Source organism: Anser anser (genome assembly GCF_964211835.1).
Source record: "Anser anser genome assembly, chromosome: 1".
Taxonomy (NCBI): Eukaryota; Metazoa; Chordata; class Aves; order Anseriformes; family Anatidae; genus Anser; species Anser anser.
In genome coordinates this window covers 34,700,169-34,772,257 of record NC_139720.1, presented here as the reverse complement: position 1 = coordinate 34,772,257, position 72,089 = coordinate 34,700,169, and the positions used below count along the sequence as shown (strand labels likewise).

General features: G+C 36.7%; 2 long non-coding RNA genes across 4 annotated transcripts; one reads left to right on the top strand and one right to left on the bottom strand.

Moving 5' to 3' along the window:
- The first annotated feature begins 33,791 nt into the window (after positions 1–33,791).
- Positions 33,792–47,245, top strand: LOC310880417. 2 transcript variants are annotated; one of them, XR_014571675.1, is made up of 5 exons: positions 33,792–34,045; positions 44,458–44,604; positions 44,692–44,826; positions 45,443–45,552; positions 46,003–47,245. It is a non-coding gene; the product is annotated as an uncharacterized lncRNA (long non-coding RNA). The 2 variants fall into 2 exon arrangements; XR_014571676.1 differs by lacking the exon at positions 33,792–34,045 and adding an exon at positions 43,510–44,193.
- A 3,309-nt stretch (positions 47,246–50,554) lies between these two features.
- Positions 50,555–60,224, bottom strand: LOC310880481. 2 transcript variants are annotated; one of them, XR_014571720.1, is made up of 3 exons: positions 58,948–60,224; positions 56,912–57,011; positions 50,555–52,759 (listed from the first exon to the last, which is right to left on the bottom strand). It is a non-coding gene; the product is annotated as an uncharacterized lncRNA (long non-coding RNA). The 2 variants fall into 2 exon arrangements; XR_014571721.1 differs by lacking the exon at positions 50,555–52,759 and having other exon boundaries at positions 52,908–57,011.
- Between the last annotated feature and the right edge of the window lie 11,865 nt (positions 60,225–72,089).

Below are 72,089 nucleotides of genomic sequence, written 5' to 3'. Positions count from 1 at the left end.
ACATCTTGTTAAACCAACGTGTTCAAATTTCGTAAAGAATGATGCAGGATAATTTAAAATCATCTATCACAACACAGCTTGCAACGATTTTTTTATTTTATTTTCTACATTCTCAGGTGCTAGAGACATTTCCCCACCCAGTTGTTTGAGGGGTAACTGTATTCAATATTTTATCCACTTTGCATCTCACTACTGACATTAGAAAACCAAATTCTGAAGTGATAGTGAAGTCACCTGCAGATTTTTTTTTTTATAAGATCTTTCTGGAAACTGATTTCTGGCAGCTGCGAGCTCACAAGCTAGCATTTTAAAGGTGCCAAAATAATTAAGGAAAGCTTACGTATGTTTTCATTAAGAAACTGGATAGTCTTGGTAGCTCTGGGCTCTTGAGAAAAGGAGCCATTCCTGGAAAGGCTAGTGACTGACAGGGAGGTTTTGTACCCTGCTCTGTCATTGGTGTGGAAGATGTAGATTCTGATTCTGGTTACTTGGCTCTATTCCTTATTCATTGCCACTACAGTATTCTGCAATATACATATATTTGTATATTCTATCTGTATATGCATATGTTTTATACGTATATATATTGATGTAGGTGTAAGTATGCATATGTATAGACATACAGTATATATCGTAGTTTTATAAACAACAAATTACATAATAACAGTTGATGAGATTGTACTTCTTTACCAGAAAAAGCATTGTGATATTGCTGAAAGTACTTCAATTTTTCTTTTACACACTTTTTTAATAAAATATGATTTTAAGAATCCCTTTGAGACTTATAGACATTTTCCCATTGTGGCATTTTAGAAGTAAAAATATCCTGCTGTTTTGTGATGATGTGGCAACTTACTTTTTCATCTGCTGCAAATGTCTAGTATTGTATCATGTAATTATCAACAGTTTGAAACCAAAGCAAAAGGATTCACTTCCAGATCTTCACCACAATTGAACCAATAAACTCTAATTGTCAGTTCAGGCCTATAAGCTACAAAACCAGGGGGAAACCCCTAGTGGTATTTTTCAGACATAAGAATTCCGTGTTTTTTAAGAAAAGAGGCTGTATACTTCAATTTCTTACCAGCAGAAATAAAAGTGATCTGTCTTGATGGATTGCAAATTGATACTAGGATCAGTGAAAGCAATACTTTTCTGTCTTATGGCAAGAAAAATAAACTTGAACATCACAAAAAAGTATAACAACTCCATCAGAAAATTTTCAGTCTTTAGAGAGCAAATTAATCTCCCCTGCCCTTAAAATTTATCAGAAATATTACATTTGTTATCAAACTAAATTGTAAAGCTTATTTCAGCCTCTGTGGTCCTGCAGAGATTGCAGCACAGTGATGCCTGCTCTTTATTTCTGACATGCAAGTGGCAGGGAGATGGATGAATGCAGCACCTCTCTTTTTGTGACATAATCCATACATTATTAATTTTTGTTGTTGTTGCTCTAAAGCTGTGAAACAGATGCTGTTCTGAACTGAAAATCACCATTCCGATATGAACAGACACAGTCCCTGAGCTACCCAGTCAACTAATTAATGCTGCATAATTTAATAAAGGATGGTAATTACTCAGTTTTCCCCATCTTGTTCCACTCCCTGCTAATGATAACATTATCAAGCTTAGGCAGGGGGCAATAAGCAAGTATGTGTATGTAGGGAGATAATTTACAAGGAAAGAGGATGGGTAAGCAGATGAAGCAGGAAGTGGTTCAGTCCAGGAAAAGAATTCTAAAATCTTCTGATTTTGTATTTGGGGGGGAACCTGCAGTATGGCAATGTGGAAGTAGGATTATAACAATGACCGAGTCATTGAAAGAGGTAGAGAGAACACAGAGAAAAAAAAATTAATCTTCCTTGTATTTATCAGATGTTGCTTTACATTTTGTATTTATTCCAGTCTTGGTTAGGAGGCAAAGGCTGAATGTACTTGTGGAGAGCAAGGGAAAGGCTCCTTCACAGGCTCTTTCCTCTCTCTCCCTTGTTACCTCTCAATGGGCAATGGATGATGTCAATTATAGCAGGCTCAATCTCAGTAGTAAAGATAATTCCATTAGGCATTCTTCAGTCCCAACATATGCTGCAAGTTTTTCTTCATTCCAAGGAAGGTGCCAAAAGGTGCTGTAAGCAGCAGTACATTAATCCAAACTTGTAAAAACAGCCTGGCACATAAATTCTCTTCTACTCAAAAGATCTGAGAGTAGTCCTAGAATACCTATATACCCTTGGTCAAACTAACATATTATTTAATTCACTGCAATCTGGTCACAAAAAAATCTACATTGTTAATCTTTTCATTCAGCCAATACTCAAAAACTTTTCAGAATAAATTTTAGAAAAGAAAAAAAGTAAAAAGTTACTCAAAGTAAAAAGCAGCTGAACACCATATAATAAATGCACTGCTGGCAAAATCTGATAACAAGATGAAAATGAAGTGTTTTCTGAGTTAACAAGATTCACCTGTTTAAAATACATATTCATTGCATTATTATCCTAGAATCTGAATTATTGTATTTAATGACAGAATTTTTAACTTGATTTAGAGCTTAAATTTTTTATTAATAAAGAGCAGTTAAATAAGAACGGTAAATTAAATTATTCATTACTCATCTATAGAACTTTTTGAACAATACTTTCTATCAATAAACTTCAGAGTACTGTTTAAGTGGCATATTTAAATTTAAGAAATTATGCATTAAACTTTATTTTTTCTTAGATACATTTTTCCATAGATATAAAAATATATTTTCAAGCCACGAAATACATTGAAACTTGGATTAATCTGGTTTCAATTGGGAAATCATGTAAATCAGCTCATGTAGCCTAACCTCTCACATTCATCCTAATTCTAAATGCTCGTAGCCTTTTTCTGAAGAATGAGCAAGGACACTATAAAGGAAGGATACCTCACTGGACAAAGAAATAATATCTTATCTGCTGTGGGGTTTTGGAGGCTTTGTCTCCCAGGCTTCTTATTTATGTTCCTGCTGAGTCCTCTCAGCACTATATTGTGATAAAGGAATTATTTCCTTTCAGAAATTAAAATTCTTCTTTCTCTTATTTACCTAAGTACGTTTGGCAGGTTGATCTGAGGTAGAATCTGTAAAGCTTTTTTTTTTTCCCCCCGATTATGGAAATTAAGAGACTGAGGGCCATGCAGCAGCCTCTCCAAATTAGCTGTTTCATACCTGGCATGGATTTATGGGTAACATATGGAAAGAAAGAAGAGATGTTCAGCTGTTTCATTTCCCCTTTGTAGAACCAATGCAGAGTAAAGATGAGGGATATCTATCCACCTCCTAAAGCTGGGTCAAGTCAAAAAAAGACACTAGAATAAATGAGTTTCCCTTCCCAATCTTATTTTCCATCAGTTCATCCATACGTCCTTCTGATGAAACAGGCAAAAGGCAGCAATGTCTTGGTTTCGTTTGGTTTGGTTTGGTTTTGGTTTTGGTTGCTTGTTTGTTTGTTTTGTTTTGTTTTGTCTTTCCCTGAAATCTTTTCCTTAGCATCCATTACATGAGTTATACCATGAATAAAAACTCCAAGGGTAAATGGTTGGAGTACCATAGTAACATAAATCACAGTTCCTTATGTCCAGGAAAATAAAATTTAATTAAAAGAAAAATATCAAAAAAGTATATATTAGAAATTGCTTTGCAGCATCTTGTGAAGATCATCAACAGTATATATTCTGTAGTGTTTCAGATACAAAAGATATTTAATTCATGTGACCAGAAAGTGACATCTGTGATTTAAGTCAGAACAAATTCTTTGACAGCTATTCTGGTTAGCACAGTAAAACATACAGTATTAGACTAAACAAATAAATTAATGCATTTACATGAGGAATGAACATGAAGGAATACATATGAACATGAGGAATACAAGTGTAAATCTCCCCAATCTTTATGAAGAACTTGGGAAGAGATCAAGTTAAAGCCTCTGATAACAGAATCTGGACAGCCAAATACAAAGTTCCTAAAAGTACTCCAGTTTCACTAGAAGGTTTATTTTTCTTTGTCTCTGCAAGTACATTAGAAACCTGGTAGCTGAAATGTGCATATAACCTATGGCCTCAAACAAATGAGACACAAAGGAAAGTTTGAAAAGAGCCAAAACATCCTGGCTGCAGATGATGAACAGTTTTTATAAAATAAATACTGCCAATTTGCAATGATTTAAAGGGAACTAAGTATACTCGGGTAGATAGGAAAAGATGAGAAGTCCTTAATATTTTGCTGGAACTAAATTCATGAAGTGTTGAGTTGCCTTACTTGTCAGCAAGTTGGGAAGCTGTTGAGAGCCTATAACTGGGCTTGGACCAGGGTTTTCTTCATACTGTAAGAGACACTGGACTCAGTTTAGCAAAGAATGCACTGAATTACAACCACCTGTTTTGTAAAATTCTAGTATCTCAAAGTATGTCAAGTGTCTCAAGCAGAGGTGCTCAGCAGAGAAACCTCACAAACAAAACATAATTGCAAGTACAGTAGACCTACCTCAAAATCCCTTCAATTTAGGGGAAAAAAAATAAATAAAATTGATATATCCCTCCTATTTTACTGTAACCTTGTCAAGACTTCATGACACAATCTGATTCCACAAGCTTCAAGAAGAGCAGGATTGAGACCTTAGTATGCCACAGGGCCATTTTAGTATATTAAAATGTTATGTGCATCTGCCATGTTGTATATAGATAACACCAAGAACAAAAAATTGTATTTCAAAAAGTCTTTTGTGTTTCAAGTAATGATAATTTTATATGAAAAGTTAATCTTCATCTTTTATGAAACCAGATCTTTCATTGTGAGAAAAGTGAAAATATTTTTGAAAGTACCAGAACTATTTGTTCTCCTTCTCTGTTTCTTCTTCAGGAGAACTGTATCAGGGAAATAGACATATTTGTTGACAGACCATATTTTGCTATCAAGATGTTTCTGACAAGCTCTAGTATCAAGATGCATTTGCTTTATATTTTGTCTTCCTGCACCAAACATAAAATAAAGACATGCAATTGCATTACTAAACAATAGTGATTAACTTAGACCTCTTATCTTCACCTGTAAAGCCTATAAATGCTTCTCCATTGTAGGATCTATGCTTAGAGACAGAAACCTAGCTTAACACCTCCAGCTGATACCCAGGCAACAAAAAATTTGTTCTCTTTCTAAATTCCTAGTAGTATTATTTTGTGTTGTATGGTTAAAATGTTCCTTTCCCTCAGGCTTGCTGACCTCTATCTTCACTTAAAAAGGGTTCTTTCTCATTACTAGTATGTTTAAGTAATTATAGAACATTACTATATTTCTTCCTCAGGTTTTGGTTTTGTTGCTTATGATGTGTTTTTTGTTCGTTTGTTTGTTTGTTTGTTTTTATAGTCTCGCACTCTATCATTAAGTTATTTAGTTCTTTATCAAACTGCAAATTTTAAACAAGATTTGACTGTGTACAACTGCACCAAAAATAAAGATGATAATAACTTCAGTGCAGCTAGAACCTTTTAAGGTATAGAATCATTATAATAGTTCAAACACAATACAAGGGTTTGGTATCCCTCTAAAACAGCCTCTGTTGGGCAAGACCTTTATTAACAGAAATAAATAAAAATATCTTGTCCCAAGAAGCTTTAAAGCCAGATGAAATGCCTGTAGACTGAAGAAGAGCTTTCATAAACTCTGAATTCCTAAGTCAGAAATCTTTCTCCAGTTTTATTGCAAGTGAATATCAGATGTTACCTTATAAAATTGCAGACATAAAATACAATTTATAAGTGTCTTCACGGTTACAAATTAATATGTAATATGTTGATATTCATTTGATAGCTCTGAATGAGCAATAAAAAATGTTTCATTGAAACAGAGCATCACTATTTCATGTTTTGAGTTTGAACAGCAAAAAGCCTCTTTATAACATGTCAAAGAATATATTAAAGTAATAAATAGAGTGTTATGTCTCAAACATTCATGAACTAAGTCTTGAGGAGCTTAATTCTATTCAGTCTATGCATTACATGGCTAAATCTTTGTAGGACTTAGAAGATGGTATACCATTGGCAAGAGATATGTGTGTGTTTTGTTTGGTGCAGGTTGTAGCTCATTTTTAATATGAAAATATTACAGAAGGAAATCATTCACTCTAATACTAAGACTTGTTTTGATAACACATAATGGTTATGAATATTATTGCTTATGGATAACACTGCTGTAAAATACATAGAATCTGGTCATAATAGCTAGCAAAAGATGATGAACTGCCTAGTTCTGCACTCAGTTTGTCTTTTCAAATCAATTTCCATTATAATTCCTATCAATCTATCTCTCTATATTCTTATTTACACCCAACCACTAAATATGCCCTGTGCTGTACTCCTGAATTACCAGTTAGCCTTTTCTTGACATGAAACTACTGATTATGGTTATTGTGGCAATGTTATAATATGAGGGATTTTATTCAAAAAATGAATAAAAATATTACAGTACTGGCAGCCCAGGTGTAGTGTGATTGAATGAGCATATGGTTTCAGAAGTGGCATGATGTATTTTTCTACTGTGCTTTTATAACATTTTTACTGTAATCTTAGCTTCTATACTGCTTTATTGTGCATAAATATCTCTTGTGTCTTCTACCCTTAAAGGTACATGAGTGGCAGTTCTTCAGTTCTTGAAATGGAGGTTGACACTTGCTATTTCATCTCATTTACTCAAATAAAGCATACAAGGAAAAAAAAAAAAGAAAAAAAAAAGAGTTACTATGAACTTCAAACACTTGCCAGTGACAAATTGCTTCAGATTCCCTTTGGAACTATTAATAGACAGTGCTGCAATTTCAGCTCTTCCCAAGTGAAGGGAAACATTTTAAATGAACTAGTGCAGTAGGTGGTGAGCAACTCCTTGATGCATTTCATGCATTTTTCATCATCATTTTATGCAATAATTTGTAAAGAAAGAGTGCAACAGCAAAGACTCCCTTTCAGTTCCTTGAATGCCACCTTTTACACTTTAATTTCCTTACCGGTTCTTCTAAGCAATGTACATCTTACATTTTATTTTATTTTATTTCATTATTATTTTTATTATTATTATTATTATTTTCCTGCAGATTTAGAGCATCTGGTCTGGAGATTAAAATTTTAATAACAACTCACAACACAAAGTCACCCTGAGCTTTGTTGGGGCTGGGGAGAAATCTACGGCTTCCCTCCTGAGATGTCTCAGAACGGATGTAAAATGGAAGCTGAGTCTCAGGCTGCTGCATGAAAATTGTTTGACAGAGTTCAAGAAGTCTTGGTCAATCTTTCCCACTTTATCTAGATTTTTGCTCTTTTCAAAGTTCAGTTTACACTTGAGGCTACAGACAAAAACTGGCCAGAATGATTGCTGCCAAAACAGACATGGCATTAGGACTGCTATTCTCTGCCAGCCATCACATATTGTTCTATATGATAAGGATATTTCCCTGTAGGTTTCCTGATGCTAGTTTGTTTATTAAAAATAGTAATAATCTTCAGTGCAGTCCACACAGCATATTAGCAGTAAGAAGTAAAGCATATTGTCAGCAAAGTACTTATTGACAGGCATAACTTCTAAATACAGAACAGTCATGTCTTTGTTCAAAGTCTTGCCAATTAGTTATATGAGGAAGCTGCCATTATCGTGGTATTTCAGACCTTTTCCTGAGGTAAAAAAATGCTGCAAATGCAGTGGTAATTTTATTTAGTTATGGAAGACAGAACTGGAAATTGTTCAGGTGCAGCCAACGAAAATTTTAGCTAAATGCTGAGAAAGCATCAAGCTGGTTTCCTGGCATATTCAGAAAGGTCATGGCAAGTCACTTCCACAGGTGGTGTTTTTGTGAAGAGAGCAAACTGTTAGAAAAGGGTGGAAGTGATTAATTCTGTGTGTTGTTTTTTATGTGAATGTCTCATTTTTGCAGAATTTGTATGTGCATTTCAGGAGTGGATCCAGTGAGGCTGACATCACAAAAGAAACAAGCCTTCTTGAAACTTGATTATGCCTTTGAAGGCCTACTGGAATATCATGTCTATCAGTAAAGAAAACTTACCCAGGCCCAAAACTCTAATCCAAACCAACTGCTACTCATTGAAAGATAAACATATTTGCTAAGTGTGTGTAAGAAGAGGTTTATTATGCCTTCTTCTATACCTTGAAGTATTCAAGATATCTCCACAAGGATAACAGATATAATAAAGGATCTATTATCCATGTTAAGTCTTCTGGAAAGGCAACTATCAGACAGCTGAGATGCTTTAGGGGACCTGAGATGACAAGAAGAACCTATATTTAAGCCAAAGAATCACACCCAAAAATGTCTTGACATTTAATTGGGAAAGTGTCTTGCCCTCTGAGCAGTGATCCTGCCATATCTGGGACTCCCCGATGCTTAGAGGCTCATTTTCTGTTTCTACCTAACACCTAGACAGAATTCAAAAGACATGCTTCTCCCCCAAATCCCCACAATAGCGTGCTCTAAAATGATCATGTACATTTTATTGCAGTCTGCAAGTCAAAAAAAAAAAAAAAAAATCACCTGTAAGTGGCAAAACTAATTTTCACGTTTAGTCTGCAGGTATTTGAATCAACCCTTTTTTTTTTTTCATCTGTTAGGTAGAACTGAGGAAGATCACAGAATCACAGAATTATAGGGGTTGGAAGGGACCTCAAGAGATCATCAGTTCCAAACCCCCTACCAAAGAGCAATCCCCTTCCCTAGAGCAGATTGCCCAGGTAGGCGTCCAGACGGGCCTTGAATATCTCCAGAGAAGGAAACTCCACAACCTCCCTGGGCAGCCTGTTCCAGTGCTCTGTCACCCTCACCGTGAAGAAGTTCTTTCGCATGTTGGTGCAGAACTTCCTGTGATCCATTTTTGTGACCAAAAGATCAAGTCAAGATATGAGTTTAGCTTTGTAGGTCCTGGCTTAGAAAGTCTAAATCTTGCCCCTGAAATAAAGTCACCATACTTGAGATCCTCTAATCAATCTACGCTGGCTGCTGAGTGTCTAAACCCTAGTGAAGGGTCTGGAACACAAGTCTTACAAGGAGCAGTTGAGGGAACTGGGGTTGTTTAAGCTGGAGAAGAGAAGTATCAGGGGAGACCTTATTGCTTTCTACAACTGCCTGAAAGGAAGTTGTGGGGAGCTGGGTGTTGGTCTCTTCTTGCAAACTAGCAATAAGACAAGAGGGAAAGGCCTCAAGTTCCACCAGGGAAGTTTCAGGTTGGAAATTAGGAAAAATTTCTTCTCAGAAAGAGTGGTTAGGAATTGGAACAGGTTACCCAGGGAGGTGGTGGAGTCACCATCCCTGGGGTTGTTTAAGTAAAGGTTGGACATGGTATCTAGGGACATGATTTAGTAGGTAATATTGTGGGTAATATTGGTGGTAGGGGGATGGTTGGACTAGATGATCCTGGGGGTCTTTCCCAGCCTTAATGATTCTGATTCTATGATTCTTTTCTGCCGACATAGCAAGTACTGCTCAGTTTAAATATTAAATTTATTTTTGTACTGTTGTCATCTCTGAAATGTATTAAGGAATCTGAGATAATTAACGAACATAACAATCGGCTTCAAAAATCTTGGTGGAGTTGCACCATTTAAGAGGATAGAACGGGAATAGGAACAGAGGAGGAAGGGAAACAAAGGCATCAAAGAGCAGTGATAAGTTCTGCAGGAGTCCTGGAGCTACTCAAAGGGAGCCCATAAACTGTGTAAGATGCTACCTGCAGAAAATACAGCTGTCCTTTTTGAGAAGTGGATGAAGGGTAATTTGAGGTTTTGTGCAGAGGTAGGGTTTAAAACTTTCAGTGTTAGCAACTCGCCTTTGCCAACAGACCCAATTAAAACCTTGTTCCATAGTAATGACATAATTAGTTAAAATTTTCTGCACTAGAAAGTAGTCTGGTGTGTACTTAGTTTCCTTTTCTTTCTTACATCTGTCCTCTGCTTTCTTTTCAGTTGAACATTCTGCCGCACACATTTCGATTTCCTATTATAACCTGAACAAAAAGATTATTGAATGATTAGAGAGGTAGAAATCATCATCTAACATCTGAACGCTTTCATTTATTTCAGTGTGCATTTACTGTTACAGAGCTTAGTCTAAGTAAAATCCACAAGAGTATGAAGGGCATCTACAGTGCTTAGTCATGAGGCAGAATAATCAATTTTCATTGCACACATAATTAATTTGATACTCATTAACTCTTCAGGTAGTACTCCTTGAAGTTTGTGTTCCATGTATATCAAGCAGAATGGCATAGTGTGAAAGGTATAGGTCTTATCAGAAGTTTTTAGACCCAAGGCACAAAAAATGGTAGGGAATGGTAGGAGGAAATTGCCTTGGAAAACTGACAGTGAGAATCAAGATCTCCTGGAAAAATACAAAGGTGAGAATGAGGTTGCATGCTGCATTAGAAAATTCCTATGATTCTGGGGTCATATCCTAAATTTCAACAGATATGAAAGATTCAGGAAAATTAGAAGGTAAAATACAGATTTTATTACAGTAACAATATTCACTGAAATACACTTATGGAATATACCATTCTCCTTCAGACATTTTGGTGGAAGTGCACTTTTTGGGAGGATGGTACAGAAGATTTCAGGGATGGGAGCAAAGGAGGTAGAGAAACAAAGGCACTGAAAAAAAAACATCATTCTGAGATGGCAAAATGTTAAAATAAATAAATAAATAAAATAATTAAATAATTTAAAAGGGGAAAATACTATATCTTTTGTATATCAGTAGTCAGCTGTTTTTCTGAAATGGGTAATTTTTCCTTAGGCTAAGAACATGCATTGCTTTGTAGGTTAAATGCAGCCAGCCTCCTCATGCAATGCTGGAGAATATCTACTAGCAGCAGTAAAATAAGATGAAATATTTGGGATAAAAGGCTGGCCATGGAGGAAAAAAGATAAAAAATATAAATGTATTTCAAAAAAAAAAAATGGCTGAGTTACATTTGAAAAATGATTTTTTTTTCTCACAAGGCACAAAAATATATATCAAATCATGTTTCAATTTACAATTATTTTCATTTAGTCTTTGATTGCAAGGATTTACTGTTTAGCAGATGTTCACTTAACAGAGCAAAGAAGGGGGATTCCTGTAGCAATTGATATATTTTGGATTGAGGTACATGAAGTGGGAAAATTCTATGAAAAAAAATATTAAAAATTTGTTTCAGAACAGCAGAAATGCTGCATCAGTTATCTAACTTAATTTAGATTCTCTTTAGTGAGTTTTCAATTTCTAGGTGAAGACACAGTAAAGTAGTAGTAAAGGACCTGAAAGAAAGAAATACTTGAAAGTAATGTTACTCATGCACTCTTCATACACAGAAGCGTTGTGATCAGACAGATATGTTTGTCTTACAATGTTTTTACTATAAATAAGTGTATTTCACAGACGTCTTCATAAAAGAAAAGAACGAAATTGGGAAAAAAAAAAAAAAAAAGTCTTGACAAAAACTCTTGAAGCTGCCAAATGTTAGATAAGAACCAATTTCAGCTGGTTCCAAAGGGACCTGCCACTGGCCAGAGATGAGCCAGGGAGCAACGCTAGTTGGGCCTCTGGGAGAGCAGATTTTAGAAAGGGAAAAAAACTGCTGGTAATCAGAGGTATGTTGAGTTCTGACACAGACAGAAAAATGAGTTCCACCTGTACTGGGTTTACATGGCAAGGTTTTGCTAGCAGCGGGCTGCAGGGGTGGCCTCTGTGAGAAGAATCCAGAAGCTGCCCCTTGTTAGGTAAGGGCCAGTTTCAGCCAGCACCAAAGGGACCCACTGCTGGCCAGAGCTGAGCCAGGGAGCAACGCTGGTTGGGCCTCTGGGAGAGCAGATTTCGGAAAGGGAAAAAAAAACTGCTGGGCAACAGCAGCTTGGAGAGAGAGAAGAGTGAGAACCAGCCCTGCAGACCCCAAGGTCAGTGCAGAAGGAGGGCAGGAGGTGCTCCAGGCACGCAGCACAAGTTCCCCTGCGGCCTGTGGAGAGGCCCCTGGTGGAGCAGGCTGTCCCCCTGCAGCCCATGGGTCCCACACGGAGCAGATCTCCACGCTGCAGCCCGTGGAGGAGCCCCCGGTGGAGCAGGTGGATGTGGCCTGGAGGAGGCTGCGGCCCATGGAGAGCCCCCGCAGGAGCAGGCCCCGGGCCGGAGCTGCAGCCCGTGGAGAGGAGCCCACACAGGAGCAGGGGGTCTGGGGGCTGCTGGAGCAGTTTGATCCTGGGGGATGGACCCCGTGGTCCATTGCCTCTTGACCTGGCACTGGGCACCACCGAACAAAGCCTGGTTCCACCTTCTTTTCACCCTCCTTTCACGTATTTATACACAGTGATAAGAGCCACCCTGATAAGAGCCTCCTCTCCTCCAGGCTGAAGAGTCACAGCTCTCTCAGCCTTTCCTCACAGGAAAGGTGCTTCAGTCCCTTCATGGCCCTTCTGTGGACTCTCTCCAGTCTTATAAGCTTGTGTTTTGCTTAGAAGCACAAAAAGAAGTACACAGACTTAGAGCTGACTGACATCCAGGCATAAAGACATCATATGGTATATAGATCTTGGAGCTAATGCAAGTCTTGTTTTGCTCCTATAATGTTGCAGGTACAAATGTTAGCCTTCCCATCTTCAACATTTTCTGTTCCTGAGCTATTACAGAATTACACAGCCTGGACATATAATATGCTATGTCTTTCCATAGTGGGAATGTAGACAAAGATAAATACAGTTTTACTGCAGTCAAAAAGACCAAGAAAAAGTAACTGTTGTTTGTAGATCATTCTGGACTTCCAAAATCCACCTTGCTAGGATTTTACCCTGTAGCTTTCTAGTTTCTTCCTAAATTTTGTCTTCATAGAATCATAGAATGGCTTGGGTTGGAAGGGACCTTAAGGATCATCTAATTCCAACCCCCCTCCAAGAAGAACATCTTCAACTTGAGCAGGTTGCTCAAAGCCCCATCCAACCTGGCCTTGAACACCTTCAGGGATGGGGCATCATCAGCTTCTCTGGGCAACCTGTTCCAGTGCCTCATCACTCACTGAGTAAATAATTTCTTCCTAGTATCTAATCTAAATCTACCCTTTTTTAGTTTAAAGCCGTTAGTTCTTATCCTATCACTACACTCCCTGACAAAGTGTCCCTCCCCAGCTTTCTTGTGGGCTCCCTTTAGGTACTATAAAATCTCCCCAGAGCCTTCTCTTCTGCAGGCTGAACAACTCCAACTCCCTCAGCCTGTCTTCATAGGAGGTGCTCCAGCCCTCTGATCATCCCTCATGACCATCCTCTGGACTTGCTCTCACAGGTCTATGTCTTTCTTAGGTTTCATTCTGCTTTATCTAGTATATGAAATGTATCATGTGAAATTGTAATAACTTGATTTTAATCTGAGGAGAATGAGATAGAAATTAACTTTATATGGAGTTAGTTTGAAAATAACTGTGTAAACTTTTTCTTCCACAATAGTGTCTATAGCAGACTTCATTATAATTTAATGAAAATTAAATTGTATTTATTGACATGGTTGTGTTTTATTTTGTTGTTGTTTTGTTGTTATGGCAGTCTTTAACAACATTGTTTTCTTATGTCTGCCAAAAATTCTATGTAGCACTGCAAGCAAAAGCTAGCTTATAGGCCTCTTATTCTGAGACACAATCTCATTTAGTTTAATTACATGGAGTACTCTGTCTCACTTGCCAGAGAGTCCATAACTTGATTCAGATGGTTCTTCTGTAAGGCCCAGTAAGCACTCATAGCATGGTTATGCATGGGTATTTTTTCAGGATTTGGCTTCAGTTCAGAAAACACTAAAAAACAGTATTGTGAATGAGAGTTCTGAAAGCCATCCCAAAGCCAATATAACTGATAATTTCTCACAGTATGAGAAACTGTACTTCATCAGCTACTGCTTCGTTTCACACACTGAAATGCCAGGGCTTTCAATTCCGTTCCTTTCACTAAGAGTCAACAGCAAGTGGAGTGTCAAGCAAAGAAAACAGAGTGTCAGCAAGGGTACGCTGGCAACAAAAAAAGGTACTATTAGCAAATGTGCAAATGTGCAGTTGTTAATGTTTGAGATGTAATGAAGCCAGAAGAGTTTCTGGATTGCTATGTGGTGGAGCAGAGAAATGAAGAGGTAATGGGTTAGGCGTGAGGAGCCCTGTTCTGCAACAGAGGAGTCAGAGGAGTCTTTACATTTTCTGATGATACCTAAGGAAAAACTGAGGGCAAGAATGTGCCGTTGGGGGATTTTACATTTCACTTTTTAAACCCTTATTTAGTAAGGACACTAACTGAAGATAAACCTGAGAAGTTCTCTGTTGAACTGTAAGAACAGATCTATAGATTTCACGAACTTTTCTCAGATTCAGACCTAGACTGGAAATTCAGACCTAGACTTTCAAAGTTCCCTCCCTTAACATTTCAGTGTGAACAAAGATTACACCAAATTCTTCATGAGACTGAGACCTATTGTATGCTTGGTGAGACTATTTCATAATTTGAGGATATAGTTCAACCATCTGAACATCTCAGAAACTCTTTGGAAATAGTTCTGAGTAATTCTGCCTGATTTTTAATACCTTCCAGGATTTACTGGACTGTAAGAAAGAACAGAAACAAATCCTCTTGTGGAATACATCTTCTTCTCTTGTACAAGAGAGACAAAGTAAAGAAAACAGAAAGCATTAATCATCTGGAAGGGTAGGAAACAGAGCTTAGCCCTGCAATGGGAATTATAAGATCTAGGCCAAACAACCTTTGACAAATTGTGTTCTTGTTTACACAGCAGGGACTTAACTCCTGTTTTCAGGATGGTAAAATGAAAACAAGACCACATAACTGATCTATCACCTGCTTTCCAACTCATATTTTCACAAATGTTTATCAGTTTAAAGTATATAAATATCTTTTTTTTCTAAAACTGAAACCTCAGCCCTTTAGTGTGATGAATAAAATACTAAGGGATTGAGTTGTGGGAAGCACATTGTAAGTGAATACAGAAGACTGGACAGACAAGCAGTAGGGACTCATTTGCACCTCCAAGCACTCCTCCTCCTTAGAGCCCTCTACACACCCAGCAATCCCTGGAGGATTGTGTCGATTGCTGGAAAGGAAGTGAGCAGGAAAGAACAGGGCTGAAGATCTTACAGTGAATGTGGGGCATGGCCATAGCACAGAGGATTCATCTATGTAGAAATGAGCCTAAGGAAATGCAGTGGAGGTGGAATGAGGTTCAGATCCAGAGCAATGTGTGTGAGAAAACTCTTAGTATTAAACTAAGAGTGTGAGAAAGAAGCACTATGCTTCAAAACAAGCAAGTTTAGGGATCTTTTTTTCTACTCCATTGTAAATTGTGATGACAAGTCAAAATTGGTAATCCTAATAGATGTCCAAAGTAATAATTTGTTTATTCAGATAACTCACCAAAATAGTTCTCATAGCCCTTTCAGAATTGAAATAAAATATACTTCTATATTGACAATGGAGTAGGAAATGATCAACAAGGTTGACAACTTTTATATAGAATCATTAAACTAATTTTTATGTTGCAGTGCTGTTGCAGCCTTATTGGGGTTGCAAAGAAGATGAAGAAGGGCAAGAGAGGTTAACAAAGTGATAAAGGGTTTTAAATAATCCTTTTGTGCAATATGCAAACTCCTCTTTCCTGTAGTGCACTAGTAAGGCCTGGCTGAATTGCATGGAATGAATAACTTATGCCACTAATTTTGAATTTTTTTGTTCCCATTAGAAGGATTATTTCACAGTGTACATGACATTGAATAATACCTGTTAAATATGGGTTTATGTAGGTAAATAAGTAAGTATAGTAAGATCTATAATCTTTGTACTTACAAATTATATCAAATAGCATCAATTTAGTTGCAACCACACCTTCATGTGATTTGCACCCAATCAGCAGAAAAAAAAAAAAAACCTACAAAAATAAGTACAAATAATAAAACCTCAAAATATACAAATTTTAAAAAATCCATTTTTAAAGCATACTTTTTAGTTGTAGAAAATGCCTATGAATTATATCACTGATTTTTTTTCTTTTCTTTTTTTCTTTTTTTTTTCCAATATTATTCAATGTAAGAGACAAGGTAAACTTTTTTAATTTTAAACTCCTTGTCTTCAAGGCCAGTTTGGGATCCAAAAAATAAATTGCATTTTGATTGTATAGATTGTATGGTAAATAATGTACAGTGGAATTTAGAGTTATGTTTCAAATGGTTGACAGGAGAGACAATTCCTGTGGTTTTAAAACCATCATAACTACACAGAAATCATTGCTAGAGGAGCAAGGATTGTCCCTTCATAGGACAATTTGAATCCCATAATGCAATACAGAAACAGAGAACATACACCCATGGTTCCTTGTCTCTTCCCTTCAAATATGCAAGCCTCCTGCATTCCTGCCACAATCCATCTTCTTCAGGAACCATAGAGTTAATTCTCTGTTTAACAATAATTCCTTTAGGGTGTCCAGAAAGAGAGGAATGGGAAATCTTGAAGGGCAAAAATTTGGAGGCCTTTAAAATTACAGGTTTCCTTATTTGCAGGCAAAGCCCTCCTGCAACATACAGAAACTGAAATAAGTTTCTGTCTTAGCTATAATTGCTCGCTTTACAACTTTGGCTCTGTGGATGGACAAGAAATTCACAATCCTTGGTAGTGCTGTATGAAAAACTAAACATCTTTATCTGCTCTGATTTATGGAAAGATCATTATCTTAATAAATTAATTTATTAATAATGAAGGAATTGAAAAATTTTGCTCTTCAGCAATGATAGTGAAGCTCCATTGATATGAATTGTAAAAGCGGGTACTCCACAAGTAGGAAAAGAAGTCCCTGACTAAATTCAGAACAACATTCCAATCTGAACTGTAATGATACTACTTTAACAAATTACTCATTTTTATTATTACTCCCCCTCTACTGTGTCCTCGTGAGGCTCCACCTGGAGTCCGTGTCTGGGGCACTATCACAAGAAAGATGTGGACCTTTTAGAGCAAGTCTAAAGGAGGGATACAAAGATTATCAGAGGGCTAGAACGCCTCTCCTTTGAAGAAAGGCTGAGAGAGATGGGGATGTTCAGCCTGAAGAAGAAAAGGCTCAAGGGTGACCTTACTGTAGCTTTGCAGTACTTAAAGGGGGCTTATCAAAAAGATGGAGAGCTACTTTTTGGTTTGGCAGATAATGACAGGACAAGGGTGGATGGTTTAAAACTAAAAGAGGGGAGATTTAGATTAGCTGTTAGGAGGAAATTCATCACTCGTCACAGTGGTGAGGCACTGGCACAGGTTCTCCAGAGAAGTTGTGGATGCCCCATCCCTGGAAGTGTTCAAGGCCAGGCTGGATGGGGCCTTGGCCAACCTGATCTAGTGGGTGGAATCCCTGCGAATGGCAGAGGGGTTGGCGTTGGATGATCTTTAAGGTCCCTTCCAACCCAAACCATTCTATGATTCTATGATTATGATTTCTCTTTGGAAAAAGTGCAACTGTTGAATTGTTTTGATTATTTTATTGAAATAATGATCAGTGTTTTAAAGTTGACAGAATGATTCTAATCACTCGGAACTGTCAGAATTTGTTTTTATTATTTGTGTTATTCATTTATATTTGTTTATTTGTACTGATATGAACTGTAGCTAGAAGATTATTAATATATTTTAGATTAGGTTTTAAGAGGCAGATAACAAAAGCTATTTAAATGTAGAAAAGTGCTAAAACACCTTATCATTCAGTGAATCTTTCCTTTAAGAGATTTGACCTCTATCTACATATCTAAAACGATGTTCTACAACAGATGTAGTGTCTCAAAAAACTAAATATAAATCAAAATATATCTATTAGCTGTATTGTTTTGAAAAATGTACATTTGAATATGATTGTATTTCACAGCTAACTCAATTAACTTTAGAGAATAATGGTTTTGAAAGCCTTTTCTGAGGTTTTGTACGAAGGTCACTACCTAAAAGAATTGTATTCTCTTATTAGAAGGCTTTGTTATTATCATGAATTTTTACATGAAGGCTGCATTAATTTTGGTTTGCTCTTCATTTAGATAGTTCTCTAGATAAGAATGTTCTGCATACACACAGAAATTGAAATATATTCTTTAATCAATTTCAGTAAATTGTTCCGTGGCTTGATTGGTACTGTTTTGCTGGAAACAGAATGATATTGTAGGTCCAAGAAAATTGGTTTTCACCATGTTTTAAATGCCAATAGGTATATATTTCTGTTGTACTAAAAAAAATAATAATAATAATCCTTAGAGAGAGTATCAGCAGATCTAAGAGTACAACATTCAAGTTTAATCATTGTCTTTTGGGCTGGCAAATCTTTCTGTAGCTAGGGGATGGTGTGTGATGGAAATGTTAACATGAAGTTCTGATTTTGTAGATGAGTGACACTGTTGAGCAATGAGATGAACTGTCCACAGTGGTTCCAAAATCTCTTTCCTGAGCAGCAGTGATCAGTTTGGATTCAATCAAGGTGTATGTTCAGGTAAGATGATTTCCCTGTATAAGTTATTTGCATTTCTTCACATTTCTATCAGAGAAATGAACAGAAATCTGCAGGTTAATAAACTCTTCTGTAATCATCATTTCTGTATTCTTTGTGTACCTCACATTGTTATTTTCTTTGTATGCTCAAGCAGCAAAGGCACTGACTTCAGTTGTACCTGTGACTTAAGCTGCAAAAAAATGTCTCAGAATATTTGCTCCTAAATCCCCTGGATTGTTTTGTTTGTTCTCCATCAAAAACACAGCTTTATCCCTGTGTTTCTATGAGCATATATCCCCTGCAGCACCTTTCCCGTTTTGAGCTGAACTGTTTTATTGCTTGTAACATTGCATCTTGTTTGCTGCTTTATCAGTTTGCCTGGGGCATCTCAAACTTATTATAGCATGTTAATAAGTGCCATCTGCTGTTCTGTACTATATGATGAAAGATATGGGTCTTCTCGGTGTATCTGCCATCAGTTCTGACTTCCAAACACAGTACTTTTTCTAAAGAATGTAGAACTACACTTACACTAGTATTTTTGCAAATACTTGAGCCTAGATTCATCTCATTTAACTTTAGGGACCTATCTGAGGTACCTATAATAAGAACACAGTTGCCTTTGGTTCACTGAAGAATCAGTGCAGAGAAAGTATGTGTGACATGATTCATCCCATCTAAGATCTGGCACATCCTCTCATGTGTGTCTCTGATGTGTGTCATCCTCTCATGTCTGTCTTTCCCTAGCTGAGACTCCACATACAGAGCCTCAAAGAGATGTATGGGCAATTTAGATATACCAGTTACATGCTGGTGTTAGATGAATTAATTCTAAGTTCTGATATTCTAAAATGTGAATTCTTCAGAGCCACAAATTATTGAAAACCTTGGTCTTCAACAAAGGAAAATAGAAGTTTATTAAACTTCCTGCTTTAACTAGTAACCTCATTCTCAGGGATATTTGTCACTCTATGGCAATCACAGATAATAACTGAAAAAGAGATCCCCTTTAGATAGAGTATAGTCCATGTAGAGAATTAGTTGAAAATTTGAAGGTGAAAGGAAGCTTTGATAAGAACTCCCATGAGAAGGTTCACTGTTCTTAGAATGGTAAAGAGGTTAACTGGAAAAAATAAGTAAATAAAAACAAAAAGGACAAAAGTCCTAGAATTCAGCAAAGATATAATATATCCTGACCTTTGTAATGCTTTTGACATGATGAAACCAAGCTAGATGTCAAAATGGAAGTTGTATGGATTTGAAAGTCATCTGTCCTGCTTTTGATTCATATTAATATTTTCATTAATAGCTAGTGGATTAAGACTATGCTCATCAAAATGTGGATGACTGGAAGCATGCTGCAGGGGATGGAAAGAATTCAAATAATCTTCACAAATTGCAGGAATGATTTTCAAAAATAAAATACAATTCAATAGGAATATGTTTAAAGTATTACACTTGGGAGGGATAATCATCTTCAAAAGACAAGATGTGGGAAATATTTTAATTTTTATTTTTTTATTGTAGTGAGGCTATGATCTTATTTAAAACTGTGTTATTCCAGTGCATTTTTAGAGAAATTTTATTTACGAGATACAATTTTCAAATGTATTTTCACATGAATACAATTTTCAAATGTATTTTCCGGTTACATTTTCCAGCCTGATTATAGCATCTGTGTTTATTTGTTTGTTTGTTTTATCATGCTTTTTTATTACTCCATAAGATAGGCCATAAAAATGAGAATCTAATGTCCTTTAGATCCACAGTCCTGAACACTAAAGTTACTGGTAAGAGAATAGCATTATAAGCTTCTTTTTCAAGAGAAGATATGACTATCCTTAAAGATTTAACAATTTTCCCAATGTTATTTTTAAAATCTGGAAGAGCTACTTGATCTTTCTTGATCTCCTCAGATCGCTATCAGCAAACAAATACTGGTAGATTACATATAAGCAGATAACTTAATACAGTTTACATTTTTCATTTCTGTTAGTTTTGCCTACCTGGTAAATCTCAAGGATTTTTTTTTCTTTTAAGTTCAACTACAAGTGGCAGGAACTAGGTTTTTATTAGATATGACACCTTCATTAAATGTTTATCAAATCAGAAAGTGTGTAAATAGTCTCAGAATGATCTAGACAACAGTTACTGTTATTGTTAGCTCGATGTCTCTGCTATGAGCAGCTTCTACAATAGCTCTGTTATTGCAGGTACCTCCAGACAAGACAAATACATACAAATATAATTATGACTGCAGTGAATAAAAGACTACAAAAGGGGATCAATTGCCACATATTTTTAGAAGACTTCTAAAAAGAAAAGGTATCATTATTTTGCCATATTCTTTCCCTATGAAATGTCACCATTCTCACCAACTCTGCGCTTCAGGAGAAATATAAAGGGTAATTGGTAGGGAACAGCAAGATTTTCTGTGATGCTTCCTTCAATAAGCTGAGAAAATTGGGTTACACTGTTGGAAGGAATAGTAGGGTTTCTTCATTCCAAGTATATATGAATGCCCTATAAGGTGCTTTAATGTGCTTGTGTCTTACATATTATTCATTATAATTATTCAAAAGACTACCTTGACCTGTCGCAAACTGCTACATGATTACATAGGATTGAAAACGTTCCCAACCACATACTGAAAGTTCTGAGTCTGTGTTATTTAAAGCTTTTAAACCGTCTGAAAAGGGCTTACCACTGCTACAAGTCCCTGGTCCATGCTGTCTTCTAAAGTGTGCCAAGGATTTGCTTGGGAGAAGGAGGCCTAGTTAACTCAGACAAAACTGTGTAAGCAAGTATCCTATCCATTTATCTACGTAATTCTATTTGTTGTGACTGGGATATTGGGATTGTTCACTAGCAGCTTAATTTACTAATATATATGCAGTCTAAAAGTATGTAGCATTGTCTAAAAATGTGTTAAGTCAATAAACTCAGTGTTCACTGATTAAGAGGAACTCCTAGCAGAGGGAAGCCCATGGAAATATGACCCTTAAAGGACTTCTGTTGCAGCTTGGAAGAAAAAGGTTCCTAATTTTCTGTAGAAATTCTTTTCTCTGTTTTGAATTGTCTGTGCATACTTGAGAGTTAAGGAAATAATTAGTAATTGTTCTTGTATTAAAGCCAAAGGGGATTTCATTAAATAAGTACCTTTTTTTCACCTATTACATTAAATACTTCTGCTCATCTGCTACAAAATTCAGCAAATGCAATCTAAAAGGAGCCCAGCCCTTACTTAGAGAAGATAACCTGGTATCTTTGCAATCATATCATTCTCTGATAAGGGAACTACACCAAGTCTCTGGAACCATCTCACCTCACTTTTAACAGGAGACTCCTAACCTAGAAGAACAGGTGCAACAGACACCTTCTGAATGCAGTGAAGAGATACAGAGAAACAGTGATTCAAACCACCCAGGACCTCAGTTGCTTTCTAAAAGGACCACTATTGTTTACTGTTTTGGCTAATAGCTTAGGGTAGCTATAATTTGAACTCATAAAAGTACTTTAATTAACTGTATCAGAAATAAAATCTCTCTTTCTTTCTTTTAAAATACAATGTTTTCTCGGAATGTTCTGCTTCTGCCACATGTATATAACACAAGGCAGGTGTTTATTCTGCTTAGTTTCTGAGTTCACAAACCGTCTCCAATTCTGGTAAGTTTTCTGTGTTTATTTACCATGGTAGTTAATGTAACAAGGATATAAATGTGAAGATCAAAAATGTGAAGACCAAGAAGTGTTTTAATCCATTGAAAATACAAATGATCTTTTATTACTTTTAGATAAGAGAAATTAAATGCTACAGAAGCATACAGAACTCCAAGAAGTTACTGTCCAACCATCCCAGTATTAAAAGCATGGAAGAACAGGAACATTTCAGCAGACCTCCTCCGGAAAGACGCAGGCAAAACAAAACAAGGGCGAGAGGGAGAGATCACTGTTGAATATGGTTTAGTGTCTAAACAAAAGAGCTATTCTATTTCATATAATCCCTTCTGAATGTACAAAGGATGATCTAGCCAGATGCTAGCTTCACTGTACAACAGTCTTTTTGTACTGGCGGTACTAGAAATAATTGATATCTCTTTAGCATCAGGAAAATGAGCTCTGTTGAATAGTCAGATACAAAAATATGTGTGAATATGTTTTCTTGGGGAACTTTCAACCATTGTGTTTTATAATAGCAAAGAACCGGGTGGTGGAAAGTGATTCTTGCCCAGATCTATTATAAGTGATTTGGCACGGACTAGGCTAGACAGAAGGGAAGGAGGTAAATTTCTTTCTCGTTGCTTGGAGCATCTCTCAGATGCTAAATAGGGAGGCTGAATCCTCAGGCTCCAGAGGATTTATGACTATGCTGGAGTATATCCAACAGAGGATTCATAGGCCATTTCAGCAGTACATGGGCAAATAAACCCAAACCTTCATGACAACTCAAGTTGTGAAGAAACTGGACTCAGGTGAGACAATACAATTAGAAACATATGCTTGGTTTTAAACACCGCAGGCACCTTCTGTAGAAGAGAACAGCTGTCGCTATGACTGCTTCAAAGATCTAAGCACAAAAAAAGGACAAGAGACCTCTATAAAATACATGACAATAATAAAAGTATAGTCCTACTGTAATTTTCTTTTTTTTTTTTAATTAAGGTTGTGAGATTAAGAGCCAATGCCATTTTTACACTTATTTGTTTTCTCTTGCTCTTTGCTCATGAAGAAAATCCAGTGCATTAAGTTTACAAAGTCTAAACTTTACAGTTAGATCTTGATCATGTCAGTGAACAGAATTTATTTAAAAGCCTTAAGATTTATTCCTGTCTTCCCTATTTATTTATTTACTCAGTATTAGAATTATGCATGACTGTGAATGAGAAACACAGGCTTCAAAGTATTTATTTCCTGCATGGAAAACCATTTTAGACACCTTAGATTCTCCTAAACATCCTGTGGAAGTAGTTTCATGTGTACCAGGAACTCTGATAGGAATTATAAAGTGCTTCCACTCTTCTCTAAAACTAGGTGGAGGGCAGGCTAAAAACTGTTGGAAAATGACACTAGACACAGGCAACTGAACTTAACCTAGGCACGTACTTCTGGGTGATGTATACCTGTACAGGAGCACTGGACACTTGCAGCCACCTATTGACTAGATTTCCACTACCTAGGAAGCAGTGGAAGCCATAAGAAACTTAGACAAATGCACATGCAGATGTCACAGATCAACTGATTTAATTTGGAGATAAATCTCAACCTCTGAGCTTGATACAAATGTCAATATTTTATCATTTTTACCTTTTATCATTTGAGATGTCCTAAGCCCTCTTGCCTGGCCTTTGCTACTACTTCAGAAGTAGCTGGGTGTGTTTCAGGTCCTGTGTCATAACTGCCAGGTCTATGTGAACATTTCTTATAGCTTATGTCTCAGATGTATGTATCTAGAAGCTCACTGTAATGAATCAAGCACAGGAATCTTTCTGGTGCTTCCACATTCACTCAGAATTGAGCAACTAGCAGTTACTAAATGTAGACATGGCCAGTTGCCAGTAGCATGAGACATTTGGGGAAAGGTTTGTTATTTCTCTTATATTGCAATTCTAGTATGTTAAGAAAGGAGTAGGCCTTTGAAATAGTTGATAAAATTGTGAAGGACACTTCAAATTTTGACCAAAACCAGAAAATAAGCAAAATTTTATGCTCCTCTTGAATCACCGATACTCTCAAACATTAGCAACAACACTAGATGATATTTTGTTGTTGAATTTTCACAGGGGGAGGTGGTAGGGGAATTATGAGAAGAAATTTTGGTAGACAGAGTTTTATTTTAAAAAATGCCAGAATGTGTTCTTTTTCATTTATTTTTTCTTTTTATATATATATACATATATATATATAAAGAAATATAAAAAAGAATGTCTTGTTTTGATCCAGTTTCTTACACCCCTACAGGTCCTTCTGCTTTCTTAGACATCTGGACTCGCAGAGAAAGGAGCCATCTGAACAAGTTGTCTTGGCCTGTCATGACAATGACATACACGGAGGCTGTTAGAAAAGAAAGCAGATTCAAAGAAAAAAAGATTAAAATGACACAATGATTTTCCATTGGAAAATGCAGTTTCATCCCATTCAGAATAACCTGTAGGAATGTGGTAGCTTGGATAATATTTCTCCTGGGGGAAAAAGAAAAAAAATCTGATCATTTGATTTTCCTGTAATGATAATATTAAAACATATTTTGTTATACATTCCTTGCTTACATTTAGGCCATTCTGATTTTCAGAAAATGTATACATCATTTTTATCATATTACATTTAATAATATTTCAATTATGTCATATTTAGGATGTTTTTCTTTTATCAACATGCAGGTTTCTAAGAGGTCCAAATTTTGGAGGATTGAAGGAAGTGTTCTTTTCATTGATAATTATAGAAATCAAGCTTTTGTGCTAATTTGGAAAGAAAACAAACCCTAAATGCTGGACTTCCCCTCTGAATATGAAATTTTATTGAAAAGTGAAAATAAGGTTTCCAGCCAGCTGTATAACCTTTAATATTTTCCCTTGCTACTACAAGTAAAGCAAATAGAGAAGGGAGGGGAGCCATGTCAGTGCTGTGTTCTCTGCTAATCATCAGTCATCTCTTCCATCCCTGGATCCAAACCAAAACCAAATTATCTGCCACACTGGTGGAGAGAGAAGGTGAATACTGGTCAGCTCGAAATTTTGTAAAAAGAAAAAAAAAATCAGAAGTGATATCTTTCCATCCTCTTTCATGTAACTCTATTGTTCATTCTGTGGAGGTATGTTCATCCTATACCTCCTTATTGAAAACATATACACCAGAAATGAATCTCATCTTTCATGACGTTTCTCTAAAAGTGGTATTCAGAAGTAAAGACTATTTTAATTAGAAGCTTCTAATAGGGCTAAGGTCTATTATGTTGGGCTTGAAAGAAATCGATCCTTTCACAGTGAAAGCATTAGAAAGAATTTCAAAATCCTTTTTCAATCCGTGTGATCTGTGCTGAAGATGTATTCAGCGTGCTCATATCTTTCATCACAGCACAGGGACTTTCATACTAGCATATTAACATTAAGAATAAGTTTATTTTCTTCTGTAAAGCTTTTGGTCAGAATTTATATGCACTGTCACATACTGGGATGTCTCTGTGTATGTTCCATAGCATGTAGAATAATGATAGCATAAACCTGAGGTACAGCATAAATGTCAGCACATTCCCTCAGTTATCTCATATAACCATTTCAGCTTCTTAATGTGTCAGCATAAAGTAGCTGCCTTACATCTACTGTATTCACCTACTTAGAGTATCTGGTAACCCTCTATTCCCGCTGTGTTAGAAAATAATTTACACTGACAACAATTCTGTTTTCCCTTAATAAAATCCTTGAAACAAAACGGTCATATCTGTTGCTTTCTTGTCTAAAAGAAGTATGTGTCATTTATACTGCACCAGACCCTTTGAAAGTGCTTTTCAAAAGCTAATAACTATTTTTCTCAGCACTCAATGCATTAGGATTTATTCATTTGTCATCTGGGTAACCGAAGACATAAGGACAATAAGTGACTTATTCAAGGCTACCCATGAAGTTGGCTTTAGCAATAGGCATAGAATTTGAATCTTTTGTTTCCTTTTCTCTGCTGCTATCTCCACCATTCTGTGGCTAAAAGACTGTTTCATTCTGTTTTCCTCAGAACCCAGGAACTGATTCACCAGAAAGGCAGGATAGAGAATTTGTCCTCTTTTTTTTTTTTTTTTCCTCATGTACAGAAACTTTTTCAAATCTTAGGTTTCTCATCCCAATGGACAGCAATCAAAGCTGTTTTGCTATTTGCTTGTTGATGACCTCCCTCAGATTAAGTGACAGACTCCTGTATATTTCTGTCTGAAAAAGTTCCTTGGGTTTAGGATGGGAGATCACACTTTCCAAAGATGTCAAGTCTCCTTGCCAGTATGCAATTGCTTCAGGCAGGAAAAGTCATCTTCGTTTTATACAGTCCATAAAACATGGAGTGGGATTTGATTATATTAATTTTTATATCCTTGTGAAATAAAACTAATCATTTTATTTTCAATGGAGAGGCATAACTGCTTGTACAGCGGTTCATCTGGCCAAATGCAGTCAACCACTTTATGGATGATAATTCTCTTATAGTAGAACTGACTAGTTCAGATGTGGCAATCCACACTGAGACATCTCCTTTTACTAAGACAAATGCTGCCAACAATGAGTTTTGTTACTTCCAGATAATTAAGACCTTTTATTTTTCTTTCAAGCCTAGCCAAAACATGCGCATTAGGAAATATATTTTCTCCTGTACTTCCCACGGAAATTAATAATAATAAAAAAATTAAAAAAAAGAAGTGGAATATATGGAATTCCAGTGGCAAACATTTTTTGGGGAAAAAAATATATAATAACCTAGAAAAAGATGTACACTTTCTTCTTCAGGTAAAGCTAACACTGAACACTGTCTAAAAAACAGGCTAAGACCAGGAAAGTTGCGATAAGGCCACGAAGTGTCCTACAGCTGACAGGCAGCAAACTCTGGTTGGAGAACGTGCCATGAAGATGTCTGAAGAGCACGTGATGTACATGCACAGCACAGCAGCGCACCTCTGTTCAGATCGTTTCCTTAGCATTACTTGCAACTGTGTTATTGAAAGGAGAGATTATGAGTAAAAACAATCTATCAGGAACACTCCCTGGCATGCTTTCCCCCAGCTGACCTCAGTATTGTCTGGGAAAACATGAGTAAGCAAAGGTCAAAATAATGCCTGAGAGGCTTGCTTACAATTAATACTGTAGATGTTTGCTGATCACTGAACCAAACTGTGCCTTAACCTTGTTTTGCTTAGTATGATAGACTTAGCCTAAACATCTAAATTCAGCTTCATCAAGTGCAATGTCCAGTGAAGTCAAAATCCAAGGTTTTGGTCCTGAATAGTCCAAGATTGCATGTAGTTTGTTATCCTTCATGTTATCAGTTACCACAATATTTCTGGTTTTGACTTCCATAGGCAATCCACATTCTGGAAAGAAATTTCTGTGCAATAGTACTGACAAAGGTTGTACCTTGTCTTTACATGATAGGATTCTGTTAATTTCTGAAAGTTAGTTGTTAATTTCTGAAAATTAGCTGTATCTGATCTTATTTCTCTACTACCCTACATGAAATTTCTTCCTTTCATCTTGCTTCACAACTGTATTTACAATATTCCTTTTCTTTGTGGAATTTTTGTATCTAATTGATTTCTCATTCCATTCCAGCCACAAACACAATGGTGTACGTTTATGCGTCCATAAATCAGTATGCAAATGAGGATTGAACAGGCCTACTGTGCAGGTATGAATAGGTCATTGTGGTCATAATTAGCAGTACACCTGCTGAACTTGATGGTTGTTTCTTGTGTCATTGTTATACTGTGTCAGAAGAACCCAAAGCTCATTTCATTACCTAAAATTCCTGACAAATATTTGATAGACAGCAGTGAAAAGGGCAAACTCATATGAATTTTATCTCACTCGGCAATTACCATTTTTTTAAAGGGCAGGTTTAATGCACTGAGGAAAATTCTTAAGACAGATTCTATATTTGTGTTCATTACTTAAAAAGGATGTTTGATAGAAGAATTCATTTAAATTATTTCAAAAGGTAAAAAGTTTTCCTTCTTAAGTGATAGTCCTTGTATACCATTGCATTTATGTTAATAATAATACTAAAAAGTTAAGTTTCACAAAACAATTATGAGATGCGTACTGTAATTCTGCAAATTTTTCTAAATAGTTAGTCAACATGTCACTGGCAATTTAAATGTTACTGGCAGTTTAAGCTGTTAATTTTATATACTGATATTCTTGAATTGAGATTACAAAACACATTAAACTTAAAATCTTAAATCTTTGTTACTAATGCAGTCCATTATGCAAATGAAGGCTAACGGTATCCTGGACTGCTTAAGTAACAACCTGGCAGCGTGTCAGTGGAAGTGATTATTCCCCTCTGTTCAGCACTTGCGACACTGCATCTGTACTGTGTCCATCAAAAATGATATTGAAAATTGGGCTAAGTCCAGCATAGGGCCACGCTTGAGGACCATCTAGGAGACTAGAGCACTTGAAAACCAGAGGGATGCTGAGAGATATAGGTTTATTCAGCCTGAAGACAAGAAGGCTGAAAGGGATAGAAGACTACTGTTCAGCTGTCTAATGCAGGATTGTAGAGAAGGAGGAGTCAGGCTCTTCTTGGAGGTGCACAGCAAATATACCAGAACCAGGACAAGTTGCAAAGAGGGAAATTCTGACTGGATATAAGGAAAAAAAGTCACAGAGGTGGTGGTAAAACGGGTTCAGAGGGACCTCCATCCATAAAGATATCACAGACTTCATTGAGAAAGATCCCATGCAACCTCCTGTAACATAAAGGATGGTCTTGTTTTGAGTGAGGGTTCGAACAAAATGACCTCCGGACTCCCTACCTAATTTCTGCTATGATTCTATGATACACACCAGCGTAAACATCCCTGCATAATCTCCCCACCTCCTCCTCTCAAGGGGATTATCCTCTCTTTCGAGAACACGTAATTGATCTCACCCGAGAAGTGTAAATGTTCTGAGGAAGAGTTATCTGCATTGTATCATATACAAATTGGTTCTGCATATTAAAAGCAAAATCCTAACTGACCTGCATTGGTACCGCGTCTTGCTTTCCATATCACAGTGCATTACTTGCTGCCAAAGACAGCTTCACATTTTGCTGTGGTAAAACAGTGGTGTGTGCATCCTAAATTTATAATGGAAACTGATATTAATACTGGTGCAGTCTCAGTGACAGACATGCTTTACTGTGCAACTGCAAAGAATGGGGACATGTGTATTGATATAGGCCATGTGATGTGACATATCAAAGCTGTTTTCATTTCTGTACAAAAGAGAAGGCAAGAAGTGGCAGTGAGTGAACATTAGTACATACTGAAGTATGGGGCATTTCCTCTTTCCTGTGTTTTGACCAGATGTTGCCAAATGGAGTAGATGAGGGTATGCAGAAGCCTGAATAGTGTCGTAGCTATCTAAACCTTTGTTAGTACTACTACTGTTTCTATTTCCTCATCAAGGAAATCTTATGCATATCTTATGAACTGCTATTCATATCAGTTCTGGGATACAGTTTTCAAGCAGTTCATGCACTATCTGTATAATATATCCCAGTTCTGTTTCCTGATAAGACTGAAGAAAGTTCCCAGAGAAGACAATCATATTTTATTTGGGAATGCTTTTAGTACTCCTAGGCCACAATGGATGAGGATGTTTCATCAACATTCTCTAAATACTAATGCTAGAAAAAAAAGAACACTAATCTGAATGGGCCAGGATGCCTGATCAGCAATCTCAATTTGTGAATGAGGATTTAAACAAACAAACGATAAATAAATAAATAAATAAATAAATAAATAGTAAATAAGAAGGAAAAAAAACAGAGAAAATGAGTCAAAATTAATAAAAAGACAGAAAAAATAGCATGAAAATGGTGGATAGGAAGAGACTTTCTAGAAGAGCTTTCTAGAAAATGCAAGGAGTAGAAAAACCCCCAAAAAGTTGAGAAGAAAACTAGGGAAGAAAACACGTCCTGCACTTGGGAATCAGTGTCCTACATTGCAGCTTGAGAAGCCTGCAAGGAAGAGCGTGTGCTGTGCTTTACTCACTAACTTGAAGATATATTATTCTACTCTACAATGCAATGTCAAATGTCTCTTGGAAACCTAAATAGATTATGCCCACTGCTTCATCCCTATCTGCTCCCTGCATTCTCCTTATGATAAGACAGAGATTTATATTCTTATTCTTCTCAGATGGGTGCATCAATCTCTTTTGTCACTTTGCCTGTCCAAATAACAAACCTGCATATCACAGAACTGTTTTAAATGTAATGTTGATAGATGTTGTTTGTGTGCACTTGGCATCAACTTAGTCAGTTGCTTACAAACTGCGATCTTCTCAATAAACCCGTTTTCTACCTTTTCCACATTCTAACCATTAAGAATGAATAATAATCATGGAGTCATCATTTGGTACATTTCTAGGAATTCTGTGCTTCCCTGTCATTTGGTAGAGTCACAAAGCTGTTTGGAGCACCCACCATTGCCATTCTTTTTCTGTTTTCAAAAGTCCTGATTTGCATTTTGGGCATAGAAGTGTTGTGAGCACTAAGCTAAGCTGAAGGTTTTCAGTGAAACCCCTGGTCTGATAAAGCACTGAAGAGTGTCCTCCTCCCCCCATCACTACTGCTACCTGCCAGCACAAGTGACAGACATCTTCATCTCTTTTTTCAATTGGAGACTTCTTGCAATACACAGTTTGCACAAGTGGTATTTTATTAATCCTTGTCACTGTAAAGTCACAGGAGGTCTATTGTAATGCATTGTTTATCAGTTTGCTCTTTTCCCTCATGCCCTCACATATCCTTAGAGCAGTGAAGTGGTTAATGCACAAGATATTGAATATCCATGGACTCATTTATCTTATACAACATTGTATTCTAAATGTTTTGGTTTTTTTTCTTATATTTTTGGTACTTCTGCTGCAACTATTTCAGTATTATGAGATTAGAGCTCACAGTCATGTGTGATCAGTATATTTATGTAAATATAAGCCCATAAATTTTCCGGGGGGGGGGGGGGAGGGGGGGGAAAGAAGAATATTAATGAATATTATAAAAAGTTTTACTTCAATATATATTAAGTATGCATTTATTTATTTATTTATTTAGGTTTGTTTTTTTTTTTTTCTTTCTTGCCATTATTACCCTAGTGAAACTGGTAGGAGACTTACTACAGATTGCAGTGGACATTTAGACCAAACTTATAAAGCTATAACATTATCGTTAAAGATAATAATTTCATGATATCAATTTCAGAATGAGGATGACCCTAATTCTAATCAAATTCTACCATAATAAATCGAATTACGCAATGGAAGGACTATGCATAAACATACTCTAATAAATAAATAAATAAATAAATAAATAAATCTTGTTTATTTTTGAAAGAATACCTGCATACCAGTTTCTAGCAGATTGCTTTGTAAGTTTCTGTTAAAGGATATCTGATGGACAACAAGTTCTTCCTACGGCAATGATACAACCAGTGCAAGGATTTCTTACCAGTCTCAAAATGGTACTCATGTTACATATTACAGTGGCCTTGTGACTGTGATTGGGACATCTCCATGTGATAATATTAATTAATGAATGTATTCCAAAAATGGCCAAGACCTTAGAAAAAGTTCTTTGGACTCAGATAGATAAAGTATTCTCATTCTTCCCCAGCTTTGGGTGCAAATCAAACCACTACGTTCTGGTCAATATTGCACATTCACTTTCTTCCTCCTCTTCCTTGATGTATTTACAATAACAAAATATAAACTGAGAGTTGATTCTAAAGGTTAAATACACTATAATTTAAATAATGACTAGAGGCCCTAATAGAAAGAGAGAGATTGCCCCAGCAATTAGTTTTGTAATGTGGCAGAAAACTCACAGAAAAACTCCACCCCCAAACTAAAACTAAAACTGAAACTAAAACCAAAACAAACAACAAAAACCATGGAAGACAGAACATTTTTGTCAGTTAAACCAACATTTAGAATGAATAATGGAACAAAACAGTGCCTTCATTAAGAACTGTTCACTGCTCGTCAAATTACTCGAGAGATATGCTTACATCAGATCCTCGTCTGGTGTAAATTGTTATCACTCTGTTCCTTCTTGATCGTTTGAGCAGGACTGCTCATGTATGCATCACTGCAAATTTCACTGAGTGATGCTCTGCCTCCTGAGCCAGGCAAATGCAACATGTATTTTTAACTAGTTCATTGAGTCAGTGACCTGATTAATCATATTCCAGACTTTGTTTTGCCTTTCTTTGATTCAGCTGCAAAGTGAAGGCTTATGCAAGGTGGACTACCTACTATCAATCAAGAAGTTTACATCCTCAGTGACTGCAATTCTTTGAAGTGCTGGGAGAAGCAGAAATATTTATCATGTTCTCAAGGTGGTTTCTGAACCTTTCAATCTTACGTCTAGATCGCAGCCAATGCCTCCTTCTTCAGGCCTTTTGTAGACTGTGAAATCAGCAGTTCAAAAAGACATTGTCAGCACTGGAAGCACAGGGGAACTGGGACACATAATCAATCTTCAGACTGCCGTAGAACCCACTAACAGGTTTTTATTTCTGTAGTCATCCAAAGGATGAGACTACTTGGTAAAACAACTTCACTGCCTCTCTGCCCCTGTCTCTCTTTTTGCCTTATCCCTTTTTCCTCTCTCTGTGATATTGCTACAAGTTGCACATATTTTCTTTTTAATTCCTTTTGCAAAATATCCATTGCTTTTTTTTTTTTTTTCCAGGGAGATCTCAGCTGCTCATTCAACCCATTATTAGATTTATTTTTATAGTTTCAAAAGTTCATTCAGGAAGAAAACAGCAACATCCCAGCCACTATTGTTTTCATTAGGTATATGTGAAATGCAAGGATCATGCTACTGTAGAGCAAAATAAGTTAATATTATCTTCACAGGATAGTGGTATCTTGATCACTGATAAGTGGAAGCTGGTATTTACTGTGCAGTGTTTTAATTCCCCCTGGCATTTTAATCACTCCTGAATGCTTAATTGGGTTTACAAGTATTGTTCTACTTTTTTACACACCATACTGTGCTCTTCCATTGTTTTTTGTTGCTTCCAGCCATTTTCCTGAGATTCTGTAATATCCTTGATCTCTTCCAGTCACTTTACTAGGCTCCCCTGGTAGCCATCCTTATAGTGAGCTCTTGACAGCACTCATCAATTCTGGACATTTCAATTAATTGCACCAGCACCTATCTCCTGGCTGCCTCTGTTAGCCCCTTCCCTTAGTGCTTCAAAACCCCCAGCAAAGTGACAGTGTGGGATGGCAACAGCTCAGTGACTTCAGCAGAGCAAGAATGTGCTGATAGTCTAAGCAGAGATTTTACTCAGAAATATCTTGCCATCTCCTCCCTCCCCCAAATTCAATTTTCAGGTCTGTTTCTAGGGACTTGTAATAACAGAAATCAAGAAAGATTGATGAACTAGTCTTTTTTTGTATTCTTCTTGTTTTTCTTCTTGTTGGTGGAGGTATGTTTTTTCCCTCACTGATGAGCTCATGAGGGAGTGACTTCGGAGTCTTTAAATACAACATTTAGTCCTTTCCAGTTGTCCTCAATTCATGCATTTGGGACCAGGTACATTTCTTGTTGCTGTACATGCTTATGTATATGGAAGCCCATGCATGTCTGGCGTGGTTTGCAACTTCTAAAGACACTAAATGAATTGTGCCACCCAATTATTTGTTTTTTAAATCTATGTAACCATCAAAAGTAATATTTGCATGTTTTTAAGGAAATTCAACTGAGAGTGGAGAAAAACTCTTTTCTATAAGCTCTTCCACTGGAGTAAATACTTGTTGGTAAGTGCTTTTTAATTTATATTTATATATTTCCACGTTAATTTAATGCCCTTCCACTTTTAGCCATAATAAAGAATTTGGGATCTGGCCAAGTAAAAATAAAAATTTAATCTACTGTTATCCTGCAGCTGTTTAGAACTGATGTTTAAACCAAGGTTTAATGGAAGATAGTCACCTTTAATTAGAAAAAAATGTAAAATTTAAAATAATTAAATGTTGAACCTAGTTACTAGGAAGCTAAATACTCAGTGTATGCAACTACTTCTACAACAGAAAGAGATATTAAGATAATGAAATTAATTTATACAAATCCTTTTTTTACTTTTTTTAATAAAGAAAGAATAATCTTATCTCAACTCCAGATTCTGTTATACTCATTTGTGTTTTCTCATCTTTAACCCATAGGCTGTGTTAACATGGAGTATTACAACCATACTTCTCTTTCTACACAGTATGTAAAATTGAAACTGGTAGAAATAATAATTCTCAAATTTGAGGTTCAGATGCATGTAGGATTTGATCTCATCTTTACTGCATGTTTTGAAAGCTTTTTAGCAGATGTCATTCTCAGCATGCTATGAATCGAGTAACATATATGTGTAGGTTAAATTCTATCCAGCCTACATTTCAGTGTATTTCAGTATCATTAAAATCAGTGGAAGCTCTGCAAGTTTGTCTAGGAGGAGAATTAGGGTTTTAAAGAAAACATTTGCTTGCAATTGTGGTTTGTTTTGTTTGTTTGTTTTTGTTTTTGTTTTTGTTTCCCTAGCAGGCAAAACTATGGGAGGTAATATGGTGAAATCAAGTGCATTTTGCATTTGAATAAAGAACAACATTTTTGTTATAGTTATGATGATTCTCCTACTACAAAATATGCTGCGTTTCTAGAACAACAATCTGGTAGACAGTGGAGTTGAGTGCCTTGTATGCAGCATGTAACTTATTGTCAGTGAAGGAATGATCCAATTAGTAAGTGATTAATCACAGGTTGCTGTAGGTCTCAGACTGTATATTGAAAATTTATGGGGTAGAAGAGTATTTCATGCACATGCCTTCACCTAACAGGTAATCACCACCTGGAAATGAAAATTACAATAAAAAAAAAAAATACTTGGGCAGCAGCACAAAGTACTAATTATTTGATTGATTCTCGTTATCATTGAGAAGCATACCATTACCAGGCAATCATAATTACAATGACAGTAACTGTGTTGCTTTGTTGCTATGTTTAAAATTAATTAATATTTTACTGTCAACAAAAAACAATGTAAAGACTTAACATTTCCAGCTTAGACAACTCTTTGGTGTTTCAACAACACAGGCAAGTAAAATTGGATATCCAGCAGAATTTAATTGTGAGTATGAGACATGAGAAATTGTGCAGCCTTTCAAAGATAAAAGATGTTAAAATGTTAATTTTTAGAGAAACCTTATTAACATGCAAAGTGATACATTTTGTTTTGTAACAAAACCAGTAAAATAGTTTTTTTTTTAAAAAAAAAGTCTTTTAAATGATGAAGAAAATTTTCATATTTTTATGTTGTGGACAAGTCTTAGTAAATTGAGATACTGTAATAATAATTCTCAACCCTGTTTATGGATTGCACATCCCACCATGATTTATCAAACTATCTTACACAGACCTGTTTTTTCCTGTTTTCAGTTTTTCATTTACTTAAATTATTTGCCAAATTTTTATTCCAGGCTAGACAATCATGCTTCAGATAAGCAATAACAATATGATGCTTAGATCCATCCACCAGTAACGTGGCATACAATAATGTTATTTTGATAAAAAGTAGGCTAGGAGGCTTTTGATATAAATGATGTAGGCTAGAAAAATATAAATTTGTCAGTGCTGAACCATACACCCCCAAACTTTTTCAGTTTTGCAATTAACTAATTAAATTTGTATTCAATGTTAAAAAAAAAAAAGTGAAAAATTGCTAAATTTGGAGTTACAATACCGATTTACAAGTGAAGCAGAATAAATCTCCATCATGTCTAAGATCTGCAACCTAAGTAAAACAGCATCTCTGAGTACCATAGCAAGAGATTGAAAAATACTTTATGGCGAGCATTGAATCTTCATGCATACTTCTCAAAATCATATTTCATGTATTGCTTGTTTACATCAGTGTCTCCTTATTCTTGATGTGCTGTCTGTGGCTGATCTGCAAGTCTGATCTAGGCACCCTGGTTTCCCTTCATAGGCAACAGAGAAAACTAGGACTGCACTGACATGCTTCTTTTCATCCCAAAGTAGACAGCTGAAGTAGATGAACTAAAAATGAATATTCCTCTGAATTGTCTGCAATGGTACCTTAACGTTAGCTGAGTTGAAACCTCTCCTTTTATCTTTGACACACAGTATAACATCATAGATTCATAAAATAAATTAACTTCAGTAGGACCTCTGTAGGTCCCATGTCCTGTTCACGGCAGGATCAATTAGAACAGGTTGTTCAAATCCATCTGAATTTTGAAAGTCTCCGAGAATGGAGATATCACAATGTCTGGAAAGCCTGTTCCTATGTTTGACCATCCTTATGGCAAAATACATTTTAAAAATTCCTTATATCTAATTGCAACTTATAATATTCCAGCTAGTGTCTGGGACATCTTGTTCCATCGTTGCATATCTCTGAGAAAATACTATACTCTACTACCTTTGTTTAAGCAGCTACAGACAGCAATATGATCACTCCTTAGCCTTTTCTTGCTTAGACTGAACAAACCCCAAACTCTCACTCTCTCCCCATATCTCATGTAGTCCAGCTAGTTTTCCTACCTTATAGTCCACATATCCTGTTTATATCTCACCAATTTATCTACAGGAATATTAAGGGGTACTATGTTAAAAGCCTAGCTAAAGTCAAGGAAAACAACTTCTTGCTGAATAACAACAGAACTAATAGATTTTGAATTTATTCAGACAACCTAGGTAATGGTGTCATAAACTGAAAATTTGAGAACAGAACTGAAAAAAAGAATCACGTTGATGGTATATTGACCTTGTTTCATTTTTCATCTTTTGCTTATTTTTAGAGTGACTTTAGATGAGCAAGTCAAGGTAATTCTTCTGGAGTTCTCAGAATTTATTATACATAGGCAAATTATTTCATGATTTTGTGACCAGCTTAGAAACCATGCCAGAGGCATTTAGTCCACTTTTATCCATCATCAGAAAATAATCAGGATTCAATTCTGACTTTTCTTATTATTTAATAGTGATATTGGAACAGAGTGAATACTTTAGAGTGATGTTGAAACACAGGACATTCTTAAAGGTATTGGTCTGGTTGAGAACCCCAAGAGGTAATAGTAAAGGAATTTGTATTTTTATCGGGAATAAATGCTCAGAAATATTCTGTGGGGTTCTTGTCTCTCCAGGGATCTAGGTAAATATTTATTATGGTCTAGGACACTTTTGTTCCATCCAGTAAGTTTTAGTCCAATTACTACTCCAAGAAAAAAAAATCTTTTTTTGTTTGTCAGTCCTGATTTGTTCCAATTTGATTCACTTCCACCTCTAACTTAAATGAAATTAACAAGAGAAAAACAAGAGAAAACAAAAGTGTTGTTGGACTTCTATAGCATTTGAATGAGATAAGTGAAACTCATTTTAGACCAGACTAAGGTAATACTGTTTAGATTATGATGAACATAGCAGGAATTATTTTTTCTATCTTTGCTGTGGAACTGATGCACATTATTCATGATTGCATCCCTGGGTATGTAGGTGAAGTAAAAATCATTCATGCCAGCATTTGTCTATTCCTGTTGCTTGAGGTGATCTGAATTAAGGTTGTTTAGCCTTGAGAAAAGGAGGCTCAGGGGAGACCTTATTGTACTCTACAATTGTCTTAAAAGAGGCTTTAGTGAGGTGGGGATTTGGCTCTTCTCCCAAGCACCAAGTGATAAAATGAGGGGAAATGGCCTCAAGTTGTGCCAGTGGAGGTTTAGTTTGGATATTAGGAAAAATTTCTTTACTGAAAGGGTTGTGCAGCATTGGAATAGGATGCCCAGGGAAGTGGTTGAGTCACCATCCCTGGAGGTTTTCAAGAAATGTGTAGATTTGGAACTTAGTAGCTTGGTTTACTGATGGACTTTACTACTAGTTTAAAGGTTGGACTAGATGATCTTTGAGGTCTTTTCCAACCTGAACGATTCTAAGAAAACTTTTAAAAACTTCAAAAGAGAAAGGTTTAATTGAATTGGTGAGATGGTCCTTATCATACTTAGACATTTTAAGAGGAGAATATTTGTGTTTTGAGAGAAATCATTGAATATAAATTTCGATATCTATAAAAATAATTCTTGTATCTAGAGTTTTGGTAAGAATTTATTATCCTGGACCAGAGAACATGAACATTGTTTTAATTTAGTGAATTTATGAGTTTTATCACCCTTATTCCTCCAAACTTGGTGTTTCAGAGCTTGCACCTCCATCTTCACCTAGAAATTTTACCACACTCAGCTGAATAAGAGTAAGTATATTTCACAGACCTCTTGTGTTTGAAATTACTGTACTGTGGTTTGATTCTGGTGTTAATTTTATGTGATACAGACAACCTAGATAGCAGATAGACATGAGTTCATGTAATTTATTTTTCAAAGTATTAAAGAACAAAGACAGTAAAATTATAGCTCAGATTTATACAAGCAGGCCCTTAACCCAGTTCCTAGTTCCTTTGAAAAACTCAGAAAGAAAGAGGGAGATAATATGGCCAAATCAGTTGAGTTTTCCAAAATTTTGGTGTCCTAACTTTCAGAAAGGCAGAAAGATAGAGAATGGAAGAAAGGGAAAATTCCTAGTATTGAACCTAAAACGATTGTCACTTAAGAGCTCTTGTTTTCATTCCACACATGGAATGAAAAATCATTTCAGAACAGGGGTGGTGCCCCAGAAAGTGATTTGAAATTCTCTTAAGTGTCTGGGATAGTATAAGCAGAAAAACATGGAGTACTATTTTAGTCCCAAACAAAATATTGAGACTTCCCCCTTTTTTTGCAGAATATTAGAATTGCACAGATTGATTCAGATGACTTTAAGATTCTCCCTACAAAGACATTTGGATGTTTACCCCAAACTTATGTGATATTAGCAAATGAATTTGCCACTGTACAGGTTTTTAAGTATTTAAGTTACAGTAGTCTCAAGACAGTAGCAAATTCCATACTGGAAATTAATATGAGTTTGTAGACCTGTAGACCAGGTAAAACCTGGTTTAGAGGTAAAAAACACCTTGCTATGATAACGTTTGCCCTCATAATAATTTGAGGTATTCACCATAATTTAAAAGTATCTAACCTAAAGGCAGAAACAGAGAAATATTATCGTTATTTCTTCATTGAAAGGATATTTTCCCCTTTCTTTTTTACACTATTCAATTTGTTTTTCTTCTGCATTTTTGAAAGGGGAAATTTTCACGTAACTAAAGGCTACATGACCTAGAGTGCTAAACTCCCTGCAGACCTAAAGTAGAATAAAGGTTTTCAGAGTAGAATCTGTAGTGCGAACTTCTGCAGTCAGTACAGGTAGGCAGTCAACATAGCTCCAAGATGTTACTATTTTTTTGTTTGTTTGTTTGTTTGTTTGTTTCTTGTAAGATTTTTTTAAATATATTTTTTAAAAAAACAATTCATATAATATACTTCCTTGATTATTTTCTCTGTCTTCAAGTTACTAAAATTTGTAATATATATATATATATATATTTAATTTGAAAATGTTTTTTTTTTCTTATGGTTATTCATCACATGATGGTTTGATTCATAAAAGTAAATGCCCCTGAAGAGAAATAGGTTTGCTATATTTCTTTCTGTAGACTAGGGGACAGTTTATGCTGAAATGCGGGAAGAAATATGGAATATTGCTCTTGAAGGATTAGAGAGCACAGCGTGATTCAAGGGCATGTAATATAATGCTACATTTAATAAACACGCAAATCAAATTTTTCTGTCCGATTAGTGTGCATATTCCTATGATAACAAAATAGTTTAATAGTTTTTTATATATTCCCAAATGTGGATCTTTCAACCTGAACAGTATTTGTAGAGAAAGGTGGCTTTCATCTTCCACCCCAACTTCATAGAAAAGGTACTCCTACTAATACCAATAAAAAGCAAAAAAGTAGCACATTCCTTCCCCCGCCCTCAAAAAAAAAAAAAAAAGGCAAGAATCCTAGTAAAATAATTTAAAATAAAATATCTAAAACCAGTCAGGATGCACTGTGAAAATCCAGCAATGAAAACAGCATGCTTTTAGATACTGTATTAGGTGATAGCACTAATCGTTCAATGCATAAATCTAGAAAAGACCCATGTAATCTGCTTTACCTAGGATAAATGCTGATGTTACATTTGAAGGCAAGATTTCTCATCTGATTTATTTTTTTTTAATAAATTAAAAAATATATTTTTTTTTCCTGATTTTCCAGATAGAATCCTAACTGTGCAGATAAGGGAAAACAGTTGAACCTCTACACATAAACTCAGATATGGCAAGATCTCATTTTGAAAGCTTTCAGAGGTACTGAGCTTTTCCTTCATTGAACAGGAAACCGAGGCACATCTTTTAAGAGCATTTCTTCAGTAGGAACCTGAAACTGGTGTCAATTACATAACTAAACCAGAAAAATGGGGTTTCTTCCTTGATGTGTCTTTGAGTTGGCCAACCTTTTACAGATACTTACTGCTCTCTAGAACAAACTTCTCCATCTTGCAAATGCAAGTTAATTCTTTGTTTGCATAGGTGTAAGATTATTAATTGTACGGAAATACATACACAATGTGTATGTAAAAAGCTTCTGTCTAGAATATTTTTTTCTTAAAATAGGATTCAGTCAACCACCATCATCTCCTCAAATGAAAAGACTAGAAAAAAGAAAGGATTACCACATGCCAGCAATGGCAAATGTTGGCAAACTAAGAGGAAAAGTGAGTTCAGGATGATTTTGTTTGTTTGTTCTACCTTAGGCCAGGCCAGTCTCTCTTCATTTAATCCAGACCTCCTCTGGTAATCAGAGGTATGTTGAGTTCTGACACAGCCAGAGAAATGAGTTCTACCTGTATTGTATTTACATGGCAAGGTTTTGGTAGCAGGGGGCTGCAGGGGTGGGCTCTATGAGAAGACTCCATAAACTGCCCTTTTTAGGTAAGGGCCAGTTTCAGCCAGCTCCAAAGGGACCCACTGCTGGCCAGAGCTGAGCCAATAAGCAATGCTGGTTGGGCCTCTGTGACACCATATTTAAGAAAGGGAAAAAAATGCTGGGCAACAGCAGCTTGGAGAGAGAGAGGAGTGAGAACCAGCCCTGCAGACCCCAAGGTCAATGCAGAAGGAGGGCAGGAGGTGCTCCAGGCAGGCAGCAGCAGTTTGCCTGCAGCCTGTGGAGAGGCCCCTGGTGGAGCAGGCTGTCCCCCTGCAGCCCATGGGTCCCACACGGAGCAGATCTCCACGCTGCAGCCCGTGGAGGAGCCCCCGGTGGAGCAGGTGGATGTGGCCTGGAGGAGGCTGCGGCCCATGGAGAGCCCCCGCAGGAGCAGGCCCCGGGCCGGAGCTGCAGCCCGTGGAGAGGAGCCCACGCAGGAGCAGGGGGTCTGGGGGGAGCTGCCGCCCGTGGGGGACCCGTGCTGGAGCAGTTTGCTCCTGGGGGATGGACCCCGTGATACGGAGCCATGTGGGAGCAGTTCTTGAAGAGCTGCTGTCTGTAGGAAACCCACACGGGATCAGTTCGGGAACACCATGCCAGAGCAGGAGCAGAGAGTGACCCTAATAGACAGGGTTCTGTGGATCCAGAACAAGAAGATGAAGCCTTCTTGGAAAGCTGAGAGGTAAATATTACAAGAATTTCATGCAGGGGTTCTGGGCAACAAAAAACAGGACCATACTGCATCAGCTGGGCTGGAAAAAAGGTCACCTCAGACAAAAGAAAGTGTAATAGCTTCTGGTGTTTGTTCATCTGTTTTCCCTTATTTTCGCAAAGAGATTATTAAATGTTCAGTTGTTTTTAAAACTTGCTGTTTAAAATCTTCACTTTCTACCTCTATCCTAATACAGGAAACATGTCCAGGAATATTCTGGGCACAAACACCAGCTGGCATAAAACAGCCCATGTTTATGCAAGACTTGCACTTTCCTAAGAGGATGTGGCAAAACCACCTTTTGAGAATGTTTCTTAGGACTTTGTAAGTGCTGAGTCATCAAAGATCTGTCTGGGAGAGTGCTACTTGACCTGAGCCCCAAACATGTCAGAGACTATTCTCACAGTTCAGTGGAACAGGCTTGCACGTTCCAGTGGCTGGTAACATCCCTAAACACTCTTCAGTTTCCTTGGCTATCAGACGTAGGTCTTCATCCAGTGTGCTGAGGGCGATTGTCCTCTCTAAGATAATGCTTAGAAAAAAAAATCACAGCAATTTGTGCATGCTTATACATAGGCTTTTGCCACTTGCTATGCTGGGTTAAGATTTTGGAGTTCCAACTTTTCTTTTGTAAAAGACTGCAATATGATCCCGAGTATGAGGGACCACTTTTTATGTCTGTATTGCAGAAACGCGCAGGTCAATTGAAGCTTCAAGTCGCAATGTTTCTAGCTGTTTGGTTTGGGAAAGTAGTTATCTGACTAAATGTTTACCATTTTTTTTTGTTTTTTCTTTCATTTAATAATGGTATGTATATGCAGTTATTAGCAGGTGTGGTTTTGCATATGTAAAAATAAAGTAAGAGTCTGTAATCACTCTCTTTTCATCATAGCACAAGCATGAGGTATTGCCTTTACCTAAATATGACACTCTCAAACATGTCCCCCTACGTCTAAATCTATACACCTTATGTCTCCATTCAAACTCCTGATTTTTCTGCAGTGCTTGAGTCCTAATTGGATAAATTCACATCCAAGGAGGGTTTGCATAGTGTAGTTGTCCTACATAACATGTAATGTGCAAGTAGTACAGGAAATAAGTAATAAAAAGGGAGGAGATTAACATCTGGAACTCCAACGTATTAAAAAAAAAGAAAGAAAAGCAATGTAGCACATTTAATAGTAAGATCTCTTCTACATTCAGACTAATAAGCTATGAAGTCAAACTTCATATTGGATTTCTTTTGGCTAGTGTGCCAAGCAGCCTTAACTTTCAGACCTGATTAGAATAAGCATCAAAACAAACAATATTTAATTATTTGATAAATATCTGGCTTTCTTGATTATACTGATAGTCACCAATGAGGAAAAATATAAATAAACTTATTTTCGTTATGAACAGAATTGTTTCCAAAGAGAATGGTTTCCATGAGTCATCAGAGAAACTTTAGCTCTTATGCCAGAATTATTCAGCCTGAGACTGGCTAAGATTTTTTTTTTTTTCCATTAAAGAGGTGGTGCAAAATGTTTTTAAAACTATCACTTTGGCATAATTAAATGGAACATTGGAGTCACTTCATAATGTCACTTTGCAAGCCTTCTCTAATAGAGCTTCCTCTTTAGTTCCAAAATGCTCAATTAGGTAAGAGTGACAGCTGTTGTTGGCAGCTGCTAGTGTCAAACTGGTGATAGAAATACTGATTTTTGTTTTTAAAAAAAAAACTTTTTCAAATTGTGTGATATAAAAGATTCAACAACTCATCCTGAAGTGGCATATCAGGGTATCTTGACATACATGTAAGGTACACAGATATATTTCAGCGATTAAAGGCATGTAATGATTTCAAAGCCAGCTGTATGTTCAATATCCCTGTAGGCAGTGAAAGGCAGAGACAATGCCTGTAATTCTTTCATGATGAAATCCCACTGTTTAGCCCACTTTGGGGATGTGTTTCAGTTCACAACTTTCCAAGCCCTTGCAGGCTGAGTAGTCACCCTGCTAGAGACTTTTATAACTGTACCCAGCTGGTTATATTTGTATCAGTAAATGAATTTATCAAATAACTATTCCCCCCACCGCAAGAAGCAAGTGACACAACACGTTACACCTGTGTGGTAGAATTATCCTCATCTAAATGTCCACAACCATTCTACCTATGGGGAACAGCCCACTCAGTTCTCTGGGCTACAGCTGGGAAACGAGGCATAGCAGAGCACCAATTGTCACAGGCTAGCAAAATGCCAAGGAGAGAGTTTATGGAATCGCTGTGATCAGCTTAAATTGTGCGTTTTCTGCCTTGATGCCTGGTAAAGACATAACTACCGTGTATAGCCTGAAAATGGCATGAAAGAAGACAATTTAAAGCAGGAGCGGGGGACTTCTACTTGCTGAGAGCTAAGGAGGACTTAAGTGATCGTTTAAAGCACAATTTGGTTTTATCCAGAAATAATATGTGGAGAAATTCTTGGCCATGAAGCATATGAGATGAAATCACAGGCTGTGATCCTGCCATGGGTCTAAATATTGTGTTTTTTATTTTTTCATAGGATCATAGCAGTTAGAATATGAATAAAATATCGATTCCCAATATGCATGGTATGTCAATTTATCAAGATTAAGATGGACTCTCTTGTGTCAGGCACTATCTTAGAATTTGAATCAAATTCCTTCTTGGTTCTCCTTCACCCTAGAAGGTAATTTCAGAAGTCATAATCACATCTTAATTATTCTAAACCCTTCCTGTTGTCTAATTTTATTTTATTTTATTTTTTTGCTTTCAGGCACAAGAGGCAAGTACGTTCAATTAATTGAACTCTTCAAATAGATTGGATTCAAATGTCCATATTGCATTTTGTGTATTTTGCAACTGCACTTCTCTGCTGGTGTTACAGCAAGGTAGAAACAAATAAAGCTAGGTAACACCTTCTTACCCTTTTAATCCTTTAACATCTAGCTTACAGAAATAAAACATTGATAAAATAAAGACAACTATACCTTTGAGAGCTTCTTAATAGCATGTCAAGACATTGTGATAAAGAATATTAAGCATATCTCCTGGGATTTTAAGATTAAATAGTCTTTTTTTGCTGAGTATTGCAAATAACGTTGTAGATTAAATTATTTATATGAACATAAGGAAGTAAGAAGTATAATAGTGGATCAGATCAAAGATTAATTTGAATTATTATGTCCAATAATAATGTATGAGAATGACCATTACTGAGTGTTTCAAGAAGAACTTAGGAGGAGGAGGAGAAAGCTGGTGTTTATCCCAAGTATTTCTGCTGTTTAAAGATTTGTGATTCAGAGAGTTTCTGAGCCAAAATTGGTTTATTATACAAAAATAACTGTTCTATTTATATGTTAGTTTCCAATTTCTTAGAAGACAGCATGGAAACAGAAAAAAGACTGCATCTAGGCTAGGATCACATATGGTTCATGTATATGCTGTCTGGTTAGGCCAGTTGAAGTGATGCTCTAGCTTCTGTTTATTGTTTTATTTTTTTTTTACTTTTTCCAAATAACTGTTAGGTGATGCCAGCGCAAGAAGGACAAGATATTCAGGAGATGAACCTTCTTCATGTTGTTGTCGTTGTGGTTCTGAGATCCAGTCTCAAAAATGATGGGCTGTTTGGATGAAGGTAATAGCAGCAATACTTTTTTCTTTGTGAGTTCAGCACATCTCAGTTTTGTCTCTTTGTTGTTTTGTTTTGTTTTGTATTACAAGCAACTTAAACATTAAAAAAGCCAAAGAACTTCAACAGTTTAAAATACCCAAAAAATGTTTTTGACATGTTTTAACATTTCAGTTTCAGCCAGAAATAACTAGGAATTCATATTCTGCCTTGAAGCCACATTTTTCAATGAATAAATAATTTTTATGTCACTGTAGCCACTATTTAACTTTTTCTCTGTGCTTAAAGAAATTAGTACTATTTGGAAGGCCTACGTAATGATATGTGATGTGTGGCAGAGAAACTACTGTTTACTCATAAGTAAAATAATTACATTACGTCCTAAGACTGATAGGCATTGATTTATAATTTATCAAAATCTTCACTTTAACTTTATCAACTTCTACTTTATCACAGGACTACCATGGTCTTCCAGCAGATAAAGGAAATCATGAGCTGGTAATCTTATTATGTATCATTTATAATGGCAATGATACATGTAAGGCAAACAAGGATGCAAAATCTAGTAGAAAAAGGGGTTCATCTTGCAGCTGACTGACCACACAGACTGCTTGCTGAACAATTCATACGCAGACAATGAAACATACTTATTCAGAATAAACAGAGATGATTTGGAGAAAAGAAAAAAAAAAGAAGAAAAAAAAGAGAAAAAAAAACATGATCAAAGGAATAAGTTTGGCAAATATGTGGATTGCCTTTCAGTTTATTTATAGACCTTGGGTTACTGAGGAACTTAATTAATAATGTATAAAGACAGTTCTGTCATGATAGTCTAAAGAACCTATTACTCAGTTCCATTAGATTTTTAAAATATGTTTATGTCTGTCTTCTTGTAGTGCTTTAAGGATTAAGGATTGATTCTACTTTTTTAATGCAAATGGTTCTTTTGCAATTATTGTATTTTAGCCTGTATGACCTTCATAATATTTTAAATTATATGACTCCTTTTCTTTTGAAAACAACTCAGTTTTACATGTGGGAGTTGAACAAAAGGGAAATTATCTAGCTTTTCCATTGACAATATTGTATTTTAATTTTTCTTCAGCTTTAAAGTTCATTGCATGCTTACACCTATGAGCACTTAATATTGTCTTGACAAGTTTATTTTTACATTTCTCAGAGTCAAGGAACTCTGGTAGAGAAGACCACAGTGGTAGGTCTGCCATCATGGACCTTTTAAATAGACAAAGGTACCCCATAAAATGGGAGAACTCACATCTATCTGAAATTTGCACATCCTGTTACTGTCAAATTTTTGCTTTTTGAAGAAGGAAACTCTCACAGTCTTTTTACTGCTTCATCTTAATGTCTGCTTATACTCTTAATAAATTTTTCACAGTATCAATGTATCCATTAGCTAAATGCATCTTCTTTAGTCAGAAAAGAAGAGTAGAGGTTTTTTCTGATTTACATATTTGTGGCAGAGATCTTATGTGTAAGAATCAACAGTGCAAAACAAGGAGAGGACAGGCAGAGTCTTCTGTTGAGTTGTGAACTGAAAGTACTGACTTCAGAGAAAGGCTTGCACTCCATTGCTGTCTCCCAGCTAAAAGTGATCAGTGCTATCTAGTTTCTGGGAAAGGCAGAAACACTTATATTTTCTTCTGCTAACCATTTTGCTACATGGGAGCAGTTACATCTTCCTATTTCGGGAAAGAATTTTTTCCCCACATGAACACTTAGAAATAACAGAACTGCCATGTACATATTTTATCTGCATTAAGTTCTGTGCACTAAATTTGTTTGAATCTGAAGACAATTTAGGGTTAAAGTATTTTACAATACACAAAACAGTTGTCATTATGTGCTGCTCATTACAGACTCATTCTCCCAGCACCACTGGTAGCCTGAGGATGGCAATCCATAGCTTTTCGTAATTGTCTGTTTATAGCTGGGCTGAAAGTCATTTTCTCATGGTGTAATTTATGGGCAGTGGCAGGCTCCCCTCTTCCCTGCTTTGAGCAACAGTGCCAACAGCAATATGCCAATCCTTACGCAACAATCTTTCTGGCTGGAATGTGCTTGTGTTGAAACCATCACAGGAACAAAGCTTCACTGCCAAATCTTTATCGTGTAGCTTCAGCAGATTCTCTCCTGTGAAGAAATCAATCCCCGGGGTCTATTTGTCAGTGGGGAAGAGGAAACAAATAAATAAATAAGATCTGTGTGGTTGTTTAAATAATTCCTCATATCCATAGAAGCAAGCAATGCAACCTGGCACCCAGCAAAGATGTCTTTTTTGTTGGAAAGTTTATTTTGGTTCACAAGATGGGGGTGGGGAAATTTGAGTACACATTTATAAATATATCTGAAGTCTATTTCTAGCACAGCCCAGTGAACTCATTTTTGGGAATAAGGTTAAAGGTCTCTTAGAGAGTAATCTACCTAATATTATTATTATTTTTTGATATTATGAATCATTCCAAAGAAAAGTACTTTACAATAATATTATCTGAGGTCTAGGCAAGGCTACCCAGTAGACTCCATAGCTGTGCTTCAGTTCAGTGGATGCTGGACTGACAGTCCAACAGCACATGAACAGTTTCTAAAGTTCTTTCCATGCACTTTTGAATTTATTGTGGAATATTTGCAGTCTGCTGGGTACTCCTTGAAAAGCAGAAAACTTGAGAAGATACAGAGACAGAGAAAGCGAGGTAGGGCAGAGAGGAGGTGGGATGGAGCAGAACAAGATGAAGGTCTAGCAAGAGTGCAAAAGAAGCACCATTCTAATACTTATTTCTGATACTCCTCCCACTCACAGTTTTGTTGTTGTTTATGAAGCTGTGAATTTCTGTTTCCATTTGCTTCTCTGTATTGCACAGAGAGAATAAAAGCAGATAGATACTTCCTTCTCACAGACCTACAGACAATTTATTCCAAGCTGGCTAGGCAGATCAAGTATGTTACAGTGTCTTTGACTGGAAATGAAGGACTGAAAGCTCCAGAGGTACATGGAGCACAGACACAAGACCACTTGCAATATCTGTTTGCTTTCACAGCGTCGCACTACAACTTGTAACTGTTGTATGGGCCAATAGGAATATGCAGCAGGAGACATGGGAGATTTTGTCCATTCGTACTGCCCTTTTGTACTGCTTAGGCCCTGCGTAAAGTACACTGGCACACTGCAGAGATATTGCGCTGTCTTACAGTTCAAATTTAGCTCAGCAGAAATGGGTGCTTTCATCTGGATCACGTCCAGAAAGAGACAGGCAGCCTGTCCCAGCACTGGAGATGCATACATGTTAAGATGCAGCAGTGTGTTAACAAGCATTATCTGCAATTGCTGTTCTATGAAAGGTTTAAAAATGTGAATGCTGCTAGTTCGCGGCATTCTCTCTCTGTGATTACTGCCTGGAAATTTTATCTACTGTCTTGTTCTTCTGAAATCATTGTGTGTAAGATTTTACTCGAGTGGCCATGGTGGACATTGCCAGAGCTAATTAAAATGTGGGATTAATCTGGGTACTAAATTCTGTTTGTTATGGCATTAATTCATTGGCCATCTCAAGATTTCCAGATGCAGGCAAAATGATTTTTTTCTTCCTATCTGGACTGCCTAATTATCAAGAATGCAGAGAGCACAAGTTGACTGTAGCCATCAGAAGAAATAGCAAAACAAGCTTTGCATCAGTGATACTGATGTAAGGGTACGAACACCAGCTGACAAATGGGAGGTGACAAAAAGGTTTGAACCAGCCAGCCCTTGGCTGGTGCTCTTTGCCAGTTTGCAGCAAGCCTCTATTTCGTTTGGAGGCCAAGGCTTGTGTCATCTGTGAATGATGATGTCTCTGTGCAATATTTTTCTCTGTCGTGGTTTGTAACCTCTAGCATTTATATGAGTTACTGAGTTCCTGCAGGCACAAAAGTAGTAATTCATAAAAAATGTGAATTGTAAGCAATAGTAAACTTCACAATAATATTGCCATTATAATTGAATGATAATCTGGAAGAAAAAAAAATATATGCATTCTAGAGTCTCTGATGTAAATTTGCATGAAATGCCATATGTAAATTACATACTCTCTCAGCTCTGAGCAACATGTCAAGCCACTATTTATGCTGTTAATACTGAATATTTATAAAGAACTGTTTAATTTCAAAATTCTGTACAAAGAATAACTATTTAAGTTGACATGACAAGAAGTATCATATATTTTTGCAAATTTTTAGTTATGTTTCTGGGAAAGCATACTGTCTGTGCTCTCAGCTGACATGAGGGTAACTCTGTTGGATGTCCACATAATATCATATAAATAAATGTCCATACAAAAAAAAAAAAAAAGGTCCTCACTAGGAAACAGAGAAACTGGAAAACTGGTCTGTGGCTATGTTACCAGAAATTCCTGCACAGGTAGATTCTTGGTGCAGAGAGTGTCTCCAGCATGTTAAATATCTGTGATGGTGTTGAGGGAGTGAATTTTCATTTGTGCAATGATGAACAAAGGCTCATGATTGCACACAAAAGACAGGTGTTTTATATATGAGCAAAGGTCTCTATATTCTGGTTTTGGAAGTCTCAGGTGGCCCTATAGTATTTTTTCTGCCAGCACATTTAATGCTATGCATTTCATTGCCTCAGATCTGAGGATTTTGAAGTATTTTATTTTCACATGTTAAGCTATCTTCCTGTATTTTTAAAACATGCAAATAATTCATCACTTAGTGACACAATGAGGGTATCACTAGTGACATAAAAATGCTGCACAAATATGAGCAAAGGTTTATCAAAGTGTGGAAATGTCAGCTGTGCTTGGTTGGAGTGCTAGACAGACTTTTTTTTTTTTTAAATACAAGACTTTAGCGTTTTTTTCTCTGTGGATTCTTTACAAGTAGGAAGACTGTATGAGAAACAGGTGCTGTTATGATGTGCACCAGGGGAGAAAATGTGAGTCGACAAATAACCAATTTCATTTCTATTTTAATTTATAATAGATGACACCAACAACCCACGGCTACTCCTTTTGTGCTAACAATTATTCATCTGAATGACATTTGTGAACGTACAGAACAATCTGCACAAGAGCAATGAAATCTAAATGCATACAGGTATAAATTAGGATATTTTCATAAATGAAAACTCACTTAGAAAATTGTTTCATTTCATTTGTTTCTGGAGAATATTTTATCTTTCCTGTTTCACCTTGTCCTGTTTTTACATTCCCTGATGTATTTCCCTCCTGTAGCTATCTCTACTTCTGTTTGTAACAAAAACGTGTTTTGCAACCTGTCTAATTCTGGTAGTTTGCACAGTTCTGAGTTAAATAAGGGTATGGGGTAGTTAAGCTTGTGGACACCTATTCAAAGGTCAGAAAGTCAAGTACCTCTGGTCATCTGATTTGGATTTATACTTTTTGAGATGCTTAGTTCTGCAGCCTAGTTCTGGTGAGGCCAAACAAATAATTGCACAGGTTAATCCGAACATTAAGATTTCTATTACATGTGCTAAAATGTGCCTCTGTGCTCCTGGGAAAAAAAATACACTACATAAAGGTAAAAATAAACCCTACTAAACACTTCAATATGGTAATACAGTAGTGAAGTATGTTTCATCTCACCCTGAAAGACAATTACTAATAGGGATGAAAATAAGGTGATCCCTAATTAAATCAACAGAAATTGTTTGTATGAAGCTCCAGGTTCAAGACAGAGGTTGAATTCAGTGGCACTGCAGTATTTATTCAGCACAAGAACTGATGCCTTTCTTCAGAGCTTGTTTCACCCCAGTTCTTGGAAGCAGCATGTGCCTTCTCCCCTGCCTGGCTGTACTGAACAAAACTTCAGCAGCAGAGCCCAACTCTCCACACAGCAAGAAATGAGTCCAAAGATTCCCACGCCTCCAGAATGGGAAGATGCGATAAGTCTTCTGCCTCTTATATCTGTTTTGTTTGTTTGTTTGTTTGTTTTCAATTTTCATTGTGCATTTTTACTGTGTTCCATGGCTGAAAATCAATAGAGTTTAGACCGTGATATTTTAAATGAAATTTATCACGCGTTTTTAATCTTAAAACAATGATTATGGAATTGACATTAAGTACTTACATTTAAGAAATAAAATTGCAAATGGATTCAAATGAAACAAAGCAAAATAGTGGGAAAAATGGGTTTACATACCTAATACTCACTTAATGATTATGTAAGTGTGAGTAACTCAGCCCACATGCATGCTCAACTGACTCATATTAAGTGATCTGTAAACAACATTTACTCTCACTTATATGTCTCTTCTTACTGGAGAAAATGCTATTAGTGCAATAGCCATAAGATAGCTAACTGTTCTTCCGCAAATACTGATTCAGAGATGCCAATGAAACAGGGAGTGGCTGACTTGTTGGTATCTTATTTGGCTTAGGTTTTCTCTTGAAGCAAGTATTTTCTCTTTAGCCTGCCTTGCTCAATGGTCCCAAAATCTTCACCTCACATATTGATCATTGTTAGTTCCCTGATAAAAAGAAAAAGTCACATTGCAGCTAAATGCAAGTCCTGTTTCTATTACTGGTAGTTTTACAGTTTCTGAAACTTAAGCTAAGACTGAGATGTATATTCCATCAGTTATATTGTGCAGACAATGATATATATTAGTAGGCAAGACAGTAAAGCACAACTTTCTCCTCTGGTAACCATATGAGTCATCTCAGTTTATTGTTTCTTTCGTGATAGCCAAGTGAAATAGCATTAGGGTTAGCTTTGTCTTGAAAGCTAGGATACAAATCCATCTGGATTCAGTTGTTTATAAATCTAGTAAGCAGGAACAGCTTTGAGAAAAAGAGCCAGGTTCCTACTGTCAACATTTTGTGATCCATCTACCATGAGCAAAGCCCAAGCTGATAAAATCTATTACTGTTTGTAATGCAGCCTGCATTCTCTAAAAGGGAAAAAAAAAAAAGAAAAAAAGAGTTCACAAATTACTTTGTTTGATGTGTTTTCTTAAAAATACTTTTTCTGCCCTAAGATAGATTGGCAAGGGATAATACAGGACAAGGATTGTTTGTATTGCTTTGCTTTAATATTCTACTTGGTCTCTAGAAACAGAGGAGCATGTGGCTATAGTGGAATATGTGCATTCGTCATCAAAGACTAATCTCACTCCCCCTCAGGTCAGGAGACACATCTTGAATGTCATCAACAGGAAATGAATCAGATGCCATGTGCACTGTAAAGAAATAGAAGAAAAAAGACCATTAGAAAATTGTTGCCTCCTGAATTTATATTACCAGCCTGGTATGGTTCCACTTGTCGGGGGGGGGGAGGGAGGGGACACACAACAGGGGAAGGGCACAGGAAACAGGACCAAAATCAGGAAATAAAAAATAAAAATAAAAAGTTTAAGATAAATCTCTCCACCCAAAACAGAAAAAAAATGAGAAAAAATATTGAGCTTATTGGAATCGCTAAGTGTTCTGAAAGAACTCCAGGGCATCCAGTTATAGCACATACAGAAAAAAGTCCTGAGCATCTCATAAAGGTTCTGATACAGGTTAGATAAGTGGACAGCAATGTGGATTGAAAACCAGCTTAACAAATGGGTTCAAATGGTTGTGAGCACTAGCACAAAGTGCAGTTGGAGACAAGTCCCTAATGGTGTACAGCAAGGGTTGAGAATGGTGTCAGTACTGTTTAACCTCTTCATTAGTGAGCTGGATGATGGGAAAGACAGAGCACAACCTCAGCAAGTTTGCAGATGATGCAAAACTAAGGAGTGGCAGACACATGTGTGTGCTGCCATCCAGAGGGAGATGGAAAAGCTGGAGAACTGGGCAAACAGGACAAGGGAAACTAGCAAGTCCTGTACCTATGTAGAAATAACCCCAGGCACCAGTGCAGGCTGGAGGATGATCATCTGGAAAGCAGGTTGACAGAGAGCTCAAACTGGAAAGGTCATTCTGACCATGCCCTCAACTACTCTGGTTCTGTCTTCTGTTGGCCAGCATAAACCCTGGAGCAATGAGCTGATGTACTGATCCAGATCAAAAGAAAACATATTTTTAATGGTTATTTTTGCTCTAGATCCAGCTCTTTACCTAGCCACACAGAAACCTTGTACAAGGAGAACAGTTTTGATAGACAAGTGGAATAAAAGGGGAGCAGGTGGGATAAGAAACTTATGCTGCATCTGAGTGACTATGTAATTACAGCTTGAATGTGCATGCCAATTGTCAGAGAAAGATTTTGCATGTCATCTGAAAAAAGTGTTATTTTTTACACAAATTATAATATGAAATTGTCTTTTGCTCAGAATTCTTGACAATGATTCTTACTGTAGTACTTCAGTTTGAGTTTTTTCACTAAAAAATGTTTGAAAATCTCTACAGTTTTTCTAAGAGAGAAAGACAAAAGACAAAAGTAAAATGTGCTCACTGTTCTCCTCTATAGACTGGAGACTATTTACTCAGATTTTAAAAAGTTAGCCAAGGGTTAGAGATATTTGACTTTGTGTCTCAGATTATTCACAGACTTTTTTGCATGATTTGAGGCCTTGTGGTTTAGAAAGGATTTATCTCACATAGATTTTGTTGTTTAAAAGTTTCCCAGTTCCAAAGCTTCTGAAGCTTCTGTATTAATGGGTGAATAACCAATGACTTTTCAGCAGATGCTGCAGTATCAACACTGGAAGAAATCTCCCATTACAGTATATGTACAGTAGGGCATCCCCAATGGCACCAACATTTAGGCATCCAAACTGTACTTCAGTGAGCTGATCAGCTGTCTTTCTGTCTCAACTCCACTTGCTCTGCTGACAAGAAGTTCAGTGCAGCTGCTCAGCCACAATACTTTTGTGTCATTTTGTACGCCCTTTGAAATTGCTCCTGTTCTGCAGCTATTCTACCAGAAAACATGGGTTTCCCATAGATCCTGTGTTTTATCTGCCAGCCCCACAGGAAAACCTAGGATATCTAAAGCAGTGTTGAAGAACTATGTTTAGACAAACATATCACTTCAGCTGGACAACAAATGCCCTGACAACACTTAGGGTTTCCAAGGTCTTGGTTCTGAATAGTCAATTTAATGATCTAAAAACTTTAAGTCTTGCAAGTACAGGGATGAAAACCAAGCTGTGGGCACTGGGCTGAAGGGTACCTACCCAGATTAAAGCCTGAAAAAGCCTTGTGTCCTCTGAGGTTGGCTGTTCCAGTAACACAGTGCCTGAGATCATGTCCTCCTTCACAGCACGCTTAGTTAGAGAAAACCTAAGCTGTGTTCCTACCTGAGCATAGCTCCTCAAAGTAGGAAATAATGCTAGTTATGACAACTTAGGAGATGACTAATTAAATATATATATATATATAAACAACATCTGATTTATCAGTAGATATTAATATTTCTAGCAACACTTATCTTTCAATCAGGCCAAAAGTTTAAAACCCAGCAAATTAACTACCATATATGTTATCCTGTATTTTATCCTGCCTATAATAAACTTTCGTATGTTATTGCCTCCTAAAAGCATCATTATATTAAGGATGGGAAAGAGAAAAACTTCATGGATAGGTTTGGAGCTCCAAGACTTTCTGCTCTATGTGGTTTAATTGCTTTTTGAGAAGAGATTCAGTAAAATAATTCAATAATAAAAAGCTACAAAAACTGCAGCTACATTGTGTTAGTTTCAGCTCTAATAAAACACGGTATCTGAAGGGGCAATATTCAATTTTTTTGTTAGTATACACACTCTTGTTTTTCTGGTACAGCTACCCTTAGTGTTTTGGTTTTGGTCTAACTATAAGTGTGGAAAGATAAATTAAAAAAAAAAAAAAACACAAGGAGAAGGAGAAGGAGAGGGAGATGGAGAGGAAGAGGGAGAAGGAGAAGAAGAAAAAGAAGAAGAAGAACAACAACAACAAAACACAAAGGAAAAAAAGAGAAGGGCAAATCCTAATCACACGGGGTTACTAGCAATTCCATAAATCATTTTATCCAGTTTGACCTTGGTGGCATTCCCTGCAGAAATGGTGTCCTGGTCTGCATTCCTTTCACTCCCCTTAAAACAGAAAGAAAAGATGACTTCAGCTTAGACTTCGTTATCTTTTCTTCCTCACATGAACATTGGGTGAAGCAGTAACAAAGGTCTCTGAGAATTTTACTGCTATGTCCTTATTGTAGCACAACTGATTTCTCACCACTTTATTTCTCTATACAGAAATTTATCTCCAAGCCTATGCCTATCACACATACACCCAGAAAACCTCCTTTCCCCTAGCATAATCTCCATAGTGGCCTGCATTCACTGAGATGCCATAAGGTTTTCAGCACAATAGACAATTTAGGCTTTTATAGTACCAATCACTTGGCATCATTTCCTTTGAACTGAAGTATGGTGACGCTGAAATCATCTTTTTTGTTCTCTGCCTAACAGAACTTGTAACTCATACATATATACACATAGACACACAAACAGGGAGAGACAGAGAGAGAGAGTGAGCAAAGCTGAATCCAAAGCACCAAGCTTTGTGTCTTTTTTTTTCCAAACCACTTATCTGACAAAAGAGTTGTAGTTCTGGGGTCACTGGAAGAAGCTGTCAACCCATGTCTTGTTCTGTGACCACGTTCAATTTAAACTAAAGCAAAGATAAAATAGTTGATTTGAAGCAGAGGAAAAAAAAAAAAAAAAGAAAAAAAAAAAAACCAGTTTAACAGTTACTCAAAAGTTTCTCCTGGATGGAGTATTTAAGGAAAGAACTGCACTCCACTCTTGCCAGCTAGCAGCAGACTGTAATCTAATCTGCCAGAATACAAAAAGATTACAGATTTCTTGGATGTAGTTAGTTGCAGACATTAAAATACATCCAAATCAACCCTCCTGCAACAAAATCTGGGCAATCTACCTACTGTCTTACTGGGGAAGTGAGAGTAGGCAGCAAGGAGAAATTTTTCAAGGTGGCAAAGCACTGACTTGACCAGTTCCAAAACGATACAGGTGGTGTGTGTTGTGAGGTGGGGAGGAAGAGCAGACACCACGATCCATAGCCCACAAAGTATCTCTGGTTCTTCACTGAGACAAGTATGATCAGGAGTGGCTGCTCTAATCGCTGTGCATATCACCAAAGCTATTATAACAGTGAAAGGGCATGAGAATACGTTTTAATTTAGATCAAAGAGAGAAACTGGAAGGCTTGTCTGTGTTGTACAGATTGGATTACCAGACTGGGACAGGATTGCCAAACTGATACCAGAAGTAACCTCAGTCTTGCCTAAACAGAGCAAACGAGGGTTCATAATGCATTTGAGTTTATGTTTTGGGTTTAGTTCAAGACACATGGCTTGATCCTTGCAGATTTCCCAGAATAGAATGGGAAAATAAGATACATACTTCTTCAGCTTGTCTTGTTTCCAGAGCTGTTAAGTCAAAGACTTGATCAGAGCAAGCAACTATGTTGGGTTTTCACTGAAGACAACGATTTCCTGAATTTCTGCAGATCAAAACACAAATAAAAGAATATGGCATGAGATGGGACCATTCCAGTAAACAAGAAAAAAATACCATATGCTTATGAAAGGTCTAAAATACATTATAAAAATATGTTGGATCAAACAGTGGAGTATACTAACCCCAAATTAAGCATCTAAAAGTTAGATGTATATATTTATTTTAGTCATTGTGCACTCCCTGCCCACTGCATGAAGAGAAGTAAAAATCTCGAGTGTGTGATTCATCTGATTTTTGTCTAAAAAGTTTGAGGATTTATGCTCTGGAAGTTCCTGTTTCATTCAATTCTATGTAAAAGCTTTTCAGCATCTCACTCACCAATTTCAAATCAATTTTCACACAGGGTAACTTATCCAGTCCTAATCAGTCCCTGTGCATACAAGGGAAGCAGGAGGGGAATAGAAAACAGAAGGCAAATTTAAAAGTAGGTATCTCTTGTTTTGCAGTTCCTTGGATACAGAGGATTTTTGCACTACAGTTTTGCAGATCATTTCAAAAGCGCAAAACAAAACTGAACAGGTTCCCTCGTTCTTAATAGGCAGCACATCTGAAGGAAATGCTCAGAAGTTTCCATTTAAATACATTTGTGACTTCAGTAAGGTCTTGTGTTCATTTAAGCATCTCCCCAGAGGAAACCATATCTTTGCCAGAAGGTTTTGCTGAAATATTGAAGAACCCTAGTCAGCAATCTACACAAGGTAATAAAATGGCATCCCTTGTCATCAAATAAGTAGTGAAAGTTTTATTACAATATTGAGTTCAGCAAGTAAACCAAGCCTTACTTAATGCAATCCATAAAATTAATTAGGCACAACCTACCCCATACTGCTTAGTACACTCTTCACTGCAACAGTTAAGAAAACAAACTAACAAACAAACAAAAACTCTTCTGAGACAATTAAATAGATAAATATGAATTTGTGTCAGCTTAACATGTTTTATGATGTTTTTCCTCAAAATAGAAATACACTAACATTTAGCTTATCATTATTAATATCACAAGCAATATGAACATGAACACATAGGATATACTTAATTTATTTTGCTGCTCTTTGACTGCTGCTCAAACTTTTTGTACTACTTTGCATTGCATAATACTGTTTGGAATGTCGTAATGGAAACGTGTCTTTGTCCGTGCTCTCTGTAAACACTTAGCTAGCCCAGCAGATGGGAATGATGTGAAGTGATTTCAGTAGGTCCAGATCATCAGTGTGGTATATTAGCTTACTGGAATATTAGCTTACAAATATTTTACTACACAATGTCATATATACTTTGGCCTGATGAAGTCTTCCTCTCTCCCCTCCCATGAGTGAGATCTTAAATGATGTTTCAGCAAAATCACTTTTTTTTTCCCTTGGAGGGCAAAATATTGCCAAAAAATGTGACTTTCTGTTAAGCAACCTGAACTTGTCATTTGATGCTTTTTGGCTGGCCCTGGTTTATTTTACAGAATTAAACTCTTCAGACAGATTCATTTTCTCAAACGTATGAATGAAATAACTCATGGAAGGAGCAATGAAGGTTGAAAATCTGTCACACAAACTTCTACTTCATTTTTACATCTACTTAGGCTATGTATTTGAAGCACCCTTTGAGAAGTTATTCAGAAGTGATCCTCTGTGATTATTTCTGAAAATGTCTCAGTAGGCTTTACGTCATGTAAAAAGCATATTGACAAAAGTCTTGCCTTAAAGATCAAATCCAAAGAAGGCAAAGAATATTTTCAAACAGCAAAGCTGGACAATGCCATCTGCATTATCACGGATAGTCCAAAAAAAGATGTTCCTTGCTGTTCCTTAAAGTTGCCAGGGGCTGCTGCAGACTGGCTCTCTGCATCAGGAGATGGCTACCACCCCACATCACCTTCCCAATTCCTATACTCCCATCCAAAGTAGTAACAAACACAGGTTGAGTACCATTTGAGGTGTCAGTCTTCCGTTGCATCTTTCTCTGAAGAAACACATGGGGAGGCATTGTAGTAGCTTTGCAGAAGCCGTTTTGTAGTAGCTGTTCCAGAGGAAGGCTTGAAAAAGGTGTACATATGTCGCTCATGCTGTAACCAGGCAGTGTGGCAGATGGAAGGATGAAATGGAGATGGTCAGTGCAGGGGAAAGAGAGGTATTGCAAGTGCTGAGGAAGCCAAGAATGTGTCTGTTCATCACAGCTGTTAATGCTGGGCCACTTTGTCCATTCCACTCAAGTTACGACAGTTTTTGTTGCTTGTTCATAGGGGATAATTATTCACTGGCTAATTGATTTCCCTGCCAGTCGGAAATAAGTTGCACAGGCAATAGAAAACAGCATCATGCAAACAAGAAATGATCAGTCCCCCAGTTAAAAGTATAATTGCATGAAATTGTCCTAACATTACTTTTTAATATGCTGCCTAATTTAGGCAATATATCTTGATACACTAAATCCTTGATGAGTCACAAAATAGTATCCCTGCAAGAAACCTCTTAGAGGTTGCTAAGGATTGCATTGTTGAGGCTGTTGGAGCTATTTATGACACTTCCCAAATGAGCACCTCTAATATATTGTATAGTCTTTATTAAATTAACATCATATGCCTTGAGACTCCTATTTGATAATAATTTTTACTTGCCTTTTTAGAAGCAGTGGTTCTTAATAAATATGAAAGGCTGGAAAGACATAATAGATGTCTTAATAGATGTCATAATAGAAGACATTTGCCAAGCCTAGAGAAACTTGAGCTCCTCCCAATGATATCACCAGGAATTCCGAGTGTACATCATGGTGAGGAACAGGACATGGTGACCTGATTGAAAGCTCACCTTTACGTCAGTAAGTTTGATGTGCTCATCTCTATGTCAGTAAGACATTACATTGCTAAAGAAAGCAAATTTCATATAGACTAAGCTAAAACTCAGAAGTGTTTATGAAATATGACAACACTCTGTTGCCAAAGGGTCTATACTCCTATCAAAACAATTTGAAGAAACTGATTCTAAAAAAAAAAAAAAAAAAAAAAAAAACAAACCTATTTGTAGTTGTACAGTTGTGTATCCTATCCTGACCAAATGGTCTTCTCTATACCCAGTTTCAGTAGGAGAAATATAACTTGCCACTTCAATGGTATTTTGGAAGACTTCACTATTCCTACTTTAAAGTGTGAGACGAAAACAAAAAGCTATTTTCTGTACCAAAATGATAAGGAATGAGAGCTGTGAAAAAGCTGATCCAAATAAACATAAGAATTGTAAAGTTAAAGGCTCAATTTAGCACATATCTATATATAAGTATGCAAGAATTCTGTGTCATTACTGGTATGCTTAATGTTTGATCCATGTTGCAATAGATTAAAATGAGTCTTTCAGAATTTTCTCCTCTAATTTATTCCTGTATGTAATTTCTCTACACTCCAGAAAGTAATATAATATTGTAGCTTAAGTGGGTGAGTTCTTATTTTTGCAGAGTACATATTCCTCAAGTCAGCTTCTTTTCTGAGGGAAGTTCTTATAGCCAAGCCTACTTTGACATTTTCTGGAAATGTATACACACATGTAGCATTTAACTTTGGAGCTAGCACAGTAGAGTTCTCTCTCTTTTTTTTTTTTCTTCACTTTGAAAATAATTTAAAGGGAAAACAATTGAATCCAGTAATGAACTAATTTAAAATCCAAAAACACCAGGGTTATATTTACTTAAAATCAGCCGGCCAAATAAGCGTGATTAATAACCAACATCTGCCCAGGAATTTGCTGACAGAGATTTCAGGCGTCCACTAGTGGGCAGCACTAATGCACCTAAAGCTGAAAGCACAAAACAAAAAAATGTCAGCAGTGGAAGAGAGAAAACATTTTTATTTTGTATATGGGTTTTGCATGTTTATCAACATTACAACTTATGTGAAAGGAAAGGAAGATGCACATCCTTTAGACGCAAAGATTAGATATGTTACTGTAGAGTATTATTCTATGAATTTAAGACATATTTTTATTACAGACCCACCAAAAAGGGAGAGGGTGATTTGTTTAAGTTGAAAAACATATCCTAGTCTGATGGAAACTATGTATATTATTTGAGGATTTCACGTAGGTTAGGTAAGGACAGGGTGTACATAACTATGATTCCATTTAGATAAATCTTGAAAAGTTACAAAGATCCTTTATGCACTGCACAGATAAAAACAAAAACAAAATCCTCACTGGTATCAGCATGCAGAAGGGAGAGCTTAAGTGAAAGCTGAATCTCAGTGATCTCAGTGTAAGAGCCTGGTTACCACCTGAGAGCTTCCTGCCTGCTTTCCATACTAGAGGTGTAAAGAGATGTCTTTGCATCCTAGAGGTGGCTGTATGTACTACAATGTGCATCAGCATCTCTGAGAGCCTTACATTGATTCTTTTTTTGTTTCCCATTACCATTGTGGCTTGCTTGAAGAATTGTCTTCTTTATTTCTTTAAATTGCCTAATGTTCCTCTGGGAAAAAAAGAAAAAAGAGAAGAATGCTCATTTATATTTTATATAGATTAATCTCTTTGCACAGATCAAGTACTCAAGCAGATCTAGACAGTCTACAAGGCAAGCTGAATTTCTGCCCTGGCTGCCTGTCATCTGCACTGTAGGAGTGTCACGAACACCACAAACATCACTGAACACTTGGTCCAAAAGCAAAGTTGTCTTTTTTTTGCTAGTTGTGAATTTCTTCTCTTCAGAGCTGAGAGTAAAAAAAAAAAAAAAAAAAAAAAAAAAAAAAAATCAAACATCCTGTCAATGCTCATCATACATGCTCATCTTTATTCCTCTATTCAGGGCCTAGGGTACCCTGAATGCCAAAGTATGGCAGCTACCAGGGAAAGGAATATTTTACCTTGTTAATCCTATTTCTTGGACACTTCAAATGAAAACTGGAACTGTTGGACTGTATAAGAAGCAGCTGAAGCCCTTTCAGTGGCAGAACTGGTTAGAAATTCTCTAGGAATTCTCTTGTCTGAAAACATAGATATTAAGTTCTGTAAAGTTTACAAGGAGGTAGGTACCATTGCTGCCAGCAAAATCTAATACTCTTGACTCACACACAGCAAAGAACATACAAGTTCAAAACATTACGTCTTAATACAGTCAAGTGCCTAAATGTGGAAGACTAGATTTATTCATGTCCTAATGGAAATACCATCATTCATTTTCCTCTGCTGATGTTATTCCTTGTTGTGTAGCTAACCATTCACAGGATCAGGGACAAATCATCATTACAGTCTGATGTTATCTGTGAAGGGAATTAAAACCAGCTCTGACATGCTATTGAAGTCATACCGACTTTGGGCTGAGAAGATATGTATGCAAATGATAGCCAATGTAATGCGTCAAGACATTTGTGACCTTCTAGATAGAGAATGTAACTACTTGCATGGGTACTCTGAAATTAAGTTTTTAGCTATTGTATAACATACTGTTCTGCTTTTCTCTGTTTTAAATTAATTTCAATAACATATTTGTATAGTGCCCTGTTTTCATATGAACCAAGAGATCGTTTAAAATTTACTGTCACATTATTTCTATAATACTTTCAGTTCTGTTTTTTTTTTTGTTTTTTTTTTTTCTTTGAGCTGTTAACCACAATGTTTTGAAGGAGATAATATATAGGAGAAAATTTATCTTACATGTTGATTTTTTTTTTTTATTGTTAAACCAATTTTTTAGCACTGGAATAAATGGGGCTTGAAAATTAAATTGCTAAATCTAAATACAATTTGTTGAACAGTAACTTAAACCTTATTCTCAACTCTTTGAATTTTCCCTGTAAAGCCAACCTAATTCTTGTTAAAGGAAAATAGATCATTGTACATCAGAGGGAAATGTGTTCTGGGAAAACATTATTCATATTTTCATCATGTGTCCTACCATTACTTGGCCCATTAAAGGTGAAGAAAAAATATTTCATCATTCCATTTTTTTTCTGTAATACCATTCAGAAATAAGGCCTACAGTATCCTACTTTGTCTCAGAAAGGTAATTTTATTTTAAATTTGTTGTTGTTGTTACCCCACCACCACCCCCAGGTATTAGAAATTATTTTAGAGCAACAAATCATGTCAGAGGAAAAAAAAAAATCATAAAATTCTGTTGAAATTTTAGGTTGCATTCCAGTTGTCAGGTTCCTGAAGTACTGGAAAATGTAATAGCTTAAGTGAGGAGCTGTATAAGCTGAAATTAAAATTGCAGCTCATACTGGTCAGAAATAAAACTGATCTGCAGAAGGGATAACAAAGCTTGGGGAATATATATATATATATATATATTTTTATTTTATTTTATTTTTTTATAGGACCTAATCTTACCTCAAAGTAACACATAGAGATTTACACATTCACGTATGGTTTTTATACAGAACATTGGCTGACTCTGAAATGGAAATCCTTTCCAATGAAAAGCCAAAATATTTTACTGTCAAGTGAATGCATTTAAGTGGAGTAGTGTTTCTTTTTTCTAGAAAAGTTCCATTTTGTGAGAGGGAAAATGGCCCTTTGTCTATCCCAGGCTAGCAACCTAAGTGGTTTTCTTTTCTAGAAAACTCAACTGTCCACAACATACCAAATTGATAGAGTCCTACCAGTCTGGCCAAGAGGCACTAGAGCTCCCCATCCCTTCAACCACTCCCAGCTCCACCGACAAGGGGACACTGAGTCTGTTCCTTCCTTCCCCTATGCTTCTTCAAAGACAACCTCACTGCTCCTTCTCCATCTCTGTCCTATTTTTTTCTTTTTATTTTTTCTCTTTGCTTGTCTTTTAGTGATTTCACAAAGCTAACAGATAAAAGTGGAAAAAAAATCATTTTGCAGATAGACTACAATTCTCAATCAGAAAATTATTCTGCATTTGAGAGAAGAAAAGATGGAGTTCTTTGAGAGGCATCCATAATAACCAGTTTCTTCCACAATTCTTTGATAAAGGACAGTTTTCAATAGATACTTTTCTAGGTAAAAAAGGATAAGCAGAAAATACAAATAAAAACTAATACTATACTTATAGAAATTCAAGCGAAAGAAGTATAGAAAGTCTATTAGAGAAAATAAAGACTGGAGAAAAAATGCAAGGCTAACCAATAAGGTTTTTAACATATAGTGTGAAAAAAAAAAAAAAAAAAAAAAAAAAGGAAAAAAAAGGAATATTTGCAAAGATAGTTGTCAGAAGCATTGTAACAGTGAGCCTAAAGAGAGTTAAGAATACAGTCACATAAATGGTAGGTCCTGCACAATATTACCTGAATACGATAGTATGTTGAGCTGGGCTTGGTTCAAGGACATGAAAGGTAACATCCCATATGAGATCTGTTCTGCAAGAAGACAGAAAATATGAAGGGAAGAAATTACCAGTTTGATAGCTGGTGCCTGTCATCAAAATGTCCCATTAGAGATTGCGATTCATTTCTGAATAAAGATAATTAATTTGATAAAAAGAGGAAATGTGAGAACATTTATATTTCTGAACAGTATCAAAAAAAAAATCAGATACTACTACTTTGTGGGATAAAGAAGTAGTATCCTACCTTTGGTCACCATGAGGAAAGAAAGGTGATATATGCACAGGATATCTCAAGTTCAGGTAACTTGTACTTAATGCCTAAAGAGTTCTCTGAAAAACTAACTCCATGAATTTTAATTGCCATAAAGCATTTGGCAGTTCCAAAGACTGTAAATCCACTCAAGTTATAGTAATGTCAATAAAGGCCAGCAGAGTGATTCAGAGTTACCTTCAAGATCATCTGGTCCAACCATCACTCTACTACCAATGTCACCCACTAAACTATGTCCCTAAGTACCACATCCAGCCTTTCCTTGAACACCCCCAGGGACAGTGACGCCACCACCTCCCTGGGCAAACAGTCCCAATGCCTGACTGCTCTTTCTGAGAAGAAATGTTTCCTATTTTCCAACCTGAAGCTCCCCTGGTGCAACTTGAGGCCATTCTCTCTAGTCCTGTCACTAGTTACCTTTGAGAAGAGGCCGACCCCCAGCTCCCCACACCTTCCTTTCAGGCAGTTGTAGAGAGCAATAAGGCCTCCCCTGAGCCTCCTCTTCTCCAGACTAAACAACACCAGTTCCCTCAGCCGTTCCTCACAGGACTTGTGTTTCAGGCCCTTCACCAGCTTCGTAGCCCTTCTCGGGACACGTTCCAGGGCCTCGATGTCCTTCTTGTAGTGATGGGCCCAAAGCTGAACACAGCACTCAAGGTGCGTCCTCACCAAAGCTGAGTACAGGGGGACAATCATCTCCCTGGTCCTGCTGGCTACACTATTCCTAATACACGCCAGGATGCCATCAGCCTTCTTGGCCACCTGGGCACACTGCCGGCTCATGTTCAGGAGAGCATCGATTAACACCCCCAGATCCCTTTCCTCTGTACAGCTTTCGAGCCACTCTGCCCCAAGCCTGTAGCACTGCATGGAGTTGTTGTGGCCACAGTGCAGGACTCAGCACTTAGCCATGTTGAACCCTATCCCATTGGCCTCTGCCCATCGACCCGTCCTGTCCAGGTCCCTCTGCAGGGCCTTCCTACCCTCCAGCAGATCAACACTTCCCCCCAGCTTGTTGTCGTCTGCAAACTTACTGAGGGTGTACTTAATTCTCTCATCCAGGCCATCAATAAAAATATTTAAGAGGATGGGTCCCGATACCGACCCCTGGGGAACACCACTGGTGACTGGTCGCCAGCTGGATTTCACTCCATTCACCACCACTCTCTGGGCCCAGTCGTCCAGACAGATTTTAACCCAGCAAAGGCCTTATCTTCTTTAACATCAGTCCAAGGGAAGATGATTGGAAAACTGACAGGATTTTTTATTTTGTATAGGATTGTCAAACAAGAATTTTATTAATGCTCATGAGTGGGATTTTAAGGAGCAGAGATGCTATCAAAGAAAATTGATTTAATTCTTTGATGAGATTACAATTTTTTTAGTAAAGGTGACTATTAAAAGTAGTCTAGAAGTGACATAAGATTTTGTATGTTTTTTGAACTACTGTGGCATTCTGTTTAAAATCGTACACTGTGCAATCTTAATAAGGCATAAATGAATTAACTGGCATAAGAGAAAAGGTCATTGGTAAATCATCTTCATATATGAGGGTTTCCATGTAGGTTCTTCAGGGATTAACTACGTTATGAGTTGAATTCAACATCTGCATTAATAACACTGAGACAAACATGAAATCACAGCCAATAAAGTACATAGATAAGAAGGAGTGCTTAGATGATAAAAAAGTAAGAGAAAATGATAACCATCCTGTATAATCCGGTTACTTTTTATTATCAACAAGAGCATTCTCACAAAATATGCTTAGAAAAACATTAATGCAAAATAATAAGGAGAAAAAGTTAGTACAAGCCTACCTCACTCTAAGCTCTAATGTAGGAGCCAGTTTTACTGTCAGCAAAATGTGTTAAAATAATTCTGTGGGATATATGTGTATACAGGGAAGCATAATAGCTCTACAACACAACAATACTTAGACCAACAGTAGGACGTTTCATGTGCTGTATGATAAACTTTGTATTATGTTTATTAAAGCCATATATAGAAATACAAGTACGGTATACAGCTTCCTCACAAAGCAGAGCAGAGAAGCAGGATCTGAGCTCTTTTCTCTGGTGACCAGTGATAGGACCTGAGGGAATGGTTTGAAGCTGCTACAGGGGAGGTTCATACTGGTTATAAGGAAAAGATTCTTCACCAAGAAGGTGATCGGGCACTGGAACACATTCCCCAGGGCAGTGATTATGGCACCAAGCCTGCTGGAGTTCAAGAAGTGTTTGGACAACACTGTGATTACAAATGGATCAAATGGTCTGATTTTTTTTTTTTGGGGGGGGGGGCGGTCCTTTGGGGACCCAGGAGTAGGACTCAATGATCTTTGTGGGTCCCTTCCAACTCAGATATTCTATGATTCTATGAAATACATGCAGTAGTGCAATATGTGTATTCATGTGTATGTAAATACATGATTATTAGACACGACTATTTAGTTACCATGCATAATTAATTAATGACAATAAACTACCTTATGCTAAAGGAATCTTTAATATAGTGGACTAAGTGTATTGTTGGCTAGAAATTGAATGATGATATATTTAAATAAGAAGTAAAGCACGAGTTCTTAATATGGAAAAAAAATTTTCCACTAACTGAAAATATCAAGGGAAGTAATATCTTTACATATCTTCAGATCAAGACTGAATACCTTGAGAAAAGATTTACTTTAGCTAAATGAGAGCTAATGGAGTTTGATACAGGGACAGTCAGGTGAAATAAAATTGTGAGATTTACAGGAGGTCAGACTAGGTGATCTAATGGCCTTTGTAGAAAATGAAATGGAAAAAAATAAAATAAAATAAAACCACTGACTTAGAGATGATCTCAATCAAGCCCACAATATATTAAAAGAAAAAAAAAAAAAAGTACACTGGCAGAACAGCACAGAGTTAGCTATAACATAATCATACATTGACAGTGGAGTCAATGTTCTCATAGGCTACACTAATGGAAAAAATTAAAATGAAGCACTGCCCTTAGCAATGACATGACATACTACTAATTTATAGCGCACCTGTTGTCCTGGTTTAAATTTTCAGCATTGCTATTTAAGACACCATTCCCAATAGGACAGTGTGAATGCAGCCCCAGTTCTTCCATAGAAAGTGTAAAAGTGTTTAGTTGGATGTATGAGCTGTATGCTGTCACTTGGCCTCAGGGCCAAAGAATACTGTGTTCTTTTTTTGTTTGTTTGTTTGCTTGTTTGCTTGCTTGTTTGTTTTTTCAGCACTATAGCCTAACCTTGCTTTTAATTTTATCAGAGGCTTAGTGTCAAATGAGAAAACGTGATTGTTCACCTGAGGTCCCATTAATTGCAGACCCTAATATCCATCACTGAGGTAATGTCTCTTCCAGATGATCACGTCAAGCATTTTACATCTTTTAAGTAACTGACAAAGCTTAGGCAAATTAGGCAAATCAGAACTGCTACTCTGAACTTTTGAAGCTGCTCTCAGGAATGACAGTAAATCATGGACAGTATTAATCTCCCAAAAGCTATGTTTATGGAACAACATGTCTTGATTATACTTACCTACTTTGTACACATTTATTTACCTGTTCTTGTTCCAGGTATTGACCGGACTCTTGGATCAGGGAAAACTCAGGCTACAGAAATACCCTACAGAAATGTGTCATCAGGCTCTTACAGGAAGCATCCCCAGAGGCTATTTCCATAGATATACAGTAAAAGTGTAAGGCGCAAGTTTACAGAGCCTGAAAGTCTCCCTCCTCACTTTCATCCAGTAATTCAATTCAGAATTACTGAATATGGACGGATCTGAAGTACCTGTCTGCCTGGGTGAAATCTCTGCCTTCATTGTCCTTTATTCTCTGTCACCATAACCTAACTGTCAATGGGATGAATTCTTGGTCCCATTTCTTGGATCTGCTCATCCTCACGTATAGTATGCATCCTGCACATTAACTTCACCAGGAGTGCAAGAGACTCAACAGCTTATTGCAGGGGAAAGCTGGGCAGTGGAAAGACCTGGCAAATATTTTCAGGGATTATTTCCTGAGAGAAGTATGTAATGTGTCCTCTGAGTGCACTCACCATGAGGCTCTTCAGCACTTACCCAGTTTTTCTAGCACAGTAAGTGCTATTCTACACCAAATATAAGGCCTGAGAAAAACAAGTTGCAATTTAAAAAGTGAAAACTGTTTTCTACATGGTTTCACATTCAGTTAGTTTTCAGGATTGTTCACAGCTCTTTTCAGTTTGTTGGACTGGTTTGCATAACAAAAGGGAACATAAAATTAATTTCTACCTCATAATGGTTAGCTGCCAAGCCAGAATGATAACGAACAAATCAAAAACGTTACTTAGACATTTTAACAAAAATTCATTTTCTCTATATCATTGAAGTGAGTTTAGTGGTAATAAAAAATTAAACAGTCTTAGCAACTCAAATAACGTTTTGGAATAAAAATAAATGTTTAAAAATTAAGTTTTAAAGATGGAGTTGTGGTAGAAGGTAATACCTTATCAAGAACATGTTAAAAATAAAGCACTTGACTATTTGTTAAAAATAATAATAATAATTCCTGATTAAGAACCAGTAGCAGATGGAAACCTTTATACACTGAAGACACTACACATTCATTCATAGAGACACAGATGCTGCACAGTCTGATGGGTTGTGCACTAGCACTAAAATAATTAAAAAAGAATTAAACATTTCTTTTTTCTCCTGTTTAAAGATGTGTTGTTGAGTTTAAAATCATGAATTTATTTCAGTAACTGTAAAAGGTGACTGAAAAACATTGCCACTCGGCACTGTGCTTCATTTTGGATACCGTTAGTCAAATAGCAGTTCTTATAGAAGTAAAAGTTGCAATAATATTATCCTATTTGTGTAAGTCACACATTACTGAAAATGAGACATTTAAAAATTAAATTGTCACCTTCTTACTTCATATATTTTAATCACTACTTTTACCGATGGAGAATTATACAAAGGTTTCAATTGAATTTCATAATTTTTCAAGCATATTAATGCAATTTTTAGCTTTATAAACAGAAGAATCATAGAATATTCCAACTTCAAAGGGACCCACAAGGATCATCGAGTCCAACTCCTGGGTTCCCAATGGAACCACCCAAAAAATCAGACCATGTGTCTGAGAGTGTTGTCCAAACACTTCTTGAACTCCATCAGGGTCAGTGCCGTGACCACTCCCCTGGGGAGCCTGTTCCAGTGCTCGACCACACTCTCGGTGAGAAACCTTTTTCAGATAGCCAGTATGAACCTCGCCCGCAGCAGCTTCAAACCAATCCCTTGGGTCCTATCACTGGTCACCAGAAAAGAGATCAGCACCTGCCCTCCACTCCTCCTTGTGAGGAAGCTGTAGACTGCAGTGAGTTCTTCCCTCGGTCTTTTCTTCTCCAGGCTGAACAATCCAAGTGACTTCAGCAGCTCTTCATCCATGTTCCCCTCCAGACCCTTCACCATCTTTGTCGCTCTCCTTTAGACACTCTCTAACAGTTTTATTTCTTTCTTATACTGTGGTGCCCAAAACTGCAGACAGTACTTGAGTTGAGGCTGCACCAGCACAGAGAAGAGAAGGACAATCAATTCTCTCAACCAGCTAAAAATGCCGTTCTTGATGCACCCCAGGATACAGTTGGCCCTCCTGGCTGCCAGGGCACACTGCTGGCTCATGTTCAGCTTGCTGTCAACCAAAACCCCCCAGATCCCTTTCTGTGGGGCTGCTCTCCAGCATCTCGTCCCCCAGTCTGTATGTATAGCCAGGGTTGCCCATTCCCAGGTGCAGAATCCAGCATTTGCTCTTGTTAAACCCCATTTTGTTGGTTATTGCCCAGCTCTCCAACCTGTCTAGAACTCTCTGCAAGGCCTCACCACCCTTGACAGAGTCAACAGCTCCACCCAATTTGGTATTAACCATGAACTTGCCCAAAAAACCTTCAAGTCCTAAATCTGAATTGTTTATGAAAACATCGAAGAGGACTGGTCCTAAAATGGATCCCTGGGGAACTCCACTAGACGCTATCCTGTTGTAAACCCATTTACAAGAACCCTCTGGGCCCAACCCATCAGCCAATTGTTCACCCATCTTATTATGCTTTTATCTAACTGTATTCTGGTCATTTTGCCCAGAGGGATACTGTGAGAGACAGTATCAAAAGCTTCACTGAAATCCAGAAAGATTACATTGATTTCCTTTGGTCAACTAGCTGGGTGACCTTGTCGTAGAAGGAAATTAAGTTTGTTAGACATGACCTTTCCCTTGTGAACCCATGTTGGCTATCACCAATGACCGTGTTGTCCTTCAGGTGTTTTTCAGTAACTCCCAAAAAACAATAATGTATGTCTAGTGATCTTTGTAATACACAAAAACTTTATTTAAACATGAAATGTCAGTTTCTTTCATTTCCTAAAAAAAATAAAAATAAAAAAAAAATAAAATCTTAACTTTTTTTTTTAGTCTATGTAAGAAAGAAAAGGACACAGCTGGGAAACCTCAAATAATTGAACATATTAGAATATAACCTGTTTTTAGGGGGGAATAAAATTTATTTTAGTTAGTCGTAGATTTTTTTATTTTTTTTTTGAAAGCAGTACTTCACAAATGGAGTCCAAAATATGAATAACGAAAGTTGGATGAAATTTCACCTTCAAATTAAGTTTTATTTGAAATCATCATTAAAAACAATTTGAAGTCTAAAAATCAAAATTCTGAATACTCTCATTTACTTACACTTAATTCTTGCAATGTTTAAAAAAAAATGTGGAGCCATGATTGTCCCTCTGAGGATACTCTGATCGCTTCATTGTTTTGCTCACGTGCAATGAGAGCTCTGAGTATCATGTGTTCTACTGGCACAAGCTCAGTTAACTGAAACCATTACAGAACCATGAGTCATTATGTTTAATTTCATGCTGAAAAAATAGATGGAGCTTTTTAAATTGTATGTATAGAACATTTTTTCTCATACATTTCAGGAATATAGGAAATCTATGTAATTCATTATTTCAGGCATGTTTTATTATTATTATTATTATATGGATCCTTATTCTTTGTGGTTAAGGTAAAGTATATACTGCCTTTGGAAAATCAGACAGTGAAAAGGAGAAGAAATCCTTTAAAGATAAACACATAATTAAAACAAAACCAAACAAAAATCTCTACTGTCATATATCTAAATTATGCAATTACACCATTATCTTGTTGTGATGGTTATTTATTGGAAGACTAATACAGATACCATGGATATAATATTACAGGACCTAGAGACACTTTGTAATACGTTTTATAATCAATACATTAAAGAAAACAAAAATCAAGGCAATGGGAATAATGATTTAGGTATTAATATCATGAAGGTCTAATGAACACAGAGGAAGATGCAGTATATTTTCACTGTATGGGAGAATTTTTCCTTGGGACAAAGACAGATTTCATTCCCCTATAACTGGGCAGTTACATTTCATCTTGCTTAGTAGATGAGGGCAAGGAAAGTTATGCCTACACTACATTCAAGAA